This window comes from Pinus tabuliformis, chromosome 6 (genome assembly GCF_031772625.1).
Source record: "Pinus tabuliformis cultivar Carrire ecotype Pingquan chromosome 6, CPIR1, whole genome shotgun sequence".
Classification (NCBI taxonomy): Eukaryota; Viridiplantae; Streptophyta; class Pinopsida; order Pinales; family Pinaceae; genus Pinus; species Pinus tabuliformis.
Window position 1 is genome coordinate 1,463,346,695 of NC_142292.1, and position 72,089 is coordinate 1,463,418,783.

A 72,089-nucleotide genomic window follows, 5' to 3' on the forward strand; every position below is an offset into this window, starting at 1 on the left:
AAACCTACTTTTCTTATTTCACATCCCTGAAATTTGAATGTGAGATAGTACCCTTGATTAACTATTTCACCTACACTTAATGGATTATTCTTGATACCTCCAACAAGCATACTATTTGGAAAACAAATTCTTCCATCATCAAGACTAATTGTACCCTTTCTAACAATTCCTCCTATATCACTGTCTTTCTTCATCTTAAACATATAGATCTAAACTGCATTCTTCACGCTACTCTTACTTTTCTTCTCCATATTTATGTTCTTTGATTACTATTGGTGATGATGTATTGTTTTATTCCTTTATCTCCAATCATTAATATGACAATATTCATGTCTAAAATTTGTGCACTTGAAACATTCAATGTGAACCAATAAAGGAGAAAATCAATTAAGGTTCTTGATTCACTCATTGTAGGGATTTCTAGATCTAATGGGGCTACTTGATAAGGTCTAATAAGCACATTTTCTACTTTGTTATCCACAAAAGTTTTCTTTTTGGTCAAAGCTAAGACAAATAAAACAATATCCATTAAAAAAATATGAGTACCTAGATGTGAAGGGTCTTCTTGGACGAATTAACCCCTTTGAAGAAATAGGTTTGCTTTGCTTTCTTGCTTGAGAAAGTTCACAATTTTGTTGCTTTCTTACATCACCTCTAACTATGGGACTAATCTGATTTTGTTTTTGTTGATTTTCTTCTTCGTCCCTATTATTTGTGCGGATAATATGATTAATAATATTATAATGTTTTGCTATGTTTATCACTATGTTTGACTAATTTCTAATTCCTTTAAGGAAATTGGCATAACTATTAGGTTTTTTTTCCTTTGAGGTGTTTGACCTTGATTTTTCTTTAATAACATCATGATAAGTGATGCGTGTTTTAATGAATGAAGAACTTTGACAACTTGGAATCCTTTATTAAAAAAATTAATAAAAATGATGAACCAAAATTAATTAATTAATTATAATTATGAGGAGAAATGAAATATATTATCCCTTATATGACTATTAATAGCTCAAGCTAAGCATGCTCTTAGCATCTTAATTGTGGACTGCAATTCCCTGATGATGGACTCACCTTGAAGGTCTAAAATGTTGGTTGAAAAAAAAATAAGTTTTCCACATATTTATTAAATCAACGCACCTATTTGGACTCACTCTTTCTAACTAAGAATATCATATAATAAGTCAGAGTTCCCTACAAAACGTTAGCTAACCATTTTGCTATTCAATATAATTTTTCAAGGAAACAATCTTGGATTTAGTTTCTCACAATATCCTTCATTTTATTGTAGCTAGCTTGTCACCAGTTCTTTCATTCCCCTTGCTTCTTATAATTGATTTTTAAGGATGAAAACCATTTCCTCTGTTTCAGACATATCATTATCCTTATCTTCATATGGTTGAAAATGACAAGAAGAACTTCGTGATTTAATTTCATCTTGAATTAAATTAGGAGAAATTTGTAATTCCACGTCACAAGACAATGAGAATGAGTTAACTAAGTTAATTTCACTTAGTTAGCTCATTTAATTCGAGTTGATGGCCTAACTTGAGTCATGTAGAGAGGCTCCTAAATTTTGAGGAGCCCGGGTTGAATTTAATTTAAATTGTAATAGTTTGATTCAGTCAACCTGAGTTAATGTCAGTTAAACTAGTTCCAACTGTTGGAGGAACTAGTACGAGGTCTAGCGGTGGGGTGTAGCTTCATTTGTTCAATGAGTTAACTGATAAATCATCCATAATTAACTCATGCATGCATGAAATTCAAGTTATCTAGTTGAGAATTGAGTTCAAGGGCAATGAACTATCAGTTGTATAATTTTTCGAGTTGTACAGTGGTGCATGTACTCAGAGAAGGGCCTATATAGATTATGTAATTCAAGATGGTGATTTACCTAATTAATAGGAGGCTAATTCCTTGAGATATAGTGTAAGGAAATAGGAGCTTGGTAGGCAAGAGAATTGGCTAAGTATTGGCCAGAGTGAGCTTGTGAGGTAGTGAGATAGATTGTACTAGTACAGAGGTTGCTCAAGTTTGAGCAAGCTTTGTAAATCTCCTCAAATTTTTTTATCTAATGCAATATACATATAGGAAGGGGTTTTTACCAAAAACTTTTCCCCTTAGATAAATCTTTGGGCATATGTGATTGAATCTTGTCTCATGTTTTCTGATTTCTCGATTGATTAATTGTTTGCGCTCATGAGTAGAGTAGATTCAAGTCCTTTTTTTAGAAAATTGCATAAGTAGTTTGAATATACAAGGAATTTATACATGGAATTGAAGCAGGAATCCCAATAGATGAGAATATTTCGAGTTTTTTTTGTAGGTAAATTGGATTTGTAGGATCATTCTTTAGATCCAAAAGGATGTCATTCTACGAATTGAGACTCGAGTATGCCCTTGAGGGTAGATCGAATTATGTTGCTTGAAAGGAAAAGATGGAGGAAGTGTTGGAAGACAACATGTTGAAGGAATTCATAGAGAATGATATTCCTAAGCCTCAAAAAATGAATGATCAATATGTGGCAGAGTGGAAGAAATGCATGGAAAAGGCGAGGAGGATCATACTAGAAGGAGTTTGAGATCATATTGTATTGAATATCAATGGGAAGGACACTGAATATGCAATGTGGAAAGCCTTGATAGACTTGTTTCATAACAACAATGACCACATGAAGATGGCACTAAATGACAAGCTTCAGAAAATCAAGATGGAGAAATGTTGGGATGAACTTGGGAGTGTTGGAGTTACAGTTGTTGAAGATGATCTAGTGAGCCTAGATCTTCTACACCTTCCCAAGAGCTGGCACAATTAGTAGGATTTGGTCAATGGGAGGGAGAAGCTACCAAATTGGGAGCGATTGTGGTCCAACTTGGTCCAAGAGGAGATAAGGTGGAACACCAGAGATGGAACCTCATCCAAGCATGATGATGAGGAGAACTATGTCGTGGATGGAGAGGAAAAGAAAGGGAAAGGTAAGAAATCCCAATCCAAAGGTGATTCTAGTCAGGGACGAAATAAGAAGGACATGTCAAAGATTGAATGTTTTCATTTTCATGAGCTGGGACAGTATGCCACAAAGTTTCCACACAAGAAGGCCAACAAGAATCCCTCAAGAGGAGTGACATGTGAAGCTCTAACTTCATAATTCAAGTTGGGTTTCAAACTCATTGCTTGCATGGTGACATAGGTAATGGGTAGTGTGTGGTATCTAGATATTGGAGCCTCATTTCATATGACGAGGAACAAATAACTTTTCAGTGACTTAGAGGAGAAGGACCTCCAGATGCACATAGAGATGGGAAATGATGGAAGATATAGCACAACCAATATCTGTATAGTTAATTTTTAGAGGGAGTTTGTTTCTCCTCTCGAATTAAAATATTTAATGTATGTTTCGGGTCTGAAGAAGAATTTAGTTTCAGTCTCGATGTTGGAATGTCATTGCTATGATGTGATATTTAGCAGAGGAAAGTCTTTCCTTAAACATATCACCGTGGGACAAGTGAAGTGAGTCAATGTTTTGGTGAAGAACCTCTACAAACTGGAAGTAGAATACATTGCTACGTTGTGATCAAAAGTGAGCTGAGACATTGGTGAATTATGGCATAGGAGACTTGGCCATTTTCACCATGGAGCCTTGAAGATCATGTAAAAGATTCTTACAAGACTTCCCAAGGGTGCAATAGAGCAGGGAGATAAAGGGTGTACATTGAGGAAGTACACTAGAGCCACCTTTCATGATAAGGATAGTAGAGTGAAAGCAATCCTCAAAAGAGTTCACTCAGATGTGTGTGGGTTGTTCTTGAATGCCTTCGTGGCCAATCATGGGTATTATGTGATATTTCTAGACAATTTATCACCTAAGTGCCAGATTTTCATCATGCAGAAGAAAGACCATACATTCTCCAAATTTTGTGAATTTAAAGCACTTGTTGAGAAAGACACTGGCACAATAGTGAAGGATCTCAAGAAAGATAATGGTGGTTAATATGTCTCAAATGAGTTCAAGAACTTCTATGCATCAGAAGGAATTCCACAAGAGTTAATACCACCACATAAGCCACAACAAAATGGGGTGGATGAGTGGAAGAACTTAAGTATTGTGGGAGTTTCATGGGCAATGTTCCATGATTAGCACCTACCATTGCACTTGTGGGCCAACATATGAAACACAACTGTATATGTCCAGAACAGGAGTCCTCATCGGATTCTCGAGATGAGTACACAAAAAGAAGCTTTTTCAGGGAAGAAACCAGATGTGCCACACTTCAGGATCTTTGGTTCATCAGTTTATTGCCATGTTACCGAGGATGAAAGAAAAAATCTAGAGTTGACAGTTGAGTTGGGAATATTTGTGGGATACACTACTACACCTCACAACTATCTTGTGTACCTGCCATCTCACAGGATGGAATTTTTTTGTAGATATGTGAATTTTTATGAAGAGAAGGTCATGATATGTTCCCTTGAGAGGGAGCTTTAGTTACATGTAGATGAAGAGATTTTTCCTCCAAAGTAAGAACCTGAAGATGATGTGGAGCAGCCACAAGAAGAGGGGCAAAGAGTGGAAGAACCCACTCATGCAAAGACATCCAAAGATGGAATGAAGCACCCCAGGGAAGCTAATAGATTATTGCATGATTCTAGAGAGAATGTGGGAGCACCCACATCACAACGTAGGAAGAGGAGGTTGCCATATCAGTACACTAGGTACATGGCTCTCATGAGTGAGCTAGTTGAGACAGAACCATCCTCATTCGAGGAAGAAATGAAGAAGCTAGTATGCGTTGATGCCATGGTCGAGGAATATGATTCCAAAGTTAGAAAAAATGTTTGGGAAGTTTTCCCAAGACTAGAGAACAAGTCAGTGGTAGGTTCAAGGTGGATCTAAAAATTGAAGAAAGCATCAGATGGAAGCATTGAGAAAAACAAGGCTAGATTTTTGGCAAATGGTTTCTCTCAGGTGGAGGAATTGATTATGAGGAGACCTTTGCTGAAGTAGAAAGGTACTCTTCAATTAGATCAATTCTAGCACTTGCAACGAAGATGGGATGGAAGGTACATTAGATGGATTTGAAGACAAAATTCCTCAATGGAGTGATTGAGGAAGAGGTGTAGGTTGAGCACGCGAAAGGGATTGAGACGTTCAAAAGAGAGTCACATGCATGCAGAATCAAGTGAGAATTGTATGGATTGAAATAATCATTTTGTGCTTGGTAGACCAAGATCGACAACTATTTCACTAGGTTAGGCTTCACCATAATTGATGCAGATGTAAACCTTTACAATATTGTGGTTGAAGGTAAATGATTGATTATAGTATTATATGTTGGTGATTTAATTCTAACAGATGATGAGAAGTTGGTCAAACCTTGCAAAGAGGATATTGCAAGAGAATTCGAGATGAAGGACTTGGGGCTCATCATTATTTCCTTGGTATGGAAGTATGGAAAGGATATGGGGAACTATTTGTCTCTCAAGAAAAGTATGCCAATGTGATACTAAAGAGTTTCCACATGGAGAGTAGAAAACCCATGGTGACTCTTCTAGTAGGGAATTGGAGGAAGGAAGATGCTACTTCAAGTGAAGTAGTTGATGCTACTATTTACAGGCATCTTGTGGGTGCACTTATGTATTTGGTGAACACATCACCAGACATGTGTTATGCAGTTAACCAACTTAGTCAAGCAATGGTTAAGCCAACCAAAATGTATTGGAAGGAAACTAAACATGTGGTGAGATACCCTCATACGCACCACTAACTTTGGTCTTTGGTACAAGTGGGAAGAGGGAGTGAAGTTTGAAGGCTTCATAGATGTAGATTGGATGGGTAGTCCATAAAACAGGAAGACCACATCAAGAGGCATCTTCAGTATTGGGCTAGCAACAGTTTCCTGGTACAACAAGAAGTAGAGATCAATTGCACTAAGTTCAGCTGAAGCAGAGTACATGTCTCTAGTCAAGCAACTTGTGAAGTCATCTCAATGGTGAAGATTCTTGCTGGGTTATTTGGTTAGATTATGGATCCCACTGTGATTTATAGTGACAATCAAAGTTGTATCAAACTCTTTGAAAATCAATTTTTTCATGATCGATCCAAGCATATCGACATTCAGTATCACTATCTACGATATTGTGTGTAGATGAGAATCATGTTATTGGAGTACATTCGTATAGAGGAACAAGATGTAGATAATTTGACAAAGGCAATATCAATATGAAAATTTGAGTTCCATAGAGGCAGGATCAGGGTAGAAAATAATCCCTTTCTTGTTGAGAGGGAGTGCTGAAAATGGCAACAATAAAATCCTGATTTAATTTTCCCTTGAATTAAATTAGGAGAAAATTGTAACTCCACATCACAAGACAACGTGAATTAGTTAACTAAGTTAATTTCACTTATTTGGCTCAGTTAATTCGAGTTCACGGCCTAACTTGAGTCATGTAGCGCGTCTCCTAAATTTTAGGAGCCTAGGTTGAGTTTAATTTGAGTTGTAATAGTTTAATTCAGTTAAATTGAGTTAATGTTAGTTAAACTAGTTCGAACTATTGGAGGAACTAGTAGGAGGTATAATAGTGGGGTGCAACTTCATGCGTTAAACCAATTAACTAATAAACTATCCATAATTAACTCATGCATGCATGAAATTTGATTTACCTAGATGAGACTTAAGTTCAAGGGAAGTGTACTACCAGTTGTATAATTTTCCGAGTTGTGCAGTTGGTACATTTAGTCAGAGAAGGGCCTATAGAGATTGCATAATTCAGGATATGGATTTTCGTAATTAATAGGGGGCTAATTCCTTGAGAAAAAATTCATGTAAACAGTGGCTTGCTAGGAAGCATAATTGGCTACGTATTGGCAATAGTCAGCTTGTGAGGCACTGAGATAGATTGTACTAGTGGAGAGGTTGCTCAGGCTTGAGAAAGCATTGTAAATCTCCTCTATTTTTCTGATCTAATGTAATATAAAGATAGGAAGGGGTTTCGAGCAGCAATATTTCCCCTTAGATAAATCTCTAAGGATATGTGATTGAATCTTGTCTCATGTTTTGTGATTTCCTGATAGATTTACTGTTTCTACTCATGAGTAGAGTATATTCAAGTATTTTGTTTTAGAAAATTACATAAGAAGTTTGAATCTATAATGAATTTATATACATACTCCTATAATAGATCCTTCATAATTTTGTTTATTATTTTGAGTCTCTTTATCTTTTCTAGGGTAGTAGAAAGCTCACCTTGAAAATATTTCTCACCTTTATTTTCCTATTATTAATTTTTCTTCTTTTCTTGGTTATTATTATTTTTATTATCAATTGTTTGAGCATTCGAGACTATAAAATCATATTCATCATCTCTTCCCTCATATTTTTCATATGGAAATCTAGAAGTAAAATTACCTTCATTACCACAACTGAAACACAATGGAATATTAACTTTTCCTTTTCTAGTTCCTTGTGAGAGATATTGAACTCCATAAAATTTCTCTTTCAGAGTAATTTTGGCTTCCATTGGTAAGAAGAGAATGTCTTATGTGTCATCATCTAATAAATATCCATTACTCGCCTCTTGAAAATTTTGATCATCATTTTTGTAGACTTTTATGACCATGAGAAGAAAATATTTTTCCTTATCTTCATCAGATGATTATTCATCCTCTTTTGTTGATAAGTAGCTATCCTCTTGGAATAGTGTAGAATTTTGAATAATATGACACTTATTCACAGAGATTATCCTGGTTATACACCATTGCGAAATACATGCACAATACATAACCTCCTCTACGTTGATCATCAATTTAGTAGCATTAAAAACAATGAAACCCTCAATCGCATTCGCACATTAACACAGTATGTAACCTGGGGAAAGCGTACGGCTGAAAAACCCACACTATCTGTATATTATAATGATAGAGAACATGTAACAATACATAGTACAATACTCCTCACAAGTACTCAGTACTATCTCCACCTGTTACACACAAACTAGCTCAGATCTGATGCCTCAAATCTCCTCCACTGCGCAATCCTGCAAGAGAATCAATCACTCTGTGAAATCAAATTCCCTTGGTTATACTACGCAAGCCTCATGGGAAATCTCCATCCATGCATGTGCAAATCTCATGCACAACTATAGTCACAACTGATAGCAATCTCAACCTCTAACACCTGTCTCCACTGAACTGTACATGCACTGAGTTAAATGATGTATTCTTCAGTTGCTTTATGAGTTAATAATTAGTGAATTAATTAATAATTAATTCACACAACTCATCACTAGTGTATTCTTTAGTTAGACTAAAATACAACTAGTTCAACCAAGTCAAATTGAACACAACTCCATCAACTCCACAATCAACTCCACCAAACTCAACCACATGAGTTCTAACTGAAGTCCTGCATGCAATAGCTCAACTGACCCACAAGAAAAGCGTATTTCCTTCTGACAGCTGCATGTGCCACATCTGTAGCTCAAACTGAAGTGCTCCAAGAGGATAAGATAATGTTTATAGTCTAAATATTATTATGAGCTAATAATATTCGACTGTTCTATTTTTAGCCCGACAGTCTAAAAATAGAAACCGCCCATATGTCTAAAAATAGAAGTCCATCTATTTTTACCAACATGACCAATCATCCACAAATAGCATCCTGCAACTCATAGACCATGATCCATATGTCTAAAAATAGACTTTGCGCCAAAAATAGCCTGCGGGCCCACTTAGTGAAGGCGACTTCTTTCCACTAAGCTCCATCATCTTGTTGCATTCTCAACACTCCCTCTTAACAAGATATGGATTATCAGCAACCCCTATCCTACCTCGGTGGTATTCGAATTTGCTCCTGGTGAGCGCCTTCGTCAAGATATCAGCATCCTGATCCTCGGTTGGAATGTATGAAAGTAACATGATTCTCCACTGCACACAATCTCTGATATGATGGTACATGATGTCAATGTGCTTGGATCTATCATGAAATACTAGATTAGCCGAGAGTTTAATGCAACTCTGGTTATCACAATAAATCACTGTAGGCTCCAAGTATGAACGGAACAACCCGACCAGGATCTTCCTCATCCATATAGCCTTGCATGCAGCCAAACTTGCTACCATATACTCGGCCTCTGCTGAACTGAGTGCCGCAGATATCTGCTTCCTATTGTACCAAGAAACTGTTGTCGACCCGATACTGAAGACCCCTCCAAATGCGCTCTTTCTGTCTGTTGGGCTCCCTACCCAATTTGCATCGGTGAAGCCACATAGCTTCACCTCATCCTCTTGTCCGTAGCATAATCCATATCCTGATGTGCCTCTAAGATAACGCAATACATGCTTGCCTGCCTTCCAGAAGAGCTTGGTTGGCTTAACCATAGCTTGTGAAAGCTGGTTAACAACATAGCATATATCGGGCCGTGTATTGACCAGATACATAAGTGACCCCACCAACTGTCGATAAACAGTGGCATCCACTACTTCTGCTGAAGTAGCATCCTCCTTCCTCCAACCTCCAGGAAGAGGAGTATCAACAGGCTTGCAGCCATGCATGTTGAACTTCTCCAGTATCTCCCGAGCATACTTACCCTTAGAAACAAATAGTCCATCACTAGGCTACCAAATTTCCAATCCCAGGAAATAATGAAGGAGGCCCAAGTCCTTCATCTCAAACTCCTTAGCAAGATCATCCTTGCATGAAAGTATCAATAGCTCATCACCTGTTAGAATCAAATCATCTACATAAAGTACAATGATAAGCAACTTACCCTCCACCACAATCTGGTATAGGTTAGGATCCGCCTCACTCTTGGAGAATCCAAGTCCGGTGAAATAACTGTCTATCTATGTGTACCAAGCACATGGTGCTTGTTTCAACCCATACAACGCTCTCTTGAGCCTGCACACATGCGACTCGCTGCTGAAGATCTCGAAACCTTCGGGCTGCTCTATGTACACCTCCTCCTCAATGACTCCGTTGAGGAACACAGTCTTCACATCCATCTGATGAATGTGCCACCCCATCTGCGCTGAGAGAGCAAGAATCGTCCGTATGGAAGAATACTTTGCGGTAGCTGCAAAGGTCTCCTCATAATCGATCCCCTCTATCTGTGAAAAGCCTCGGGCAACAAATCTTGCCTTGTACTTCTCCACACTCCCATCAGCTGCCTGCTTAACTTTGTAGATCCATCTCGAACCCACCACTGATTTCCCTTCCAGTCTTGGGACAATCTCCCATGCACTGTTTCTGACAATTGAATCATACTCTTCCACCATGGCATCTACCCATGCGGGATCCTCCATAGCTTCGTCAAAAGAGGATTGCTCAGTCACAACACATTTGCTCACAAGAGCCATGTATCCAGTGTACTGATCAGGTGACTGTCTCTACCTGCGTTGAGCTGTAGGTGGTCCTACAACCTTCTCTGCATCTTGAGCCAGTCGCTCAGCTTCTGTCAAGTGCTTTCCCCCTCTGATGGTTGGCACTAAATGAGTGGTCTCTTCCACTCCATGAACTTCATCCTATGGATGATCTACGTCCTGAAGCTCATCCTTAGGAATTAATAGCTCCTCATCTACATGCAAGTGTGGCTCCCTCTCAAGCGAACACTTCATGGCTTTCTCCTCCTGAAATTTTATATCCCATCGCACAACAGTCTTGCCACTGTATGGAAAATACACACGATAGTTGTGGGGCGTATCAGTGTACCGCACAAATATCCCAATCTTTGCGGTTGGCTCTAGCTTCTTCCCAGCATGCTTTGTCACATGCATGTAAACATTAGTACCAAAAATCCTCAAATGAGAAATATCAGGCCTCTTACCAGAATCAGCCTCCTCGTGTGTACTCATGCCAAGTATCCTGTGAGGACAATGGTTCTGCACATATACTATAGTATTGCATGCTTCCACCCACAAGTGAAGGGGTAGGCTCTGATCATGCAACATCACCCGTGCAACACCCACGATCATTCTGTTCTTCCGCTCAGCAACCTCGTTCTGCTATGGGTTATGGGTAGCTATGAGCCCTCTTCGAATCCCTTCTACACTGAAAAAGTCCTTGAACTCGCCAAAGATGAATTCACCACCATTGTCACCCCTAAGAGCCTTCACCTTCTTCCTTGCCTCCTTCTCGATCAGTGCTTTGCACTCACAGAACTTAGAGTATGTCTCGCTCTTCTTCTGCATGAAGAGGATCCAACACTTTCGAGAGAAATCATCAACAAAGATTGCATAATACCTGTGTTTTTCTCTCGAAGCTACTGAGAAAGGTCCACACATGTCTGTGTGAATTCTCTCAAGGATCGTCGTGGCGTGACTATCCTTCTCGTGAAAGGTGGCTTTCACAAATTTTCCCGAAGTACACCCCTTACACTGATCTGATTGCGCAAGAGTGCCTTTAGGAAGCCCAGTAGTGATCTGCTGTAGTATCTTCAAGGCTCCATGGTGAAGGTGACCCAATCTCCTGTGCCATAGCTCGCCATCATCCTGACTCACCAATCCTTCTACTTTGCATGCCATTTCTGCGCAGCCATCTACATGCAACTGATAAAGGTTCCTAACTCGAACCCCTATCTTCCGGGTTTCTCCAGTTGTCTTACTGCGCAGGAAAGCCTTTCCCTCACTGAAAACAACATCATATCCCTTGTCTTCTAACATCGCCACAGAGATAAGATTCTTCTTCAATCCTAGAACATGCATCACTTCCTTCAATACCAAGGGTTTACCAAATTCCCTCTCAAAGGAAATGGTACCGTTACTGGTTGCACTGTATCTACCATCATCACCCATCTCGATGTGCACTCCAAGATCTTTCTCCTCCAAATCAGAAAACAAATCTCGATCTCCTGTCATGTGAAAAGACGCACCACTGTCCAAGAACCATATCGATCCCATCACACTTGATACCAAGCATGCGATCAATGAAAAATCAAGTTCAAACTGCGAGGCTAAGGCCTCTCCCTCTGCAGATCCAGCAGCTTGCTTATTTTTCTTCTTCTGTGGACAATTTGTGGCATAGTGTTCGTGCTGGTGACAATGAAAGCACTTCATCTTGGACATGTCCTGCTTCTTGCCTTTTTCACCGGAATGAGAAGCTTTCTTGTTCTTCCCCTTCTTTGCTTTGGCAGCCAAAGCGCAATTTTCTTCATCAGTTTCCTTAGATGAAGATCCGTCCCTGGTATTCCGCCTGATCTCCTCCTGCACAAGATCTGACCAAAGTCTCTCCCATCCTGGCAATTTCTCCCGACCATTGACAGAGTCCTCATAGGAATGCCAACTCTTCTGAAGACCAAGGAGAGCCAAGCTTACCAGGTCCTCATCATCGACAGTCACCCCCACACTTCCCAGCTCATCCCTGCACTAAGTGAACTTCGTGAGATACTTGGGCATGCTGTATCCCTTCTCGCACTTAATGTTTCTGAGTTTATCCTTGAGCGCCAACTTCCTCTGGTAGCTCTTGCTTTGGAATAGATCTGTCAATGCTTTCCACATCAAGTATGGAGAAGCCTTTCCATGTAGGCCGGACACAATGTGATCCTTCACGCCCTCCAATAGAATCCTTCGACACTTTGTTGTCTTCTTTTGCCAAGCATCAACTTGCACAGTATCAGTAGGCTTGGGACCTCAGCCTCTATGAACTCCTTCAGCCCATTGTCATCTAACACCACCTCCATCCTGTCCTTCCATGCAATATAGTTCGAGCTGCCCTCAAGAGCATACTCCAATCGCAATCCGTTGAAAGACATTGCAACGTTGATACCAAGAAAACACTGCTGCAAATTCGAATTCCACCAGCTCCAAACTCAACCGCCTCTGATCTAGAATTCGTGAGAACAAGGTATTTCTCGTACAAATATTGACTGTATGGGATTTTACTGGATATCTCACCTTCTAAAGGAGGACGAATCCAGAGGCTACCTGGCCCGATTATAGACTCTGCCTGATGAAATAAAATGTAAACACTTTCTAAATAATAGATCTGATGATCAACAGCTTTGATGCCACGTAGAAATTTTGAATAATATGACACTTATTAAAAGATATTATCTCGATTATACACTATTGCGGAATACATGCACAATAAATAACCTCCTCTACGTTGATCATCAATTTAGCAGCATTAAAAACAATGAAACATCAATCGCATGCGCACATTAACACAGTATGTAACCCGGGGAAAGCATACAGCTGAAAACCCCACACTATCTATATATTATAATGATAGAGAACATGTAACAATACATAGTACAATACTCCTCACAAGTACTCAGTACTATCTCCACCTGTTACACACAAACTAGCTCAGATCTGATGCCTCAAATCTCCTCCACTGCGCAATCCTGCAAGAGAATCAATCACTCTGTGAAATCGAATTCCCTTGGTTATACTACGCAAGCCTCATGGGCAATCTCCATCCATGCATGTGCAAATCTCATGCACAACTATAGTCACAACTGATAGCAATCTCAACCTCTAACACCTGTCTCCACTGAACTGTACATGCACTGAGTTAACTGATGTATTCTTCAGTTGCTTTATGAGTTAATAATTAGTGAATTAATTAATAATTAATTCACACAACTCATCACTAGTGTATTCTTTAGTTAGACTAAAATACAACTAGTTCAACCAAGTCAAATTGAACACAACTCCATCAACTCCACAATCAACTCCACCAAACTCAACCACATGAGTTCTAACTGAAGTCCTGCATGCAATAGCTCAACTGACCCACAAGAAAAGCGTATTTCCTTTTGACAGCTGCATGTGCCACATCTGTAGCTCAAACTGAAGTGCTCCAAGAGGATAAGATAATGTTTATAGTCCAAATATTATTATGAGCTAATAATATTCGACTGTTCTATTTTTAGCCTGGTAGTCTAAAAATAGAAACCGCCCATATGTCTAAAAATAGAAGTCCATCTATTTTTACCAACATGACCAATCATCCACAAATAGCATCCTGCAATTCATAGAACATGATCCATATGTCTAAAAATAGACTTTGCGCCAAAAATAGCCTATAGGCCCACTTAGTGAAGGTGACTTCTTTCCCCTAAGCTCCATCATCTTGTTGCATTCTCAACAAATAGAAGCATTTCTTCTTAAAAGCCTTCTCCTTCTTGATTTTACTATCATTTTTTATTTTATTTTTCATCACATTCATTATCTATCTTTCCATAGGGGGCTTAGAATCTTAATGACCTATTCTACCATAACTAAAACACTTGAAAGTTAGATTACCATTATACTTTCCAAATCCTATCTTCAAAATCCTCATGATCTATTCTTCTTCCTCATATGATTTAGATCTTGAAAAATCATGATCATCATGCATCTTCTTTTCTATTTTGAAGGTTACTTCCCTTGATTCTAACTTCTCCTTAATGGTCTTCATTCTATAGTTTCTCAAGATAGGATGAAGCTAATCCATGGATAATTACTTAATATATTTAAGTTCTTATAGGGCTGAAACATTTTCATTGAATATAGAGGGGAGAGATATCAATTTTTTTTTAAGTACCATAAGTTCATCAATTTCTTCAACAAGATGTTTAATAGTATTAACTACAACGTCCACATGAAGGAAGAAGGTGCTTTGTTTTCATCTTATTTCATCCTTAAACTTTCAAACTGCATATGATGAACATGTAGTTTAGCTCCCTTTACCTAGTCATATCCTTCATGGGTCCTCTGTAATTTGTACCATATCTCCTTTGTCGATTTGCAATCCATAACTATGACAAATTTTAACTCTGAGATGCCACGAAGGATAGAAAGGCTAACATTTATTATTTTTTCATTGTAGTTGTAATCCAATTTATTTTTGTCATTAATTAAAGGATTTTTTGACTCTTTATATCCATCTACCACTACATACCAAACATCAACACTAATAGGCATCGAATATGTCGTCATTCTCACTTTCAATAAAACATAGTTTTCTCCATTAAACAAGCGAGTTGTATTTGTGAAACTACCATCCTAACTAGCCATGTTTCTTGTTGGATCTTCCTTCTGGTGTTTAGATTGTTACTAAAGAAGCCCACTATGAAACAAATTGCTAGAATTAAGATTATACTGAGAAGGGGGGTTGAATCAACATAATGGAAAATTTACACTTTAAAAAAATTCAAATCATATAATGCATAAAACACATAAGAAACACATACAAACACTATGTGTACACAGATACCATTAAAGGGAGAAAACCAAAAAACTTATTTGAATATTTCTTGTAGGAACCAACCAATTGTTACATTAATTTACTAGCATTGGCTATAAGGATACACCAATCACTTTATTTATAAGAATGATCCTGAAGGAGACACAAATGATTTGATTTACATGCACCATCCTGAAGGAGACACCAAACCCCTAATTTACTAACAACAACTTGAAGGAGACATCAATCCCTTATTTTACAAGCACCAAATTGAAGGAGACACCTATCCCATAAATAATTATGAGTTATTTCTCCTCTCTTTTCGTATTGATTCTACACTCTTCTTTCTATTTTGTATTTTACAACTCTCTCCCTACACTTTTCTCATCATAGGACAAATTTTCTTAAATATTTCTTCTCTCACTTACTGCACCACTCATTTTTACTTTAGCACTTAGTCTCAATTAGTAACTTAAAAATAAAAATTATTCATCCTAATAATCTTAGTGCACAATAATTTGTACTTTAGACAACATTAAAAGCATAAATATTCTTTGCATATCACATACTTCAAATTGTGTGACTCTTCTTTTCTGTGATCGATATTTTCACTATCTCACAACGCCATTACACGTTATGTTCCACACACCCACCCACCTTTCAAGATTGAGTTATTTTTAAATGAGCATCTATATCTAGTGTAACACCTCATCGAAATGTAATCTAGATGGATAATGTGCCTTGGATCCCCTTATGCTGAAAAAATGATCGGACACCCAAAAACCATGGGAAAATATCATGGGACTAAGCAGTTTGGAACACTAAACAAAATTAGGCTAAACCACCAAAATCTCATGTCACCATGCCATAACCATCTTCTAAGATATTTTTTACAATAGATTCAGAATTTAGGTCCACTTCTCTATGGCTATATACCTTTCATAACTACTCCAGTGGTTAAACCACCAAGATTTTGTCATGACCAAGTGTGAGGACCATGGTCCAAACAATTGTTCCAAAAGATATAGAATCTAGGTCCTTTCTATAGTGAAGACATGCTATAAGACTTTAGATGCCCATATACTCAATTCCTGACCAAATATAGGGCTATGTCATGAAGCACCTATGTGCATGTGTCATGACCATGGTCTTAAACCAACTGCTCCAACAAATCTAGAGTCGGGATATTTTAAATGAAGTAACTCTTTTGTATGCACTAAGATTCCCAGATACGAATCACTAGTGACTTTTAGGGCTATTCCATAAAGCTCTCATGACCATGTGTTGTGACCATGTTCTTAAATCACTACTCCAACACATCTAGAATCTAGGTAAATCAAATACACATATAACTATATTATTTTTATAACCCCTTAGCCGAAAATGTTAAACCATTGAGCGCCTATCACCACGTCTTGTGACCTTATTATTTTTCTTAGAACCTCGATCGATTGGAACCTTAACCATCCATTCCAGATACTACAAACTTGTTATACTCTAGTGTCAATTATCCCAATGCTAGTATGATTACTAAACTGATAGACATACCATTAAATAACATATTCTAAAATTGATGGAATTTTTGTTATACTATACCATTGTGCATTGAATATATGCCAAGGGATCCCAACCCTTGGGTGCTTCACTTCAATATCTAATGAGATATTGTTGCGACAAAGTGCTTACATATGCGGAATGCACTATACTGAAGGCTCACATTTGTTATGGATATTGGTACCTTGGTACTATGGTACCCTAGTAGGGGACCAATATTGTGATCTCATATACCAAGTCACCTACCATGTCATCTACTATAAAAAATTAGTACCTTTCATGTGTTTGAGTTATCACATGTACCCTACATTTATCACCTCCAATTTCCCATTCGACCATCTAAATCAACCAAAATTCAGTGGCACGTGTCATATTCACAATCTACCACATCACATACACTTCCACATGGCATCACTAAAATTCCATATCACCTCTACCACATCACACTGGATACTAATCGTTTTCATTTAGACATTTATACTATGCGACTGGTGCTCTGGTATGTGGGGCCACTATTTCCACGTCATCTTCCGCATGACATCTCCATCACTCCCACCTGTCTGTTGACTAGGATCCACCCATACACCCTCTAGCTAGAATAGAAGTCTAATATCATTCCATCTAGTACCAATATAATTAACATTTTTTAAGACCCATTCGATATGCTTGAACTTGATATAAACACATTTTAAAGCATTAAACATGCACCTAGTATCCAATACCCAAGGACATGGTATGACAGGATGTTAGGTGATGGAAATCACTTTCGCATCAAATGGTTTAATTGATGCAGAGAAACCTAATATCACTCCATCCCATACCAGTATACATTAATGTGTTAAACATACCGAGTGCCCTCTAATCACAACTTAATATTGATTGAAGAATAGGATTAATAAATTGTTTTTTAAAGATTTTTTCCCTTATTCTTCGAGGGGTCAACCTCCTTTACATTACAAAAATAAACAATTCTTCGATGATACAAATGAAAATACCTCCTTTCTATATATAGGAGTCTAAGGGGTCATAATATAATAAGAGCCGACATAACAATAACAATGTAAGGGCACAATAATAACAATAGTGGGCTTCTATGGGTCACAATAATAACAATATGGGGACTACATAGGTACAACAATATAATAAGGGGGTTGTAATATTAACAATAAGGGGTTACACTAGTAGTATAGGGACCTAACAATGTTAGTCTCCACTATGAAAAAAAAGACTAAACCAACAACACCAAAACTAGTTCATTCATGTGTCCTATGTGATAAACAAGGACATTCAATCAAACACAGTCTAGATTTTAAATATCTTATGAGTTTCTTCAAATCTTCTATTCTGACCACTCGATTTACTCCCCCAAAAAATTAGGCTGCAATCACAATAATTGTTGTATTTGCACATAAGTGCACCACACACAACATTTCCAACTCTCCCTAGATTCTGAGAAGCATGGGTAGCCTTACAACATTAAAGTTGAGCCCTCGATCATTCTTCTTGCTACTACTAAAGCTAAGATCGATAAGTGGCACACACCCACTATAAGTACACAACCTCAGTATGTTAGTCCCAACTCATTGTTAGGAACTATGAGAGATGCTGCCACACAAACTATATACTAAATAACCACAAGAGCTGCATTATATTCTTTACATCCATGTGATATCTATACCATCACTTCACATGTTTCATCCACATGTCCACTTCTTAAGATATCTGGACATATTAGTATAGTGTGGCACCCCTCGCATGCAAATCAAGTAGAGCTTCCCCCCATAGAGGACAACTCTTTGGTACCTAGGATGTCAATAAATTTGTTTAAACCCTCTCCCACTCACCATCAGGTGACCATATTAGAGATACTCCCACCCCCTAGTGTTGATGACAAGAAAAATCACATACGATTCATTTCTTCCTTCATAGGAACCATGATTAATGTATTGTGCTTGTCATTCCATGATGTCAAGATTGCTTCAACCATTGCAAAGATTGTACCACCAATGACTGCATGGACTCATCTTGTCTATGCATTGTCAACATCAGTTGGTAGTAGAGTGGCAACAGTGGAATATTTTCAATGATTGTCAAGCAACACTTCCATATGCCAACCATGGCCTCATGACCTATCAAAAGTTCCATCACCATTTGAAAACAATTTTTGTTATGATGAGGATATCTTGGAGGCCATGATAGAACCCAATTTTCCATGGGATGTCATGCACCATCACTCCTTCTTCCTACCAGTGCACTAGTTAACACCACTTGCATTATAGAAACCAAGGATTTTCTACTAGCAGATGTCATATATTGGTTCAAAAACCCTATTCTAGTGCCTGATGCATTTGAAGAAGTGAATATGTCCAACATCTCACCCAAGATCAAGGTAAAAATCTCAACCAAGCTAGGCACCATTGAAGAAATATCGTTGCAGATAACTTGTTCTCCTGAAGAAGTTACCTCTTACAAAGACCTATTCCAGGAGTTTAGGGAAATATTTGCATGGTCACACTCACAAATGCCTCACAATAGCCCTATAATTGTAAAGCATCATGTTGAAACATGTCTTCATGCCTACCCTATTAGGAAAGAATAGTGTCAGCTCTACCAATCCACTGTAGAGGAAATTAGATAGGAAATCAACAAGCTTCATAAAGTTGGCTTCATATAACCTATTTCCTACACATCATGGGTTTCTAATCTTGTACCCTTTATGAAAAAATGGGAACGATATGAGTTTGTACTACATTTTGGGATTTTAATAAAATACACTTTGAGGAAAATTATCCCACACACTTCTTCAATCAAGTTATTAATGCTAACGCAAGACATCAAGTTTTGTCCTTCCTGGATTACTTCTTAGGCTATAATCGAATTCAAATCTACAATATGGATGGGTACAAAATAATTTTCACCCCCCCATGGGGTACTTTTTCCTACCATGTTATGCCCTTTAGACTTAAAAATGCTAGAACCACTTTTCAATGGGAAATTAACTGCATGTTTTAAGATTTGACTCATCTATCCTCACCTATTTAGATGACCTTAAATTCGGATCCAAGAATCTTTGAGATCATTTAGGGGACCTTCACCTTGTATTTCAGCAATGTCAGCAGTATAGCCTATGCTTGAACACTATTAAGTGTGTCTTCTATGTAAATGTAGGAATTTTGTTAGGATTCATAGTCTTCTACCATTGTATCTAAGTCAACCATCTGAAATTCCAAGCCATTCGCAAGATCCCCCCACCTAAGACTCTGAAGAAGCTACAAAGCCTATAGGGTAAGGCTAACTTCTTATGACACCTTTTTACCGATTATGCCACTTGTGTGCATGGTTTTCTTTGCCTTCTCAATCAGGACATCCCATTTCAGTGGGATGAGCAAGCCCAAAAATCATTTGAGGCTTTGAAAGACATGTTTTCATAGGAACCATTGATAACCCCACTTGACCAAAATAAGGAGTACACCCTCTACGTCTTATCATCATAAGTAGCCATTGTAGGGTAATTAGTCCAAGAAGGTATTGGTAATAGAGAGCATGTCATTTATTATAACAGTAAAACCTCTTAAGACCTACTTTAAATTATGAGCCAGCAGAAATAGCTTCCTTAGCCCTCATACACTCTATACAAAAGCTCTGACACCACATCATCTTGTGAAGTACAACCATCATCACTAGTATCAATCCTATGCAATGCTTGCTTACATGTCATATGATGAACCAAAAATATGCCCAATGGGTCATTATTTTTCTAGAATTTCATCTCCATTTTGCTTCTCCAAATCGCAATAAAGCTCTCATTCTTACATAATTCACTATAGATCTCCCCTCATAATCATAAGGGCCCCTTGTCAATGATTCTTTCCCACATTAATGTCTATTTATCATATCCACATATGATCCTTGGTATAATGACATTCTCCTCTATCTTAGAACCTAAAAGCTTAACCCTGATCTCACATTCGATGATCGACGATGCATTCCCCATCAAGCCCCTTGATACATGATGTTATTTATTTCCGCAACATGCAAACGATTATACATCAATGCCTTGTAGTTAATGAAGTTGAGAAAGTCCTAAATGATTGTCATAGTGGAGCCTACGATGGCCACCTCTCGGGGATGTCCACAACCCAGAATATCCTCTGCGTAGGTTATTTTTTCCAACTCTCGTAATTCAAATCATTGTGAAAATAATCCATATTGTGTTTTGTAATGATAAAGTGTAAGCTAATTTTTGTAAGTAATTTGTTTATAGACATATACAGTTTGTTTACTTAATTAAAACAAGTATTTACAAAATTTATGTTGAAGATAGAAACATGTTTTATTGTAGGAATTTTTTTTTTAAGTTTGAACCACATATTAAGCTTATATTGTAAATCATAAAAGTTACTACATATGGAAAAGGGCATAATTACAAATTGTGTTATGCACCACCTATTCTCCCGTGCAAACCCACAGTAAAATCCATGCACAATGAAAATTAACAACATTAACGATTATGTTCTCTCAGACATATCTTGTCCTCTGCAAAGATTCATAGTTCTAAAATCAAATCTCTACGCAATTTCTCTCCTGCACATACTTCATACTCGACATAAAAAAGCTACACATATTGAAACGTAATAACAATTTAACCTTAATTTCTCTATACACCCCCCATTCTCCCAAGAAAACCCCATCTTAATTTTGTCCCTACTGAATAAAGTTTCCAATATAAAATCTTAGGACAGTAAAATCTCCACACAATGAAATGTCTTATTCAGAGAAACAACACATTGTCAAAAAACTCTGGTAATTCGAAGCATTGTGGGAAAACTCCATATTTCCTTTTGCAATGATCTAGTGTAAACCATTTTTTTGTAAGTACTATGCTTATAGACTTATAGAATTTGTTTAGTTAAAGCAAATAATTATTTTAAAAAGTCTTACTAAAGATAGAAACCTATTTTATTGTAGGAAGATTTTTCTTGTGCAAAACCCATATGAAATATTATATTCTAAGTCATAAAATTTATGGTAGTCAATTGTAATAAAGTTTCCAATATAGAAGCTCAACATAGTAAAATATCTATATAATGAAATTTCATTTTCAGAGAAATAATACATTATCAAAGCACTCATGTAATTCGAAGCATTATGAAAAAACTCCATATCCTGTTTTGCAATGACCAAATGTAAACCATTTATTATAAGTAATTTGCTTATAGACATACAATTTGTGTACTTTAAGAAAATAAGTGTTTAAAAAATCGTACTATAGATAGAAACATGTTTTACTGCAAGAATATTTGTCTTGTGCAAAGCCCATATTATAAGTCATAAAATTTATATTAGTCAATTGGAAATGAATATTTGTAAAAGTTTACTGAGTATACAACTAGTTGTGCGCAAGTGGTTCTGCGCTACTACATATAGAAAAGAAGCAAAATTACAAAATTGCATTATGCACCAACTTTTCTCCCACAAAAACCCATAGTAAAAACCCTGCACAATGAAAATTAACAACATCAATTATTATGTTCTCTCATACATAACCCATCCTCTGCAAATATTCATAGTTCTAAAATCAAATATTTACGCAATTTATCTGCCACACACACTTTGTACATCGTAGAACTTCCTCCACACACGCTTCTTTGGTGCACGCTTTCTTCACACAAACACCTTCGAAAAACCAAATGCTTTGTCAGCACAACCACCTTCGCACACGTTTCGTAGACAATGACCTAATAACTTTTAGTTAGAAGCTTCACTCACTGTACGAACTACAAATAGATCAACAAGGGTTGTCTGACGTTGATCAAATAATGCAGATTAAGGTTGCATGGCCTAGGAAAATCAGTGGATATTAACAATATTAATCATTTTGCAAAGGTTCATAGTTGTAAAATCAAAATCTCTACGCAACGTATCTGCCGCACATACTTCATACTCTGCATAGTAAGAAGTCTGCACAATTTCCTGTTCTCTCGTACATATCCCGTTATCTGTAAACATTTATACGATATACAATCTGGAAATTTGTAAAAGTATCTCCATAAAATGAATTATGTATCCCCCCATCCCCCAACACAAAGGACCTCCAACTGCACCAGTCTTGACATCATGGGGAAGAGAATTACCATAATAGTGTTAGTGTCAGTGTTAATGTCAGAGCACTCACCGACTGAATGACTTATGAGGAAATTAGTTTTTTTCTTTTTTCTTTTTTAATTAATTATCAGGAACTAACAAATACCAAAAATAAAATGCTCTCCACCAAGGGAATTATGTCCGAAATTTGTTAGGCCAATTGGAAATTAGAAATAAGATTTTTAGAAAATTAGAAGGAAAAAAATTGAATTCATGTACAAATAGAAAAATCAGTATTTTCTTGAAACTTTGGTTAAAATTGCAAAAGAAAACAGAATAATGCATGGTCAGTAAAATTTGACCACAAGGTCAATTCTATAGATCCAGACAAGGTAGGGATTAATAATGAAAATTAATTAAATATTATAACTAATAATTGTTAAATAAAACATTAACATATAATTCGTAAATTTTAAATTTAATTAACCCATTAATGCATTCCAACATCAATAATTTTTCTATGCATAATAGAGTTTTTTCCCATAATAGATAACCCACTGTAATGCACAGTTAATACAACATATTTATAAATTTCATAGTCATTGTAGGGAATGTTACTTCTATTCCATCTTTTGATATATTCTCTTAGTCTATTCCTCAACATTGTTCCCTTTCTCTATCACTTTGTCCCTTTCCTCCTTCCCTAATTCCTAGATATATAGCTTGGTCTTGTTGGGGAGCAAGAGGTAAAAGTGATCAGAGTGGCTCAAAATGTTGGGCTAGGGCACAATTTTGAAGAAGGTTTTATTTCATGTAGAATCCGCGAAAAGTGAAAGAGGAAATTACAGAGGATGAAGAGGAGATCATTAATGACCAAGAGTTTGACTATGATTTTGAAACATTTCCAATTGTTTCTATTTGGGTAACCAACATCGAACACAAAAGAGGACATCAAATTTTTTTTTGGCATACCATGGATGTCTACTTGTAAATAAAATCCCTAACTTCCAAAGTCCTTCTTGCAAGGAATGATGGAAAAGATGAAATATTACTACAAATAGGTGAAATTCAACTTAATCATTAGGAAATGGGTAGTCATTTGGCTCATATAGAGATCTCACTTTCACAAGGGAAAGGACTAGCACCTTCAGAGAGCCCATTAGATCATGTTCCTATTTAGGTTTCCACCTCCTCCTATCATCTAAGTGTTGGTTTTAAACTATTTTTGGTTTTTTAATAACTCTTAGTACTTACTAGCTATTGTCTATGATAAGACATCGTCTTGTTTTATGGATTCTATGCAACATAGGCTATTTTTCCAATTTATTCTCTAGATATATATGCTTATAATAAACTCTATTATGATCATTTTGTATAAACGTAGTGGTCATGATGCTTATATTTTGTAATATTGACAAACACACACCTATTTTACCATTAGGTAGGTTTCCCTTGTAGCAAGCCACAACAAATAGGAGATTATTCATGATGTAAATTTGGCCATCGCTTAACGAAAGTATCCTAAGGTTTCAAAAAATAATCCATAAGAGAAATATTATATATTCATAAAATATGTAAAAGATTAAACAATTTATTTTATATTATAAAGAGTTTCAAATACTTCAAAATACAAAGTTCATATGAATAATTAACAATTATAAACTAGGTATGGGCACTAATATAGAAGCTTATTATACTCATTCCAGCTTATATATTAGTTATTAATTTTAAGAAACTAAATATTTATCTGTAAAAGATTTTATGGTCCCAATTATCTTTTAATTATTGTAAGTATATGGTCCCTTACCACTAAGAAACATTGGATCTAATTTAGAGACAAAATAACATCATTCATGAGCTCATTGGAACCCACCAAGGTTTTTCCTAGAGGAATTTAGGATGCCAATAGATATCCTTTATGTAAATATACAGATTGGGTTTGTCCCTCGTATGACTAGCATGGGGGAGCTAATCAGCCACCTTAGCAAGCACTCGAGTGTTGGTGAGATTATGCCTCTTATTGGAGATCTCTCACTCAACCACAATGGTATCTTCTTATATTGGTTGGGGGGCCAATTCCCTAAAGTGTCTTGCTGAGCTCTCAGCCCAATCTTGTGCTATAGAGAAGGATTTATCCTGATAGTAGGAAACATTATGAGTGAGAAGAGTGAGGAAGGGAGAGGTGTCAGTGAGGAGCTAGCTAGAGTAGTTGTGGCCAAAATGAGCCTTGAATTTCTAAGTGAGTCTGTTAGGAATTGAACTGGAGTGCAAGTGGAGGCATTTGTAGAGCAGTGATTGGAACCAAACCAAAGGTTATTGTTCGAACCAAAAACTCCATAAAATCAATCATACCTAAAGTTACATCAACCATTGAGCTCCATAGGGGGAAAACATAGAAGACACCACTATTTTTCCAACACAAATAAATTGTCGTGGTGAAAATTGATAGGACTCGACCTAAGAGTGTAGCCTATAAATATTAGAAGAGGAAACAATAAGGTTGTGCATGATTTTCCTTCCTAAACTCAAAGTTGAACACAGAGCTAGGAAATGGAAAAGGCCAGTAAGCTTGACATGGAGAGTGATATCAGTGATTAACTGTAGCCCATGAAGTGCAAAAATGGACGTAGTATGAGAGGTAAGGAAAATAAATGTTAAGGAACACAAAGATAATGAGATTCATCTATGTATTCGCTCAGGAAAACCTTAGGTAACATATAGAATTCCATTAAGGCATTCATTGATGACATGTCATTGAATGTGGATGAATCAAGAATATTGCAATGGGATCACACATGCATGAGAATACAACTATAACCCATTACATGCCTTGGTACATCTCCCAATGTGATGGTATGCATGTGTGGCCATATCTGGTAATGTATGTAAAGTAAGCCCATCGGCTGACATATGTATCAATGATTTTCATGTTATACATCACTTGAGTAATCTCTAAAGGGGTGGGGGAAAGTTGGGGTGGCGTGTTACCACATAAAACCAACTCATGTGTTGTTGAATAAGTGGCAACAAACTTCACCCAACCACCCGCCCCCGCCCACCCACCCTCACCCCTCCCGCCACCTTAATCACCCCATCTAGGGATACAAATTGTACATTTAATATTAAATACAATTTCATAATAATTTTATATAAAATTATAGTAAAATTCTACATTTTAATTAAAAATAAACCATTTTTATTATAAGTTCGAAAATTTTAAGATACATAAGGTTAGTGGTCATAATAAAAAATAACAATAATTTACATAATACAGCTAGTGAGTTGATAGATAAAAGTAAATTCATCATAAAAATTAATCTAAGTATATATCATAGTAACAAGGGTTGAAAATTGACGTTGTCATTACTCGTTAAGAGCTCTTTAGCCACACATTGAAGGGAATAATATTATTTCTCATGCAAATGAAAATTTAAATAAAATTTTACTTGTTAAATTTGATGTGAAAACTATTTTTTATTTTTTTCAAATGAAGCGTAAGAATTTTTTTTATAATATGCTCTATCATTAGTTTTAGTCATTTTCCTATATAAAATGACAATTAAAAAAATTAAAATGTTAACAATCTTCCCCAACATCATGATAGTTTCCAAAAATAATTATTATAATTTTAATTTTTTATACAATAAAATTCTCTTGTACTAGACCTCATAAATGCATGTATCACCTCTTTCATAAAATTACATTTTAGTAGCAAGCGCCGAATATCAAACACTTATGTTGTGGTGATATCTTTAGAATAATACTATATTTCGATAATATTTAAAAAACCCATTGCAATTGTTTAAATGACTATAACAATTACCATGTAAGAAAGAAAAACATTTTCATCGCAAAAGAAATTGTTGTATATGAGAAATGGCATTCAGGTGATCAAAAAGGAAATGGTTCTACTGGATTCTTCCCATATAATTTATATCAGACTATAAGTAAATGGTCCAATTGAATTCTATCCATATGAATCCTTTATAGATTGTAAGTAAATGGTTCTATTAAACTATCTCCATATGATTCTATATAGACTTAATACTACTGAGTTGGTGTGATGTATGCGTACTTGTTTATGTGTACCTAGAATATGATATTCTTTGCTTGGGGAATGCGCAACTTGACACATTAGGAGGTGTGATGTGTGAGGCATCCATGAAATTATAAATTATTTTTCATTTACATATGAAAAGAATAAATTATTTAAATTTTTCATATTGAAAAGCTAAACAAGTTGACATAGTAGGAGTTGTGATGTGTGAGGTATGAAATAAATTCTTAATTAATTTTCATTTTCCTATAAAAGAATAGTTCATTTTAACTTGTTAATATTGAAAATATAAATGAAGTTAACTTTTCAAATTGAAATGCAACCTTTCTCTTCAAAATTTATCTAGGATATCCACCCTAGGGGTAGCTCAATTAGAAAGCACCTTGAAAATAAAGTGTTAAGTACGATGAAATTTCAGGTTCAAACCCCCCTGATTCACCTATGTCTGTAGAAGGGCTATATGTAAGAACCTAGGGGTTATAGTCATAACAACTAGAATCGACCCAATAAAATAACAAAAAAATATATATAGAATTTCCTTGTGGACAAGGATACCCTCCTCTCAAATTTAATATCTAGTCCTAATACATATTTCCAATTAAGAAAATCCTCATTTTTAATTGATATCCCATATTTGATCAAATAATCATTTTTATACCACCAATATCTATAAAGGCACCCCACCAACATCCTCCTCTTATATATATATATATATATATATATATGGACCCTAATTTTCAAATTTTGAAAACCCTATTTATGAATGAACATGATAAGGTATTGGTCAACTAAGTGAAGAGATCATCATAGTTTCACCCAAGAGTTGGTGTACCCATTAGAACTTGGAGTTGATGTGATGGTGCGATGGTGGATACCATAAGCAATACATTAGGTAGTGTTTTCGTTTCTTTAGTTGTGATAGGTATAAAGCACCCCTTATTTCTAGAGATCTTGATTTGTACTAGGTGATCAATGAGATACTTGGGATGTTAGGGCTTGCATATATATTGTAGAATTTTATTACTACATAAGGTGTATATTTTTAGTTGTATGAGAGATACAAGCTAAGTAATCTATGAAAGATATAGTTTTTTACATTGTACTATGATTGAGTACCTTGATTAATGATCAATTAATCATCTTGATACATGTGGAATCAACACATGAATTAACATTTCTTAGCTTTTAAAATTCCATATTTGTCTTTTACAACTATTATCTCTTAGAGGAAACCCTCGCTGTAGGAGAACCTCTAAGGTAACCTCGAACCTCTTTGAGGTTGAAATTTGGCCCCTTAACCTGGAGAGGGATCTCTCCCTAAACTCAACTACTTAAGTTCATTTTAGTAGAAGGTTTGAAATTTTCAGATGGCCAGATTTATCGACAAATGACTAAAATTTGGTTGGACTATGTGAAAATACTATCGTTAGGCATGGATTCTAACCCATTCAGGTTTTATACAAACATAGTTTCGATGAGCGAAACACAAAAACAGGGTAGTAGTAATTCCTTTAACAGTTAAGTGATTTAGAGGAAGATGAAGGAAATTAATGTAAGGGTTAAGTGAACAACAATTATTAATGTCTGAAAAATAAACAAACATGAGCAAATAATATGAATGTCAATCTCATAAACTCATTTTTTCAGACATGAGGAAATATAAAACAAAGATAAAATACATGCATGGAACTACAACAGAAGAATTTATGTAAATGCTCATGAAGATTGTTTTCATTAATGATCTGCCAAAAAATGCACAAGGATATTAAATCTCAAATAAACACCAACCCTTTCTTCTTCTCAAGTCTTTGCTTATATAAACAATACAATAACTGAAACAGGTTTGTAGCTCATAAATAATTACAGTAATCCAATAATAGAAGTATAAATCTCTTATGTAGATGCATATGAAACTTTTCAAACCTATTTTCATCCAAATATCATGTTGTTGTTGGAGTCATGACTGGAGATAAGGATCAACAAGTCAAATTTGGTGAGGTGGCCTCCAAGTCAACAACTGTCCATGCGATTTTTCCTCACGAAATCAGGAAAAATAAAGTCGAGTGATCCCTTCTAAAATCCAAAATCATGATAGATGTTAGAAAACTAAGAGAGATTTTTTAAATAGGTTCGCTATGGAGAGAAATCTCTTTCAGTTTTTAAAACTTTGCTCTCATTTGTTTGGAAAGCATACCCAAAATTAATGTGTTGTACATGAAAAAACAAAGTTTTAACTTACCATTTTTACAAAAATGTGCTACTACTTCTATTGTTAGCATATTTTCCTTTTTTTTATTTTCAAACACATGATTATGATGACACTCTAATTGTCAATGATTTTAATTTATTGAGCTCAAAAAAGTGTTGATAGTCCAGTTATCAGCAAATACCCGATAGTGCTCACACTTCTGTTGTCAGCATATTCCGTGAATAATTTTCTAAACTTAGAAAGCACTGGTAGGCCCATTATCAACATTTTTTCCTGTTTATTACAAATATTTCACTGACACTATAATTGTGAGCATTAAAAAATTTGAAACTTATATAATTGTGATAACAACAACAATGAATGATTAGGTTCTTATCCATAGATTCCAAATGGAGGAGACTTATTTAGTGTATCATTGAGTTATAAAGGTTTCAATTGGGATAGATTATATATATGCTTATATATTTAGAAAGTTCCATTGCATCATTTCTTTTACCCCATTCAAATGGATAGATGCAACGGTTTTTTCAATGACATTAAACCCTCTCTTATGTTTGAGCATGTATCTAAGCCCAAGTATCCTCATATAGTATAAAGTTTTGTTAGTAAAGTACAACTTGTGCCTCAATTCTTACTAATTTGATTTTTGACATTTAATTTTGTAACAAAAAGGCTTAGGTACAAGGGGCTATTGATGCCATAATGATGTAGGCATAAGTGTGATGTACGAGTTCTACATCCTAATGAGAGGCCATCGAGGATCTCAAGATCTAACAAATAGATAGAAAGTAATACAAATACATATATATAAATTCATATTAAAAATTTTATAAACTTTGTTTTAAATAATTGTTTGATTTCATGTTTCTATGGCTTTGACATGGGTATGTTCTCACTAAGGCATGACTAGTATATATGCATGAGAACATATTCCCCCTACATAGACTCGGATCCCATAAATGGAGTTTTCCATCTCGTTAAAATTTGGAAATATTATTAGCTCATAAAATTTGTACCAAATGTTATCTAACTTGATCATAAATTTTCATTCTATTAACTAGGGCTAACCACCATTTTTATGGGTCATATGGGTTTCGATGCTCTTGCAACTAATGAGGAGCCTCTATAGGTGATGGTGATAGAGGAAATTGGCATTGGAGTGATTGGGGACCTATGTCATCTCACATTGGTAGTGGTGATAGTCATGGGTTAGTGGTGCCACATGATTTAGATTTGCAATGCTTTTTATAGCCAAATGCTCATGTTATATGTTTCTTTACATCCCAGTTCTTTTACTTTAGCTATATCTAATCATTTTATATCTGAGCATACTTATTATAACTTATATATTGATTTTTTTGGTTATTTTAAAAATTTATGATAAATATTTTTTAAACATTAGAATTTATATAATTTTTTGTTTCTTCATTTATATCCTTAGTTTTTTAATAATATAGTTTATCACCAACTAATATACACTCTTAAATAACTATGCAATTTTGAATGTTGTTTAATTTAAATATATTTTTTTTTGGAAATTTGATATTTAATTACTAAACATTATTTTTTCTAATAAAAATATAAACCATCTAATAAAATATCATGATTTTTTTCACATAATAATTAAATTACACAACAATTTAAAAAAAAAAAACAAAAACCAAACAAACAAACTTCTTTTATATTTAATAAGGATTATGAAAATTTATATCGTTAGAATCAACGTTCCTCATAGGGATTTAAGCATGGTGGCGTCATTAAATTCAAGAGCATTAAAGAATTCCTTTGTTGGGATATCATCTATTTTAACGTTGTTTAATCTAGAGCATTAAAGAATTCCTTTGTTGGGATATCATCTATTTTAAGGTTGTTTAATCTAAAGAAACTATTCTATTTGTTAATCTTTTGCGACTTGAGGCGTGGTCTCAATTTGCTTGTTAGGAATTATAAGATCTTATCAAAGGAACTAACTTAGACTAGGCTACTTATCAAGTTCCTCTTTAAACTTCTTAAATTCCTCTTTAATAAATTTCTTTTGTATTGGGAAAATCAATAAAGCATTCCTCTTCAATAAATCTGATATGTTTTTTTAATTGAGAAAATCAGTAAACCGTGTGAGGCCTTTAAGAAAAGATCGTTGTTCTAGCTCTGGCTTCTTTCCACCAAATTGTTCATCATGGTTGTAACATGAAAATGAATATATTTCCAAATTTGTTTAATAACAATTTAATTCAATAAATGATTATCTTCTAAGTTGTAAATCACTTCTAAATAGTAGTTTAATTCCAAATGCAGCTAAGAAACATTTTAGACTTTAAACTAAGTTTCTCATAAACATTTAATTCTTCTGGCCTTGCTAATTTTATTTAGCAATATAACTTCTTTCCCTCCCCGTCATACTCATTTCCCTACATTATAAGATAGGAACAATGCTGGATGAAATCATGGCGATGAATCATTTACCGACCCACTACTTTATCTAGAAGTCACTTAGGGGTTTTACACATCTCATAGGATAGTCCTTGTCTACGCTTCTAATGGCTTTGACCGGACTGTATGATCTGCTAACATAAGATAGGAACAATGAGGAAATCACAGTGATCAATCATTCATGGTCCCACTACTTTATTTGAAAGTCACTTAAGGGTGTTACGCATCTCATATGGTAGTCCTTGTCTACGCTTCTAATGGCTTCGACCGGACCGTATGATATGCTAACACCCACCCTAGAAGCAAGGAGCTATCAAACATGTATAATCCCTTACACTTGACCTACACCTAGGATTCATTAACCTAATCATAAGGGTAGAGCAGCCCGGATTCATTAAGCTCATAAGGGGTATTAGTTAGACAACAAACTCAGGGGTATCAGTTAGACAAAGTGGCATAACCTAGATTATATAGAGTTTTCAGATGGAGGGATACTAAGCCTTCAGATTAAGAGGACTGCTCAATATAAATCTACGGGGTATGGATCTCCAACAAGCTTAGATCCATTCAAATGTCAGAGTCCGGTAATATTACGAGTCACCTCATGAGGATCACTCAGACACAGGATCAACTTGCCCTGAATAGGGAGAGTATGGAGGAAGTAGAGCTATTGAATAGGGAGAGTATGGAGGAAGTAGAGCTATTGAATAGGGAGAGTATGGAGGAAGTAGAGCTTATAAATGTGGTAATGAAAATTTTCTTAAGTCATGGGAACATTTGTCAATACTAGGGAGGAAGTAGAACTCATAAATGTGGTGATGAAATCTAATGAAATCTTAAGTAATGGGAATCATTTGTCAAAGAGGTTTGTATTTGGAACACCTTCCAGTTTGATAAAAGCTTTGGGATGTTTGCATCTAGAAAGAAATTTATATGTTCAAAAGACATTCCAGTTCCATAAAGGCTTTGGGATGATTGCATCTAAAAGTCTAGCCTATATCAATAATTTATACATATTTTAATTAATTAAATTAATTTTAATTAGTTGTGAGAAATTATCATTATCATTTTTATTTAAATTCATTTTTTCTAATAACATAATTCTATAAATATTATTCCTCATTAAATTGGTATGATTCTTCTAAAATAAAAAATTATTTATTATTTATTTATATATAAAATAGGAAATATATAAAAATATTTAAATAAGATAAATTGCAATAGCAGTTATATTTATACATGAATGACTATATACAAATTTTATAAACCGGACTATATACACAATTTTCAAACTTACCGCAATCCTAACACTTTACAAATTTACAAACTTGCCACAAACATAGGCATCAAGCTGTAATGTATTATATTTCGAATCACACCGATCGCTTCATCACGAACATCCCATTATCACATTTCCATTGACGTGGATACGAATATTTATATATAGAAGGCCATGACAGCTACTTAGGAAATATTAGAGGAATGTCAATCGAATGACGATTTGTTATCCCAAGTGCACACTTACCATCTGAGCACAGTTTAAACTAGCATTTGCACCAAATGTTGCAAAGGAAACGCCGTAAGGCATAAATTGAGGAGGAATGGCAACATAGGAATAGGAAAATCTAAATAAGATGCAGAAATGTGCATAAATTGAGGAGCAATAGTGACATAGGAATATGCAAATCTAAATAAGATGCAGAAATGTGCATAAATTAAAGAGCAATGGCGACATAGGGATAGGCAAATCTAAAAAATATGCAGAAATGTAACAATCAACATCTGGGGACATTTGTCCCCACGTCGCACCTCCTTTAATAAAAGCTCTGTCACGATGGTGCACATGCAAGCCTATACAACTTATACCAAATTTCAGTTCAGGATTGCACTGACAACAAAGAGCCACCTAGAAAAATTCTTTGCTTCTGTTTGAGTTAAAACTGTTTTCATGGCGTACACCCAGTTTGGATACCAGCTGTCCAGAAGAGCATGTTTCATTGTATTTTCCTTCATTTCCAGTATAACCAGAATCACCACTGGAATTCACATGGAAAAACAATTCAATCTCTATCAACGCCATTAAATGCAATACACATATTAGATATAGGTGCAGAGTCTCTATCATCTCATGTTGGCAGAAGCAGTAAAAATGATTTCAATTATTGAGAAGTAAATCAGTCATCTAATCCAATCTAGCACAAAATTAACACTCATGGCATCCATCAACATCATGGATTGGTTAAATTTGCAGGTATGGATCCTCCCATATTTTTCTATTTCAGTCATGTAATCCAATCTAGCACAAAATTAGCACTCATGGCATCCATCAACATCATGGATTGGTTAAATTTGCAGGTATGGATCCTCCCATATTTTGCTATTTCTTGCTATTTCATGACCCTTCACAGTTTAAAAAATTGATATTTTATGGACGTTGTAATATTAGCAGCCAATCAAATTTGAAATGAATTAATACAATCAAACAGAATATGTAGCCCACATTTTGTCCAAATACGATTTGCAGGTTCTGGATTCATAAACCAAAGAAATTTGCAGGTCCAAAGGAGGCTCTTTGAAAATGCTTCGATTGACTTTGTAAGAATGTTGATATTCATTTGTTATTGTATTAAAAATGGCTGATTCGAGCATGTGAATCCTCACTTTGGGGGTCATCATGTCTCTTACATATGCAAATGGAAACTGATCCCGAGGATTTCTAATTCATTGAATAACAGGCAAGAAAATAGCTTTATTGGAAGGGTGTGCTTTCTCAATATCAGTGCAGTATCAGCCACATCTGTAATGCGAACAACAACACACAAAATCAAAAAATCAGTTACAGAGAGAACCAACCTCAAAACAAATCTCGGATGCTATCACACTAAAACTTCACCATAATTGAGCAAAGTTGAGTTCTCATACCACTGTTATAGGAATCTTTTCAGAGCTCCAAGGTTGCAAGCCATTGGCACAGTAATTGTCCATTTGATATCTCACAGCTACTTTGCTCCCCCACTTTCTCCATATGACTATAAAAATGGCTTCCTCCATGGTATGAGTATCACAGGGAAACGATAAAGAATACCAAATATAAACAATTACCTGGGAAAAGCAATAAAGGCCTTGTGTGTTGGGGGAACTGAAAGAGAATTGTCAATATGTCAGCTACAGAATATATCCATCCCATGTTATTAATTTATATTTGCACACAACTTAGAAACTAATTAGAAGCATATGTTAACAATAACATAGACAAACTTTAATGTACATTTCGCTGAATTTAACAATAGTATTGGCTTATTAGATTCTATTTGGAACAACTTAGCAAATGAAACTGAAAATTTTGGGAGTTTTATATGCCATTTATGCTTTTTGTTTACCTTTGTTCTGCTTGTGCATTGCAAGTATTAGATCAAACTCTTTAAAGTATGTAGGTGATATAGAAGTTATCTCTATTCCACGTTTCTTGGCTGCATTCTTCATCTTGGGATCTACAGGATCGCCCTTCAAATAATTTCAACATATTAATACGTGATACCTATTTATTGCAGTATAATACAAAAAAAATTAAAATACCAATTCAATTAGCCTTGACCCATGATAAGCTGGAACCTACTTCATTGTAGTCAATAGTTGCAACAGAGTCAATTTTGAATGCTGATGTCAATCCCCTTTTCTGCACAGCATCACGAAATACAGCCTCTGCAGTGAGACTCCGACAAATGTTGCCTTCCAAGAACAAGAATAAAAAGAGATTATTTTCCTGGAGAGATTAGCAAATATTTTTTCAACTACTTAAGATATCTAAACTTGCAATGCTTTTATCATCCCCAATTGCAACAATAAGAGCCGATAACAAATCATTATCCTTGACAAATCAGATAATAATTTTTCCACAGCTAATAATCATTATCCTTCTTGACATTGATATGCATCACGGCCCTGAAAAAGAAATCATGAGCATTGAGATATCAACGGTAACTGGTTACTAGAATTTCTGCTTTGTAAAGGAATGAAGTAATGCATCTAGAATTTCTGATTTTAAAGGACTGAAGTAATGCATAACTCTACATGAAATATTTAGTTACCATGAATTGGTAATTATTCTACAAAGTTTTTATGAAGAAGTTTATAGTGGATACTATCTCATGTGATTGTTCTTTTTGTTCCATTTTCTACTGGCAAGTTGAACTCATGATTAAATATCAAAAAATGTGTATGACTCCGACAAATGTTGCCTTCCAAGAACAAGAATAAAAAGAGATTATTTTCCTGGAGAGATTAGCAAATATTTTTTCAACTACTTAAGATATCTAAACTTGCAATGCTTTTATCATCCCCAATTGCAACAATAAGAGCCGATAACAAATAATTATCCTTGACAAATCAGATAATAATTTTTCCACAGCTAATAATCATTATCCTTCTTGACATTGATATGCATCATGGCCCTGAAAAAGAAATCATGAGCATTGAGATATCAACGGTAACTGGTTACTAGAATTTCTGCTTTGTAAAGGAATGAAGTAATGCATCTAGAATTTCTGCTTTTAAAGGACTGAAGTAATGCATAACTCTACATGAAATATTTAGTTACCATGAATTGGTAATTATTCTACAAAGTTTTTATGAAGAAGTTTATAGTGGATACTATCTCATGTGATTGTTCTTTTTGTTCCATTTTCTACTGGCAAGTTGAACTCATGATTAAATATTAAAAAATGTGTATCATTATAAACTCAACAACTTATGTAAACATGAAGCAGGCTCACATATTTAAATAAAACTGAAATGCATCACTCAGCACTAAAAACAGAAAGATGGAAACCGAATCCTTAGCCCTGGATTCCACTAAAATGTTTCAGCTAGATTTAATGACTAAAGACACAATCATTGAGTGCAGAGAGCATAATGAGCCACACTCCTTGGTGACCAGCTCTGTTTTGAGTCTTTGACATGAAACTGACAACCAGAAACACACAAAAATAATCTAGAAAATACATACTATGGAGAGACCTTATGGAAGCAGTAAATTGACCATTGAACTCAGAAAGTTCAGGCAATTGGAAGTAGCAAACAAAGTGATCATGTCAAGATTCGGACCCTTGTTTCAATGGCCCTCCGCACACGACAGCCTTTGATTTGATTTCTTCCTTAGAAGCAGAAGGCTTATTTGATAAAGGATAAGCCCTAGTCCATTAAGATTGATCATCAAAGCATCTACTTTCAGGGGTTGTATGATGGGGAAAATAGTTGAGACAAAGCCAAGGCCTTTCTGAGGTGAGATTTCCCTTCCCCTCTCTTCCACATCCAAGGCTGGGCCTTGATGTAATGCTCCAAGTTACGAGAAATAACTAGAAAAATACTAAACACATCAAATATAGAAAGGCAGTGTGGCTCAAAAGTATAATAATGATGAGACACATCTACATCTCTTTAGAAATAGGAAAATATCTCTTAATAACCAAAATATTGAAAAATCATACACAACTATGTGAGAATGGCTATAATAATCTCTTGTATATAGTAATTAGGCCCTCCTTATTCATGAGGACCTAGTTCCATGTTAATGTACCATTTCTTTATCTTGTGTCATCATGGCAAAGTTGTACCCTAACTAACAACCTCAGCTGGCCCGCAACTTCCACCCAATAAAGAGTTGGCATTTAGCCCTTAGACTCCATGCTAATTTCTCTAGCAATTTTACTCAGATCAGATCTGGTTTTATCGTAAAAAATGCCAGGATTTTGTCAACAGTTGGTCCTTAAACAGCAATGAAAATATTTAATAGTATTTCTCTGCTCGGTATAAATATTTAAGGCCGTTAAAAATATATTATCGTAGAGTTATTGTCGGTATGACTATTACTTACCTTGATGGGACTTTGAGAATCTGAAAACGTGTAGAGAACCGCAAACTGAAAGCTCTTGGATAAACCAAAAATATGTCATAGATGGAATGGCAATGGGCATGATAAGCAGCGTGCCTATTGTGGCAATCAAAGCTATTCTACCTATGAGTTCCAAAATAAATCTAAGCATTGTTGTTTGATAAATCTAACACCACTAATAGTCCCTGCGCAGCTCAATCGGCGGTGGATTTCCTATAAAGTCTTATGTAAAGTTTGTGGTCCAAAATCCTTAATTAACTTTGTGGACAGTGTGTGGGAGCGTGCATAAATTCACCTAAAAGTTATAGTGGTAGTAGTCACAATTGACTCCATGTCATGCGAATTCAAACCTGTACTCGGCTTAGTTGCTGATTCCTTTATATATATATATATATATATATATATATATATATATATATATATATATATATATATATATATATATATATATATATATACATACATATATAGATATATATATACATATATAGATATATATATATATATCTATATATATATATATATATATATATATATATATATATATATATATATATCTATATATATATATATATATAAAAGCAGCTGCTAAAACACTCTAATGATGTATCAAGGATCTAACAAGGATAGGACAAGGGATAGCCATGCAGGTCTCTGCGTTGCAGAAGAACTTCAATAGAATTTAGACAACGAGGCACATAAGAATAATGCACAGCCTTTAGTGTCTATGTCTTTTTGTATTTTTGACAATTGGTTGTCTGTAACTAGCTTAACGGGTTGTAAATTTGTTCAGTGATATCCACTAATTCTGTAAGCTTCACAATAGCAAGGTAAGGATGACAAAATCCCCTTGCGGGCACCTTAAGCTAGTTTGAAACTCGTCAGTTGTCCAATTATGGACAAACGATGATAAATATGTAGCCTATCGTAGTAATATCATTTTGTACAAAAGTAGCCAAATGAGCTATCTTAATTTTATTGCGGTTGCACAACGTTGGTTGTTACCCTGCATTAGACCAGTTTAGCCTAATTGGTGGATTACATATATTTTTGTAGTAACCGTGTACTAAATCTCATTGGAAGTTCAGGAAAACTGAACATCCTAAGTTTTAATAATCCTTAAATTAGAGGTATATATTGCAGTCATTTTTTTCATGTTTGAGCTGCACGGCTTTCAGCTCAAACTTAACTCTTTGATTATCAGGCACCCACCCTGCCTTGAGAGGTCACACCCATAGCATTAATAGCCTAAGGGGATATTGATTCACTAGTGAGGTTGGCGAAGTGTTAAGCTGTCCCCCAAGCTTTCTCACTGTTGGCTACCCGATCCATATGGCACCAAGGAATGAGGCTAGGTGCAGATCTCAAAGGATTTTAACAGAATAGTTATCCCTTAGACCCGGCACCTCAGTCGGAGGATGCAGCCCCTCACATCATGTTTCTTCTTGAAACGCTCAAAAGGGTAGAAGAAAATTTCTATGTCCTAACCGGACGTTCGCTGGTATTCAGGCATTACTAAAATTTGCTCTCTGCAATCATTGGGTGCATTGTATAACTGTAAAAATCTCCAGTCCCAGTTTATTATGGTTTGTTCTAATAGAAACATAGATGAGAAATTGGGTCTGGGTTTTTAATAATATAGAAGCTACAAAGAACCTAGCTCCTTTAGTTGAATTGAATAGAACTACAAAAATTTTGTTAGCTCAAGTCAGGCATGATACAGAGAATTATGCTTGGTTTCAGGCTTTGGATCTTTAGTGTACAATATATTATAAGCTTCTACAATTGGATGGCTGACAATAATGGTAGATGTTATGGAATCATCATTTCGAACAATGACCGATACCGAACTCACTCGTTGAATCATTGGATGGATGGTACTCACCATGGCAAACAAAGAGAACTCCAAAAGGCTTGAAGGTTGCAGATGAATCAGACGCCATGGACCTCAATGCTTCTCTTCGTCCTCCTCGTGCTCCTCTTCGTCCCCCTGGTCTCCTGCAAGTTCGGATTAAACCTCCAAACTTTTGGCCTGAAATGAAATGATAAGTTGTGCTAAAAATGGGTGAATGTCATACATTTGTTTTATAACTATAAATTCTACTTCATCATTACAGAACCCACCCTTCAAATATTGGCATTTGCTTGTTGGAATATAGAGACATTCATGGAGTCGCAAGAGCAGAGCCAAAAGCCTCATGTCGCAATCTTCCCTGGGTTTGGGTCGGGCCATCACATCCCACTGCTCGAGGTTGCAAAGTGGCTGACTGTGTACCATGGCTTTTCTGTCACCTTCTTCACCGCCATATGGATGGACGGCTCTCCTCACCGCATCCTACCATCTTCGTCAAGGGACATGATCCGCTTCATAGAGCTCCCTGATGTTCAGATCGAAGGGGATCATGCGCAGATGAACATTTTTGTATGCATGCCCTTACTATTGGAGAAAGCTAAAATATTAGAGCAAGATGCTCTCACATCCTTTTCGTTTACTGTCTGAGCTTTCATAATCGATTTTTTCGGTACACCCATGTTGGATTTCGCCTCAAATGAACATGGAGAAAACTGAGGTGAACAACATGCCGAATTGAGTGGTAACTGCCTAATTAACGCAAGGTGGAAGCGACTTGGCTGTAGATAATCTCTCTGTTGCAATTCAGAATGGCTATAATTGGCTACAAACTACCATTGCATTACCTCCACGCTTTTTCTCTGCTTTTGTCAAACACTAATAATTGTAACCCTTGCACTATCAGAGTTTTATAGAGTTTAACAGTTGCAATTGCAAAAGAGGTGAAAAAGGACAACAACTCTGAAATTAGACATACAGAGAAAAAAATATCTGTTTCTCGAGATACAGGTAAAGAATTCCAGGAGGAAAAATTAACTGTTTCTGGAGATACAGGTAAAGAATTCCCGGAGGATTTGTTGAGTGAAATTTTTTCACGCTTACCTTTTCTGAGCATAAACAGGTTAAGGATTGTTTGTAGACGCTGGAATTATCTGCTCTCCAACCAAAACCAGGTATTCTGTGCCCCTATTTTTTTAATAAAACGTGAATGCTACAATGGTGGGAGGGCTGCAGAGCTGTGGTGTGCAGAAAGAAATTCAGTTTTGTTCAAACTTCCGATGGAGTTTCAACCATTTCGTTTCAAGAACTTTAATCTTTTGCCTGAGATTCCTTCCAGTGATAATATCTTGGGTATGGCTGTTAAATCTGGGGTTTGCTGTGTTTGTGTCAGTGAAATCTTATGCTGTTACCATAATTGCACGGAGCATAATCTCTATATATGTAATCCTGCTATTGGGAATTTGAAAAAACTTCCAAGGCCTTCACCTTGGATCTCTCGCCTCAGATTGCTGTCCTCTCTCATCCATCCACAGACGGTTTCCTTTTTCATTGCGGTTGGAATTCAACCATCGAAAGCATCTTAACCACCTCCAAAAACATAGAAAATGAATACTTAAAGAACCTTTAAAGACAAACTCTACACAAATAATTAATAATAACAATTAAGCGTAAATGATTAATAACTCCAACCCAGGATCTTGAGGAAACGACAAATATGAATGTGCTTTTAAACTAATCAATGTTAATAGGGTCTTAAAAAATGGTATTTTATTAGCTTTAATGAGGAAACCTGTAATTTAATTTATGTGGAATTTGAAGTCAAGGCTTTACTGTGCCAGTTTAACATAAACGAAGACAGTGTGAGTAAATATATATTGTGTGTGGGCAGCTTTAATGCTTCTTGAGGCTGGGGCTGCATGTCTGTTGGATCCATATACCTTCATTAATGGGTTACCAGATATGTTATCATTTGGATCTATATACCTGCATTAATGGGCTACCAGATGTGTTATCATTTATATTATATAAATTAGTGTATTTGTGCATTTCTGGTTACTCTGCAATGCTTAACTGAACAGATTGTCTTATCAGGAAAATCTCTGAAATATTTTAACTGTCATTACTTCTCTTATCCCAAAAAATGGATTTATTGATAAAATCATTTTAAGGAAACCTCTACCAAACTAAAAATTATTCTGCAATGCTTTACTGCAAAAACTTGTAATCCCTTTCACTGATCACACAATTGTCCAATTGGATGTGGTGAATAACAAACGCATTAGCGCTTGCTTTCTCACTGTGAAAGACAAATACAGAAAGACAGTGATATAGAAAACCAGTAGTCGGTGAACATAACACTCGTAGTATCGTAGTATATAAGTGTGCTGCTAGCAGCATGGTGGTCAATCAAAAACTTTTGTAACCCTATCATAAGATTAGGGTATATTACTGCCTCGTTTGAAAACAAAGGAAACAGAAATCTACACTTACTATATATTACAAGAAGGGAAACAAAATCTTACTTTCAGTGGATATGCTTATAACAGGCACACAGGCAGAAACCAATTATTAATATAAGCTCTTAAGCACATGTTTGGTGGCTTAAGATGGATACATACATCTGTAGATGTTTGCATGGATATTTTGCTAGACCATGAAAATTCATTAGTACTGTTTGCAGTGATACAAGCTGTTGTATTGTTGTGATGGGTTAGAGGGTTTGATGGCTTTTATGGCTATGGCTCGTCTGAAGGAGAAGGGATATTAACAGTTTTGTAACTGGTGTCAAGGAGAAGAGGCTGGAGAAGGGATATTAACAGTTTTGTAACTGGTGTCAAGGAGAAGAGGCTGGGTTAGGGACGAGGACGTATTAGGCTTGATGCCATTGCTGTTGTTGATGATCAAAGTTGCACTCTGATCCATATTGTCAGGTTGGTTCTCAGGCACCATGGACGATTTGGCCTGCAATAGTCCCAATCTCTTTTCTTCACTTTTGCCCCACAGTACAAGGTAGAGACCGATGATAATCAGAATTGCTCCAAATATCCTGCCATGGATGCAAAATTCACGTCATCCAATGAAACTAAAAATGATGAAACATGGCATATATTTAAAGAAATGTATAAGGAATATACCCTCCCAGATAGAATTGTTCCCCAAGAATGATAGATGCCATAATTGCAACAGCAATATTTTGTACAGGTTGGTAGACTGCAACAAACACAGGCCCTCCTCTGTCAATGCACCATATCTGAACTGAAAAGGCAATACCAGAAGCAACGAATCCCTGCATCATCATAACAAATCTATGGTTAGAAAATGCTCTTGTGGCCTGTACCTAATAAAGTAAAATAATTCATCAGAACGAAACAAGGTACTATATAGCTGGGTCTTGGGTATATCTGGAGGTTATTGATAAAAATATAAATCTGTAAATATTAAGCACAATATAGTAATTATTGGTTTACTGTTTTGTCATCTTGTCCATTGCATATTATTTTATTCTTATTTAATGGACAAGATGTAAAGGACTGAACCAATCGTTAGCTTATTGTAGGGTGCTTAATATTTGCCACATAAACATCAATATTTATTATCAAATTTCTGATTGTTGTAACACTTATATTTCTATTTGGTTTTGTATTGGATTCAAAAAGTTAATTAATTGGAAAAATGGAAACTGTGAATCAATATCCAGTCTTACTCTCTTCAAGTATAAAATATTACTGCCTCGTTTGAAAACAAAGGAAACATAAATCTACACTTACTATATATTACAAGAAGGGAAACAAAATCTTACTTTCAGTGGATATGCTTATAACAGGCACACAGGCAGAAACCAATTATTAATATAAGCTCTTAAGCACATGTTTGGTGGCTTAAGATGGATACATCCATCTGTAGATGTTTGCATGGATATTTTGCTAGACCATGAAAATTCATTAGTAATGTTTGCAGTGATACAAGCTGTTGTATTGTTGTGATGGGTTAGAGGGTTTGATGGCTTTTATGGCTGTGGCTCGTCTGAAGGAGAAGGGATATTAACAGTTTTGTAACTGGTGTCAAGGAGAAGAGGCTGAATTAGGGACGAGGACGTATTAGGCTTGATGCCATTGCTGTTGTTGATGATCAAAGTTGCACTCTGATCCATATTGTCAGGTTGGTTCTCAGGCACCATGGACGATTTGGTCTGCAATAGTCCCAATCTCTTTTCTTCACTATTGCCCCACAGTACAAGGTAGAGACCGATGATAATCAGAATTGCTCCAAATATCCTGCCATGGATGCAAAATTCACGTCATCCAATGAAACTAAAAATGATGAAACATGGCATTTATTTAAAGAAATGTATAAGGAATATACCCTCCCGGATAGAATTGTTCCCCAAGAATGATAGATGCCATAATTGCAACAGCAATAGTTTGTACAGGTTGGTAGACTGCAACAAACACAGGCCCTCCTCTGTCAATGCACCATATCTGAACTGAAAAGGCAATACCATAAGCAACGAATTCCTGCATCATCATAACAAATCTATGGTTAGAAAATGCTCTTGTGGCCTGTAACTAATAAAGTAAAATAATTCATCAGAACGAAACAAGGTACTATATAGCTGGGTCTTGGGTATATCAGGAGGTTATTGATAAAAATATAAATCTGTAAATATTAAGCACAATATATTAATTATTGGTTTACTATTTTGTCATCTTGTTCATTGCATATTATTTTATTCTTATTTAATGGACAAGATGTAAAGGACTTAACCAATCGTTAGCTTATTGTAGGGTGCTTAATATTTGCCACATAAACATCAATATTTATTATCAAATTTCTGATTGTTGTAACACTTATATTTCTATTTGGTTTATCAAATTTCTGATTGTTGTAACACTTATATTTCTATTTGGTTTTGTATTGGATTCAAAAAGTTAATTAATTGGAAAAATGGAAACTGTGAATCAATATCCAGTCTTACTCTCTTCAAGTATAAAATCTCGCCAACAACACCATCCTAAATAATTTAGAATGAATATCGTGCACGAGGGTTTTATGCCAGTAATCTGTGTTTCCCAGCATTTAAGGGAGAAGGCTGACATTTCATACAAATGCAAACATACCAAGGTGCAAACATATTGAGTTTTCTGAGAAGCGTGGCCGCGTGGTACTGGTAAGTGCCATGGCATTGTCGGCCTTGGATTATGAGGGTGTGTTGAGGGTTTCCAAATCTTTAAAATGACATCCGTTAGACCAGCGGAATTAAAAATTTACATCCAATAAAATCTAATATACAGAATTTATATAGATTCAGATTCATTTATTCCCTTCTTTATCATTATTATCCGATCAAAGTGGAAAAATATGTCTGCGAAAGAAAATGTATACATACCTGTAACATTAGACGATCCATTTTTATTCTCTACAAGTTCTTCACCGCTCCTTTTTCTTCTGCAGGCTCGCAGATAAGCCTTGACCAACCAACACAATAACGGCCCTACGTTCCATAATTTAATAGTAGAATTCAAAAAAGAATTCAATGACATTTGCAAATTATATTAAATTGTGAGATCAGGGATAAAAACACTAAAAAAAAAATTGTGAATATAATACTACCATCATGCCCTGCCTCCACCGTTATTGTTTCTCTCCGGGTTCACAGACACAGGGTTCATGTACATAGAAATGAGACAAATGACATATTGAATACATCAATGACTGAACAATACCCACAAAAACAAACAAACATGCATACATACAAACACAGACTCGCAACACCAATATAAAACACAAAACAAAACCACCAACCACCAATGGGCGCTCTGCTCCACAACACAAAAATTCCTAACAAAAACAATCAGAGAACACAGAATAAATAACAGAAGAGCATAAACCACTGTCTCAAACAAACCTGATGGAATTTGTTCTATATACAGAAGCCAACCGGTTCCTCTTCCGTTGGATGAAATCTGAAGCCGGAAGATCCATTAAAAACTCTGCCCGCAAAACCCCCACTGGGGATAAACGCTCATCAAGCTCCAAGCGCCTGGAGTGGGATGCCCAGAGACTGGAGTGGGATGCCCAGAGACGCTGCCTGCTCAGCGAAATTCAGCGAGATTTGAAGCGACAAAAAAAACTGTCCAGAAAGAATATAAGAAACTAACCTAAATTACATCCAACGATCTGGAATGTTTCCATCGTCTAACATCAGATCTAATGGCTCAAACAATGACACGTGACAATTGGAGAGTTGATTTCAGAGGGAAACGCCTTACGGCGTAATAAAGCGATCGCCCAAATTACACTTAAAATAGCAAAAATTCGCTTCCTCTTAACCTTCAGTCTTTGGAAACATGTTTGAATCCCATAAATAAGATAATGAAAGCAATCATACGCACAATTATTCCGAGCATATCCCTCTTAAAGAGTCAAAATAGCAACAAATCTCTACCTCGCAGCAATTAGTTCTCTAAACGCATCTCAATCACACATTTAGTTACCCAAAATTTCAATAGAGCGTACCCAAAATCTGCAAAGAACACAACCAAAATTCAAACGAATAGCTTCCAAGCAATCAGTTTTGGGAAACATATATCAATCACACTCGAAAAAACAAATATTTGCTCATAACAAATAAACTAGTAGTGAATTGATAAATGAAGTCATTAAATCATCCATACTCGCACTTTATTCACACACACCACTCCAAAGTCAAACTGCATCATATTCATAGAAATTGAATTTCAACATTAAGGGTAGCAGAGCTTATTAATATCTTCCATACATAACTCTACAGTATATCCAAATTAAACCAACATAGCAGGAGATTTATTCATTACATTTGCTATGACAGAATATCTATATATCATGATTCCTATGGGATCTGTCAACTTTTATTAAAGTTTAAGATCAAGCTTGCCTGTATTTATTTCCTCTTACTCCTCTTTGGTTTCCAACAAGAGTGAGTTCGGCGACTATGGACTTTATTTCTGTATATAATCGAGTTCATGAATCCAATCTAAGTGTTTTCAGCTACCCTCGAAATCTACGATTCCTTGATCATTGCCGAAAGTAAAACTGATAGCGCACTGCATATTTCTTTCATCGGAACATGTGACTTCAAACTGAATCGCCTCCTCGGCCAATGTAGCTGGTTGCAGCGTGTAGAACTCTTCTAGTCCAAAACCTGTGCAAATCTCGGATGTAGAAGAGATAAGATTATAATCTGAAAACAACAGATCGTTCAAATCAAACATCCTGTCTGTTAAAGTAGCTGCGTCTCCTCCCAAAAGTTCGGAATCTGAGGATGTCCCGCTCTCCACTATAGTCGACATGGAGCAGGTAGAGTTTATACCTTCCTTTGCAATGGACCTAGAATCATCGTATCCGATCGGATCAGTCACAGGTAGGCCGGACAACGGCTTGGAGAAATTCTTTGTTGCTTTAATATTAGACGATTTAAAACCATGCTGTGAAATATGATTACTGCATTCATAACCGTTGAAGCCGTTGGATATTACCATTTCAGGTTCACTCTTCGCTGTTGTTTTCATGACGGGGATTTTTACTAACAGATGATTCTCTACGAGAGCAGGAGATTTTGATCTTATCTTCAGATTCTCTGTAGTCGAGGATTGGTTTATTAACGACAGCTTCTTGCTGATGTGATTCTTCCAGTAGTTCTTGATTTCGTTGTCTGTTCTCTCAGGTAGTCGTCCTGCAATCAGCGACCACCTGCATCGATTGTAACATGCGTCACACTTTGCAAAAGGTTCAAAATTTTTAGACACCCCGACATGGTAATCCAGTGAATAAATAAATGATCTTCAGTCATTCTCCGCATACCGATTGCCAAGGAGGCGATGCATCCGTATAATAAGCTCCTCCTCATCGGGGAAAATGTTTCCGCGTTTGATGCCGGGACGAAGATAGTTCAACCAGCGTAATCTACAACTCTTTCCACTCCGATTAAGACCTAGGAAACAAAATCAGTCCGCTTATTTAGCATTTCATTCAAATTTACTTCAGCATTAATAGAGATTTTCTGAGATTCACCTGCTTTTTGGGGTAGATTTGTCCATCCACCATCGCCATGAATTCTAACGTAGTCGGAAAGAATCATATCCTCCTTTGCACTCCAGGCTCCGCGGTTGAGCCCTTCTTTCCAGCAGCAAGGAGACCTACCCATTATTGAAATTCTTCCTCAATATTTCCACATTCGATAATCTCCACTGCTTGGAAGAGACACACCGTATTAGCATCGTCTCTTCTGTTTGGCAGGGCCGTCCAATATATATAGTGCAATTAGATTCTCATTGCTAAAAGAAGGTGGCTGTTGGCCAGCGATAAGGAGTTGCGAGCTGAAATATGACTAGGGATGGTCATGATTAGCAAACAGTGGAGATCAAAAACAAAAAATCACAGTATGACGAGATTAGGTACTGGAAAGCAACCGTTGGAGCCAAATAATTGAACTGCGGTAGTGATGGGGCCAGCCCACGCGATACGCCTCCAACGTATTCTGATGCGGGAGTACAGGGCAATTAATAATTAAACAGAGATTTTTATCTATACAAATCGATTAACCGGCGCTGAATTTAATGATGGGTCTTGTGATTGGTACGCTGGTCTCCAGTTGTTTGACCACTATCCCTCCTTGGGATTCCCCGAGCCCGCCTTGGTATAGGCGTTCTCAAACTCGCGCCCAGGTCGTTCACTCTCTCATTCTCCCGGTTCTTTGAGCTATGCGCTCTCGGCTGTTCTTTGCGGTTTCGATGTGGATTTTGGTGGTTGCGTTCCTCTGGTTTAGGCTTCGACCTCGAAATTTATCCCACTTGTACGGCAAGGGTTATATCAACCTCGTAAGTTTGGCTCTTTTCCTGTTTATGCCAAGTTTCGGTTGTTGTTATGTGATGGTAATTAGCTACTGTGTCTCTGCGCTCTTTTCTACTTGGTATGCAGTTCTGGTGCCTGTGCTTCCCATAGTTGTTGTAGTCGTTTGCTGGTTGTGCTGCTTCTGGTAACGGCCCTCCGGTTCCAAGCTCGATTTTCCACGGGCCTCGCAGAATTACGGTGTCAAACTTCTTCGGTTTCTCCGCCACTCTCAGGATAAGTCCCCCTGTTCCATGCTATTAGTGCTTGTTCCTTTTTTCTCAGTTGCCTAACGTTTTGGCTCCTCGTGAGCAGGGGAACCAGGTGGAGTTGTTACGGCCGCGGCTTGCCCTTGTCAAGTAAACAAACCAACTGTGATTTATTTACTTTATTAAGTTTTCGAGTCCTCTTTTCTTAGTACTGTCGGCACTTATTCCGTTTGCTGTTTGTTGTTGCAGGTATGGCCGGTCAAGGGTTTCGGCGTCAGCGAATTTGTCTACTCCAATTGGACACGGGTAGTGTCGTTCTCTGTTTGCTAGTTGTTTCTGTTCGGCTTCATGCTATGACTATTAGGGTCTGTGTATTTATGGTTTACAAGTCACTGTCTGTACACAGTTTCGCTGTAGATTGACACTACTGTTTGGTTACTGTAATGGGTCAAGGGTTACTGTATCTGGTTCCCGCTTTGACATAAGTATGGGTAATATATTTATGGAACGGATTCTTTCTCTTTTGTTTCGAACAGAATATATATATATATATATATATATATATATATATATATATATATAAAGAACCAGAATGCTATCTTCTCGTTTATATTGATTCAATTATGAAACTATATGCACTGTATATTCGCATACCTGGCAATTTTAGAATCTAATTGCTTGCCTTTGCTCGTTAATTCCGACTTTTTGGCTTTCGGTTATATATGTGGTCTCGAAGTCTATTTGTTTGGTCTTCCACTGCACGTTCTTTGAATCCCCCTGCAACCTGTGTGCTTACGTTCTACCTCTAGTTTTTGCTATCACTCCAGTCGCAATATAACCTGTAAGGATATTACCAACAGTCTACACTATACATAAAACAAATGTAATTTCACAGAACTAATGTAAACAGTCTTAGGGACGTTGAAGAGGAGAATATGCACATAGAACTACAACTCTTTTTTCTTTTTCATTTCTCTGATAGTCGAACCTTTTCATTGTGTTCTATTTCTCTTTTAAAAACATTGTTAGGAAACTGTTACTCACTGTTGTTAGTTATGTTCGATCAGTTACATCAGTTATTTCTTGTACAAAACTTTTCATTGTCGTTCAACACTTTTTAACAAAGGTAAATTAACTGTTTAGAACAGTGACACTAACTAATTCCTACTGTTCCTAATTACTGTTCACTAAATTAACTTAGACAACTTAATGAAATAAAAGTAAAAAAAAAAAACAAGCACGTTATCCATTCAGTGAGTTAACTCCTCCGTCCCCTTCAGAGACCATACCGCCTTCATTTTGTCTTTGTCCTGTTAGCTAGACGCTCGTGCGTCAGGTAGCAAGACACAATTGTGGAGGTTTGTGGAGGTTTGAGGTTCGTCGTTACACCGAAACCCGCAAATTTTGGTAAACATTACAAGCCAGTAACTAGGATCTGCAGGGTGGAAATTAAGGATTCCATAGAGGTGTGGTGATTCTTCCAACACCTCCCTCAAATGCAACTCGGGGTAATCGAACCTGGGTTAAGGCTCTGATACCATGTGGAGGTTTGCCATTACACCAAAACCCACAAGTTTTGGTAAACGTTACAACCCAGTAACTAGAATCCCCAACATGGAAATTATAGTTTCTATAGAGGTGTAGTGATTTTTCCAACAACAATACCCTAAAAAAACATATAATTGGCCGTGAAAAAAGTAGTCCACGATCACCCTGTCACGATACCCTAGAAGAAGCATATAATTGACCGTAGAAAAAGTAGTCCACAGTCACCCTATCAGACTCGAAATATCGCCAATCGCGACGGCTAAGGAACGGTCAAAGGACGCTCACATGTTATTCCACAACCAAACTCATGAAAATCGAAAACCAAACTTCGTGCTTGTGATATAATAAGGTCCCTCAAATGTGATTCCACAACCTATCTCATGTAAATCCAAAACCCTATTTTATATAAATTAAATGGTTGATTTATAATAAATATGCAAACACATTAAAAGAAATCATAAAAACATAACTAAATTATAATATAGAATATAAAAAATTATATTTAAATTTAATTATTTAATAATAATATAAAAACATGACAGCGAAATTATAATATAGAATATGAAATTTTATATTTATATTTAGTTATTTAATAATAATAAGATGTAAAATTATAATATATGTAATTGTATAGTTTAACTATATAATATATAGAATAGTTTAACATTTAATGTATGTATTTAGGAAAACAACTTTTTTGGGGTGAATTTTATTAATTTTAAAATTTTAAGATATATATTAAGGAGTACCAAAAAATAAGTTAGTTTTTATTGGGAAGTTAAACTATATCTAAAAATATATTATCTTTAACGATGATAGTGATATGTGGCAATTAAACGACACAACAATAATTAAGCTATAACTGCTATGCTAACTAAAATGACCTAATACAAAGAAAACTGGAGATAAGATAACATAAACCATGATGAAGACATCATCTAGTTGATGGCTAAGAATCCAAGCCTATCACTAGAATGGGCACATTTGGATCCTCTAGTGCTTCGCTCGTAGCTGGGGCAATGCCATGGTGCTTCTCAATCCTCTCCATTCTCCCATCTAGGTCTTGTAGGTTCTTGTATAGGTGTTCTAGGGGATGTAGAATGTCCATACATTACTCATGTCTATCCAGTATAGTCTTCCCTAGCAAAAACTTCATTTGCTAGTATAAATCTGTTGTCGCATATACTGATTGAACTTGCCTCACATATGCCTAGTATCAGGAACCTAATTTACCGACTAAGTCAGAACCTCGGTATCGGATAGGTGGTTCCTATGAGTAGAAGCTTCCCCCTCTAATTGAAAAATGTCTTCGTTGATGTGGTCACCTGTGAATTCCCAATAGCGAGAAGCAAAATCCCCTATTCGGTGTTGCATACAAGTGTGCCCTTGTTGGGCCCACTGTTAATAATAATTGAAATCCCTCCTCGCTCAAGCCTACTCACACAACAAGAGTAACCCAACCACTAAATATTCCAATTGAAACCTCGACCCAATCTAATTAATAAGGGGGCTACAGACACAAGGCCACCAAAAGCTAGTGGATAATAAATTTCCTAGTTGGCTAGTTTAGAGAACAACCAATAGGAGAAACAAGATAGCCAACCATGAAGAAATGGAGAGTTTAGGCCCTCTCTACTACCAAAGGTTCTTCTTCCACTAACCCACAACTTTGCAGGAGGGCCTCTCCACACTCCAATATTTCAATATCGATAGTCCAAAATGGAGAACAAGAACCAAAGGCACATAGAGATAGAGAGATACGTTATCCAAGACAAAGTTGAATTTCCCCCACTTATGAATTATTGTGCTCCTCCAAGTTCCAATTTGTTGGACCCGCTCTCAGCTATGAATTGAACCATGATACTAGGAGATTGACCTACCGTTCAAGACTACAAGTAGAGGATGTATGAGAACCCAAAGCCAAACACCCTATGTTCGCAATGTCACGCCCTCCACCATACAACAGGGAAACTTTTGACCCATCTCAAACACCCAACTGACTCAATATCACGTCCACACAGAGTTGCATTACTCAAACCCATAGACTAGTAAGACAAGACCCCTCCAATGATAGATAACAAGGACCAAGATTAAAATCAGATGCCACCAAACCAGGAGAAGGAACAATTCTTGCAAAACAAGTTAAGAACTAACAGAAACATCATGAGCCACCAGTCCTGCCCCAATTCCTCGTCAATATCACCACCCAAAACCCAGAGCACAAAACTACCCCTCCAAATGACCAGACCAAGAATAGGGATAATCTATACAAGAGAAACAAAGACAAAATGGAAAAAAAGTGTCTCACTCCGGTCTAAAAAAATTCCCCACTAATGTTACTACAGTATAGTTCAAGTAACTAGAAAATCCTTGAAACAGAGTTGTAAACAATATTACCGTTTCCAAAAGGAGGCCATGCAAACTTGATTCCCACCTTTGCTATACCACAGTGTGTGGTCAAATGGATATGAGATCCCATAATGTTTCTGAGACATTCCAAATTAATACCAAACTTCAAATATTACTTCCTTGGTTTCGCTTCGCCATCCTACTACACTATCGAGCATTGGCTTCCGTAAACCATTTACAACAAATTTGCAAATGCTCATTAGTGTGCCTGCATGCACTTATATATTTCACTTGCACTATGCATGTAGGAAGCTTATGTGACTTACCATTGCTTGATGTCACTTCTCCATAATAGTAGGTTAATGAAGCAGTCAGATGGTGCATGTTTGCATTAAACACCCAGGGGCATGTTTCCATGCCCCTCAATGCATTTACCTCAATAAGATGGGATGAATCTATTTCTTACTAAAACTAAGTTGCCTCAATATCTAGCCTTTGATACTTCCTTTCTTCTTTATGAGTGATTTAATAAGGTTAAAACGCCCCCAGTTACCCATGGACAGGGGGAATTAAGATGCAAGTATATATAACATATTTGAGGAACAATGATTTATCATTTAGATTGGTCAGACCATACACTTTGAAAGATGGTAGTATTCCCCTCATTTAATTAATTAGAATTGTATATTCAAAATAGATAATGTAGCAAATGTTTTGGTGACTTGAATGTCTTGACCATCCCATATAATGGTTGGACCTCCAAAGTTCCCTTGAGCATTTATTGCCACTACTTTGACATTTTTTCCTCTTGTTTCTAGCCCATTTCCTAATAATACGAGAGAGGGTCTCATCTGGTAATTTAGTTTCCAGGATCATCATGATTTAAGTATGTTATGCTTGGCATTTTTCTCATAGGATCATTTTTTTACCCTTAATATTAAGGCCCCTCATATTCCATGAGACTATTTTCATGTTTGAGGTTTGTTGGATTTGCATAATACCTCTGAGATAACTCCAAGTCGCATGGATTTGACTAATATGCCTCTAATCTTGTCCAACAAGTGTAAATTAGTTTTTCAACCCCTCTTCCTTTCCTCCCCATGTGGCTTCACTAGATCCTTTAGTGAGTGAGTCTACACTCCCAATGTTCTGCTACCAGACACAATCGACTTCGACTTTGCTCCAAGATGCCAAAATTTGAGATATGCTTTTCCCAGTAGACACACCTGATGCTGTAGAAGAGTAAATGGGTCCTTACCTTTCCATGCCTTTGCTAATTCTAGAATATTCAATGAGTCCAAATCCATTATTTTCACTTGTTCAAGGAGCTTCTCTATCCCATATGGAGCCACATGAAGAAATATAGGTGGAAATTGTGGTTGATTAGTCTCTTTAGCTATTGGTTGGGCCAAAGGTTGCAGAGTAATAGATTATGGTGTCTAGACATCAGATGTTGGTGACATCTTGGTCAATGAGGAGGGAGGACCCATAGAGTCCTTTATATGCATGTTTAGAGACTTCTTTGTCATGATGGGACTTGTGGGTTCCAAATGACCATGTGACTCATATATATTCTAAACAACAACTCTCACCTCTACCCTTTTTTGTGCTTGGGGATGTCGAGTCACATGGGGGGTTATAGGGTTGCACTAATTCCTTTCTACCATCATGAACCCACCACTATCTTCGGGCAGAGAGGCTTCAAGGTTATTATTTGCAACCACCAAAGTATAAATTTCATATAAATGGCCATATTGATGGCATCACCAACATCTAAAAGAAATGTGCTCATAGTCAAGCATGTACATCCAAAATTCACCTTCATAGTAAATATCAATTGATGCTTGCAAAGACCCTAAAATGTTAATGTAGACGGAATAAGATATATATTTTTCTTGTCTTGTTGCCTCAAATATCTTGACGAAGTTTCCCAGAACATTCCCAATTTCCACTAGAATCTCATTATCCCAAAACTCCCTTGGCATTGTGTACATACGAATCCATATGGGTGCCACTATGAAATCTTCTTTGTTGGTAACAAAGTGCTCAACCCAAAACAACAAGTAGAGTCCTGCTGAGTTAAAAAAATAGGCGTCATTCTCGAACTTCTAAACTTGTAAAAGTAATGGTTAAAAAGCCATTTGCTCCAAATTCTAATTTAATTTGGCCTTTAAGCTTACATTTGTTGTAAATCCAATGAGTTATGGTTATTTGAGACACTTAAATTTCCAAAAAATTCTGATGAGTGCATAGTCAGGCATATACTGTATATATTCACTAATCCAATTTGAACTTCAAATTTATGATAAACATCTACTTCAGGTAAGCATATCCATAGTCTCTTTATTGGATTAGCCAATTAAATTCTAGCTATTCTACAAATATCTATCCTATTTCCACTGAATATATGAGTAGCTAAAATTTAAAAATCTTACCACAATAATTAAAATTTGGCAAAAAAAAAATAGTTAGGATTCTGCATAGCTCTTAAAACAAATTATTTTTTTCTATGTAAATGATATTATTAATTTAAATTTATTTTAAATTTTCATCTGTGAAATATTAAATAGTAAGAAGATTAAATGTTTAAATATATAATTATCTTATATTATTAAAAAAACTTATATCTTAGTTTCTATGTTTCGTCAATTTAGATAAGAATTAAATTTAAATTAGTTTAATTTCTAAAAATAATGTTTTATATGTTGCTATTTATTTATTTTTAAAATTTTGTATTATTTAATTTAGAGTTTGTTTGTATCTCAAAAGTAAGAGTATATTCATTGCAGATTCGCAAGATCGTTCATTCTCTCAAGTTGAATTCAATTCTCACTTTCGATGATTCCACCAGAATTACATTGGCCAATTCGAATTAGCGTACCAACGTACACGAATACTTTGTTCCTTACATTAGGCCCATGTGACATCACGTCCATTGTTTGTCATATTTAATCGGCTGCTCTGCACCACCTGCGCTGACCAGAGGTTTACCAAAGACGTTTGCAACTTGAATTGATGCTCTTTGCTCTTACACTAGTCTCACTTTATCTCATGTACCCTTACATTTTTTTATGAGCTGCCGTGCCATTTATGAGATGTCATTTTTGGCTGATAAGTTACCACATGAAAAATAAAAGCTTTAATTTTTGCAAATTTAGGTTATAGTTGTTAAACTTTAAGATTCTGATTGTCTTAAAATTTTTTGACGATGCTGAATTTCTTTCTACTTTCAAAAACATGATTTAAATATTATTTCTATAAGAATTGTTAAATTTTTTTGCTTGAATTCCAGTCAAAAGTGGGCAATTCCTTGACTTCTATAGACTTGTCCAAAATATAAATAAAAGTATTCTTTTGGGAGTCCTTTAATTATTATAATTTTTTGTTTTTACTATCACTATAATTTTTTCTAAGAATTTGGTTTGAAATTAGATAAAGAATTATTAAAAGTGTAGGTTTGGCATAGTATAATTTTTACCATTTAAATATTATATTAATAAAATAATTAGCACAAATACAAGTTGAATTAATTAGATAGGTATTATTTTCCGAGTTGTTTAGTTTCTTGGTTTAATTTTTGTAATATTCAGCACAAATTTATTGAAATCACAAGCTTGATGGGTTACCCAACAATCGAAGTGCCCTAGGGGTTTTTCGGGGTGTTGTATCCATATATATAGTCAAAAACCAGTTTATATAACACAAATCAAGATTTCACCTCAAATTTTTCCTCTGTATTCCAGCACCGAAAAGTCTAAAAAGTCACACTAAAGAAAACCCCATTATTTTCCATTAGCTATCCATAAGTATATAGAAAATAGAAAATGACATATTTCAACCACCTTATTAATATGATTTTTTTCAAAAGAAAAAACAACACCCTTTCATATATATATATATATATATAAGGATACTACATATGTATAGTGTCTTAGACATTTTTAGCTAGCAGTGTTCATCTGGAAACAGAAGTACACATTTACTATCCTGACTAAGGGAAAAACACAACAAAAACCTACCTAGAGGCAGTTGAATAGAGTTGTAAGAGCCCCAAAACAATTAGGAACAAAGCCAAAATGACCATCCATGGGAAGTAGACTGATAGAGAGAGAGCACCTTCACACAATGGAAAAGGACCCCTCACTGATAATTGCAACTTGATCATAGTATTCATATCTAATCAAGTCATGTTGCATGATGATCCCCTTCTTGGATACAAGTCTACCTCTGCTCTCTTAAGATATGGTAGAAGGAAATCAATTGGAAAGCCTCCTTCAATACTTGAATTTACCTAATCCAAAGGGAAAGAGAGAGAACACAGAGAGGATAGACTCCCTTAATCCAATCAATAGTGACCTTCGAGTCCTTTGCTACCATGAACTTGTCCACTGCAAGCCATAGATAACATTTGAGAACACCCCATAGAGCCAAAAATTTTGTGCGGGTGTTGGTACCTAGCCCAACAAACTAGAAAAAATGGAAGGGATGCTATGGACAGATTCAAAGCACCATAGCCGCACTTCGCTCCAGCTGAGGCTCCATCAAAGAACCGAATATGGAAAACATTATCAAGGGGCTTATGAGCCCAAGGGCGCATATGGAAGAATTTTGATGTGGTCCAATCTCCATGAAGTAACTAACCATGTAGAGAACAAAGTGTCAACAGATAGACCTATATGGGAGCCTATGAGCTCCATTCAAAAAATAATTAGTGGAATTAAGATCAGGGCATATTCATCTACACCATGGTACACTCCTTTCAATTCATCAAAAAATTTCATTTTTGGGCCCATTGCGCATTTCAAAGTACCCATCAGGTGCACCTTTCTATGTTTTTGGATACATTGTTTTTCAATATTTCCAATATATATATATATATTTTTATATAAAGATATTTTCATTTGGGGTATTGGATTTACAGTTGCAGGTTATTGGAAGCTTCCATAGTGAACACATTCCCCTAGCACCAATCAATAGTCAAGATATCATTCTTCACTAGACATGATACATTTCCTTATAAAATATGCATATCCTAACATAATTCCTTTGAAATTAACTATAAGGTCCTCCATATTGGTCAATTTTTCCATCATCATCCACATGCACATGGTAAATGTTCATGTTGTTCAATATAAATTCAGTTGTATCGATTACCCCAATATTTAGTTCACTTGGAACTATTGGTATCCATGACATTTTCTTTGGCCTCAGAGCAATTCCACTTGCATAACATGAAGATCAACCTCATCTCTCTGTTCCTCACTTTCCTTCTTACCATCCATCTCCCACACCTCCATTCCTTTCATATCATTATGAATGCACTACCACATTTTGCACATGGCCTACCATCCATCCACATTGCACTAGACCTTAGGCACTAACATATTTGTTTCACCCACCTCACACTGAGACCATACAATGGGGCCCTTATCCTCTGCAAAAATCCACCTACATCATTACGTAGGCCATTTTAATATTGGGGCACCCATTTACATGTTTGTACATCCAAAAACACTTTTAAATTATTTTGGCAAGTGTACAATTTTTTTTTTTAAAAGATTATTACTGATATTTTTGTGACAGTTACCTAGAAGTAGTCCCTTGTCACCCTTGGTTGGAGCTTAGTTTCTACCCACCTCACACCCACATCATTGATCACCATTTATTCATACATCTACCATGACAGTTATAACATACATATACATCCCCTAAATGCCCTACCAACTTGAGGGGCATACACCTCAAAACTCTTGTTTTAACTACTTCCACTCATATTACAACTCCAACATTGGGCAGTCTTTTGTATCCCACCTATATTGTTGACTCTCCCTATCATGCCTTTGACCCATCATGTTATAAAATCTACCTCATCTTCATATGCATTTCTTGGAATAATTCATCAGGTGGTTGGCACTTCTTTTCTTTTGACAACAACTACCATCTTCCAAAATTGAAGCAGTACCTTAATTGCTCACCACCTTTTTGGTGCAGTCTCAGGTGACATAGTGGGAACCATTATTGCCCATTAATTTCACTAGTCTACTCGACGCTTAATGCCCGCATAAGTCTTGACATCAAGGATGTATCATACTTTATGATTTTTTTAGTTCTTTCATTTAGTCGAAGACCGATATGTTTGATCACACCCCTGACGGAGAAAGTAGTTTTCTTCTACGACTAGAAACATGTCATCAACTTCAACGCTAACTTGACAGGATCTTTACTCTTTGTTTGTAATATTTTAGTCATGGTCATCATAATGAGAATGGAACATGCCCACCTCATATAGAAAATTTTGTATCATAATTTTTCCAAGGTGTGGTTTTCTTTTAGTTCTCAATCAAATATATTTTCATTAATCATATCTGCAATAAGTCTCTCTCTCTCTCAAGAAGTATGTAGGAAGAATCGTCAAACAAAAAAAGTGATGTAATTATTCTATATTCTTGCTCCTAACCTCATACATCATTGGGAAACTGTTATTATGAGAAAATGGTACACTCATTTGTACACAGTGGAAGACAATTAGAGTTAGTGAGAAACATGTATAGAGGATAAATTTTCAATTGGAAACATTATGAAAGGAAAATATCCAAATACTTTCCTAAGGTTGACTTAAAAAATAAACCCTCGCAGGTTCTCAAAAGAAATAAATTCACTACATCATGAATTTTCCTTTGAAAGCTATGAGGGTTGCTAGAAGCCCAATCAATAGCTCAGGATGTAAACTTTCTTGAAAAACACTCAATCCCTTGACATGATGGGTTGGCCATTCAACTCTTAAGCCCAAAGAATCTACATTAGTAAGGGGATGGTAGCTCTCATCTCATTTATGAGGCAAACGATATCATTGATGATCTAAAGGAGGGAAGGAGTTTTCAAAATTTATATTAATGCAAGAGCATGGAGAGCCAAAAACAAGAACAAGTTATGCATTGTTATGCTTCCAAAATTGCTCCAAAGAAATATAGCATACCATTGTGAGGAGAATTCCTCCATTATAAGTATTTTTCTTTTCTTCTTTGATAGATCAAGAGCTTGCAAAAGAGATTAAGGGGAAATAGTTGTTGAGATCTATTGAGCACCATTTCTCAAATCAACTCTCTTCAAGTTCCTTTGATACTTATTTATAACTCTTCCACTACTAGAAATCAATAAATATATACTTTTCCTACTCTGTTGATTAGTTTTTCTTCACAAACTTGTTTCATGTTGTTTTAGTTTAGTTTTAGGTTTTTTTAATTCATTGTTTCCATTCAATTCAATGCTTTGTTAGTCCATGTTTAATCACTAAGACCACTTATTTGTTTGTATATTTCATTTTAGGAAGAAACCAACTGCAATGAATGTGTATTTGGGACTCATGCAACCAAACAAACCATATGCTTTATATCACATACTTTCCCTTTCAAAAGGTATTGAAAGTTACATTGATTTGAAGTTCACCATTCACTTCACTTTATTCATACTACTGTAGTTGGTTCATGTCTATGATTCCTCTCCTACAGTTCTCATTCTTGCACTTCCATCTCCTTGATGGAACCCTCCACCGCTTTCTTCATGTAAAGCTATACTTACATTAATATATGTGCTGTTAGGAACGTTATCCTCATAGGTAAAATTTTCATTCTTTTAATATCATTAAGGAAATACACATTTTCTAGAAACCTAATTTCATTTACTACCAGTCTTCCTAAACCTACTTTTCTTATTTCACATCCCCGAAATTTGAATGTGAGATAGTACCCTTGATTAACTATTTCACCTACACTTAATGGATTATTCTTGATACCTCCAACAAGCATACTATTTGGAAAACAAATTCTTCCATCATCAAGACTAATTGTACCCTTTCTAACAATTCCTCCTATATCACTGTCCTTCTTCATCTTAAACATATAGATCTAAACTGCATTCTTCATGCTACTCTTACTTTTCTTCTCCATATTTATGTTCTTTGATTACTATTGATGATGATGTATTGTTTTATTCCTTTATCTCCAATCATTAATATGACAATATTCGTGTCTAAAATTTGTGCACTTGAAACATTCAATGTGAACCAATAAAGGAGAAAATCAATTAAGGTTCTTGATTCACTCATTGTAGGGATTTCTAGATCTGATGCGGCTACTTGATAAGGTCTAATAAGCACATTTTCTACTGTGTGATCCACAAATGTTTCCTTTTTGGTCAAAGCTAAGACAAATAAAACAATATCCATTAAAAAAATATGAGTACCTAGATGTGAAGGGTCTTCTTGGAGGAATTAACCCCTTTGAAGAAATCGGTTTGCTTTCCTTTCTTGCTTGAGAAAGTTCACAATTTTGTTGCTTTCTTACTTCACCTCTAACTATGGGACTAATCTGATTTTTTTTTTGTTGATTTTCGCCTTCGTCCTTATTATTTGTGCGGATAATATGATTAATAATATTATAATGTTTTGCTATGTTTATCACTATGTTTGACTAATTTCTAATTCCTTTAAGGAAATTGGCATAACTATTAGGTTTTTTTTCCTTTGAGGTGTTTGACCTTGATTTTTCTTTAATAACATCATGATAAGTGATGCGTGTTTTAATGAATGAAGAACTTTGACAACTTGGAATCCTTTATTAAAAAAATTAATAAAAATGATGAACCAAAATTAATTAATTAATTATAATTATGAGGAGAAATGAAATATATTATCCCTTATATGACTATTAATAGCTCAAGCTAAGCATGCTCTTAGCATCTTAAATGTGGACTGCAATTCCCTGATGATGGACTCACCTTGAAGGTCTAAAACGTTGGTTGAAAAAAAAATAAGTTTTCCACATATTTATTAAATCAACACACCTATTTGGACTCACTCTTTCTAACTAAGAATATCATATAATAATTCAGAGTTCCCTACAAAACGTTAGCTAACCATTTTGCTATTCAATATAATTTTTCAAGGAAACAATCTTAGATTTAGTTTCTCACAATATCCTTCATTTTATTGTAGCTAGCTTGTCACCAGTTCTTTCATTCCCCTTGCTTCTTATGATTGATTTTTAAGGATGAAAACCATTTCCTCTGTTTCAGACATATCATTATCCTTATCTTCATATGGTTGAAAATGACAAGAAGAAATTCGTGATTTAATTTCATCTTGAATTAAATTAGGAGAAATTTGTAATTCCACGTCACAAGACAATGAGAATGAGTTAACTAAGTTAATTTCACTTAGTTAGCTCATTTAATTCGAGTTGATGGCCTAACTTGAGTCATGTAGAGAGGCTCCTAAATTTTGAGGAGCCCGGGTTGAATTTAATTTAAATTGTAATAGTTTGATTCAGTCAACCTCAGTTAATGTCAGTTAAACTAGTTCCAACTGTTGGAGGAACTAGTACGAGGTCTAGTGGTGGGGTGTAGCTTCATTTGTTCAATGAGTTAACTGAAAAATCATCAATAATTAACTCATGCATGCATGAAATTCAAGTTATCCAGTTGAGAATTGAGTTCAAGGGCAATGAACTATCAGTTGTATATTTTTTCGAGTTGTGCAGTGGTGCATGCACTCAGAGAAGGGCCTATATAGATTACGTAATTCAGGATGGTGATTTACCTAATTAATAGGAGGCTAATTCCTTGAGATATAGTGTAAGGAAATAGGAGCTTGGTAGGCAGGAGAATTGGCTAAGTATTGGCCAGAGTGAGCTTGTGAGGTAGTGAGATAGATTGTACTAGTACAAAGGTTGCTCAAGTTTGAGCAAGCTTTGTAAATCTCCTCAAATTTTTTTATCTAATGCAATATACATATAGGAAGGGGTTTTTACCAAAAACTTTTCCCCTTAGATAAATATTTGAGCATATGTGATTGAATCTTGTCTCATGTTTTCTGATTTCTCGATTGATTAATTGTTTGCGCTCATGAGTAGAGTAGATTCAAGTCCTTTTTTTAGAAAATTGCATAAGTAGTTTGAATATACAAGGAATTTATACATGGAATTGAAGCAGGAATCCCAATAGAAGAGAATATTTCAAGTTTTTTTTGTAGGTAAATTGGATTTGTAGGATCATTCTTTAGATCCAAAAGGATGTCATTCTATGAATTGAGACTCGAGTATGCCCTTGAGGGTAGATCAAATTATATTGCTTGGAAGGAAAATATGGAGGAAGTGTTGGAAGACAACAGGTTGAAGGAATTCATAGAGAATGATATTCCTAAGCCTCCAAAAATGAATGATCAATATGTGGCAGAGTGGAAGAAATGCGTGGAAAAGGCGAGGAGGATCATACTAGAAGGAGTTCGAGATCATATTGTATTGAATATCAATGGGAAGGACAGTAAATATGCAATGTGGAAAGCCTTGATAGACTTTTTTCATAACAACAATGACCACATGAAGATGGCACTAAAGGACAAGCTTCGGAAAATCAAGATGGAGAAATGTCGAGATGAACTTGGGAGTGTTGGAGTTACAGTTGTTGAAGATGATCTAGTGAGCCTAGATCTTCTACACCTTCCCAAGAGCTGGCACAACTAGCAGGATTTGGTCAATGGGAAGGAGAAGCTACCAAATTGGGAGCGATTGTGGTCCAAATTGGTCCAAGAGGAGATAAGGTGGAACACCATAGATGGAACCTCATCCAAGCATGATGATGAGGAGAAATATGCCGTGGATGGAGAGGAAAAGAAAGGGAAAGGTAAGAAATCCCAATCCAAAGGTGATTCTAGTCAAGGACGAAATAAGAAGGATATGTCAAAGATTGAATGTTTTCATTTTCATGAGCTGGGAAAGTATGCCACAAAGTTTCCACACAAGAAGGCCAACAAGAATCCCTCAAGAGGAGTGACATGTGAAGCTCTAACTTCATAATTCAAGTTGGGTTTCAAACTCATTACATGCATGGTGACATAGTTAATGGGTAGTGTGTGGTATCTAGATATTGGAGCCTCATTTCATATGACGAGGAACAAATAACTTTTCAGTGACTTAGAGGAGAAGGACCTCCAGATGCACATAGAGATGGGAAATGATGGAAGGTATAGCACTACCAATATCTGTACAGTTAATTTTTAGAGGGAGTTTGTTTCTCCTCTCGAATTAAAATATTTAATGTATGTTTCGGGTCTGAAGAAGAATTTAGTTTCAGTCTCGATGTTGGAATGTCATTGCTATGATGTGATATTTAGCAGAGGAAAGTCTTTCCTTAAACATATCATCGTGGGACAAGTGAAGTGAGTCAACGTTTTGGAGAAGAACCTCTACAAACTAGATGTAGAATACATTGCTACGTTGTGATCAAAAGTGAGCGGAGACATTGGTGAATTATGGCATAGGAGACTTGGCCATTTTCACCATGGAGCCTTGAAGATCATGTAGAAGATTCTTACAAGACTTCCCAAGGGTGCAATAGAGCAGGGAGATAAAGGGTGTACACTGAGGAAGTACACTAGAGCCACCTTTCATGATAAGGATAGTAGAGTGCAAGCAATCTTCAAAAGAGTTCACTCAGATGTGTGTGGGTTGTTCTTGAATGCCTCCGTGGCCAATCATGGGTATTATGTGATATTTCTAGTCAATTTATCACCTAAGTGCTAGATTTTCATCATGCAGAAGAAAGACCATACTTTCTCCAAATTTTGTGAATTTAAAGCACTTGTTGAGAAAGACATTGGCACAATAGTGAAGGATCTCAGGAGAGATAATGGTGGTTAATATGTCTCAAATGAGTTCAAGAACTTCTATGCATCAGAAGGAATACCACAGGAGTTAATACCACCACATAAGCCACAACAAAATGGGGTGGATGAGTGGAAGAACTTAAGTATTGTGGGAGTTTCGTGGGAAATGTTCCATGATTAGCACCTACCATTGCACTTGTGGGCCAACACATGAAACACAACTGTATATGTCCAGAACAAGAGTCCTCATCGAATTCTCGAGATGAGTACATGAAAAGAAGCTTTTTCGGGGAAGAATTGATTATGAGGTGACCTTTGCTGAAGTAGAAAGGTACTCTTCAATTAGATCAATTCTAGCACTTGCAACGAAGATGGGATGGAAGGTATATTAGATGGATTTGAAGACAAAATTCCTCAATGGAGTGATTGAGGAAGAGGTGTAGGTTGAGCACCCAAAAGGGATTGAGACGTTCAAAGGAGAGTCACATGCATGCAGAATCAAGTGAGAATTGTATGGATTGAGATAATCATTTTGTGCTTGGTAGACCAAGATCGACAGCTATTTCACCAGGTTAGGCTTCACCATAATTGATGCAGATGTAAACTTTACAATATTGTGGTTGAAGGTAAACGATTGATTATAGTATTATATGTTGGTGATTTAATTCTTACAGATGATGAGAAGTTGGTCAAACCTTGCAAAGAGGATATTGAAAGAGAATTCGAGATGAAGGACTTGGGGCTCATCATTATTTCCTTGGTATGGAAGTATGGAAAGGATATGGGGAACTGTTTGTCTCTCAAGAAAAGTATGCCAATGTGATACTGAAGAGTTTCCACATGGAGAGTAGAAAACCCATGGTGACTCTTCTAGTAGGGAATTGGAGGAAGGAAGATGCTACTTCAAGTGAAGTAGTTGATGCTACTCTTTACAGGCATCTTGTGGGTGCACTTATGTATTTGGTGAACACATCACCAGACATGTGTTATGCAGTTAACCAACTTAGTCAAGCAATGGTTAAGCCAACCAAAATGTATTGGAAGGAAACTAAACATGTGGTGAGATACCCTCATACGCACCACTAACTTTGGTCTTTGGTACAAGTGGGAAGAGGGAGTGAAGTTTGAAGGCTTCATAGATGCAGATTGGATGGGTAGTCCATAAAACATGAAGACCACATCAGGAAGCATCTTCAGTATTGGGCTAGCAACAGTTTCCTGGTACAACAAGAAGTAGAGATCAATTGCACTAAGTTCAGCTGAAGCAGAGTACATGTCTCTAGTCAAGCAACTTGTGAAGCCATCTCGATGATGAAGATTCTTGCTGGGTTATTTGGTTAGATTATGGATCCACTGTGATTTATTGTGACAATCAAAGTTGTATCAAACTCTTTGAAAATCAATTTTTTCATGATCGATCCAAGCATATCGACATTCGGTATCACTATCTACGATATTGTGTGTAGATGAGAATCATGTTATTGGAGTACATTCGTATAGAGGAACAAGATGTAGATAATTTGAAAAAGGCATTATCAATATGAAAATTTGAGTTCCATAGAGGCAGGATCAGGGTAGAAAATAATCCTTTTCTTGTTGAGAGGGAGTGCTGAAAATGGCAACAATAAAATCCTGATTTAATTTTCCCTTGAATTAAATTAGGAGAAAATTGTAACTCCACATCACAAGACAACTCGAATTAGTTAACTAAGTTAATTTCACTTATTTGGCTCAGTTAATTCGAGTTCACGGCCTAACTTGAGTCATGTAGTGCGTCTCCTAAATTTTAGGAGCCTAGGTTGAGTTTAATTTGAGTTGTAATAGTTTAATTCAGTTAGATTGAGTTAATGTTAGTTAAACTAATTCGAACTATTGGAGGAACTAGTAGGAGGTATAATAGTGGGGTGCAACTTCATGTGTTAAACCAATTAACTAATAAACCATCCATAATTAACTCATGCATGCATGAAATTTGATTTACCTAGATGAGACTCAAGTTCAAGGGAAGTGTACTACCAGTTGTATAATTTTCCGAGTTGTGCAGTTGGTACATTTAGTCAGAGAAGGGCCTATAGAGATTGGATAATTCAGGATATGAATTTTTGTAATTAATAGGGGGCTAATTCCTTGAGAAAAAATTCATGTAAACAGTAGCTTGCTAGGAAGCATAATTGGCTACGTATTGGCAATAGTCAGCTTGTGAGGCAGTGAGATAGATTGTACTAGTGGAGAGGTTGCTCAGGCTTGAGAAAGCATTGTAAATCTCCTCTATTTTTCTGATCTAATGTAATATAAAGATAGGAAGGGGTTTCGAGCAGCAATATTTCCCCTTAGATAAATCTCTAGGGATATGTGATTGAATCTTGTCTCATGTTTTGTGATTTCTTGATAGATTTATTGTTTCTACTCATGAGTAGAGTATATTCAAGTCTTTTGTTTTAGAAAATTACATAAGAAGTTTGAATCTATAATGAATTTATATACATACTCCTCTAATAGATCCTTCATAATTTTGTTTATTATTTTGAGTCCCTTTATCTTTTCTATGGTAGTAGAAAGCTCACCTTGAAAATATTTCTCACCTTTATTTTCCTATTATTAATTTTTCTTCTTTTCTTGGTTATTATTATTTTTATTATCAATCGTTTGAGGATTCGAGACTATAAAATCATATTCATCATCTCTTCCTTCATATTTTTCATATGGAAATCTAGAAGTAAAATTACCTTCATTACCACAACTGAAACACAATGGAATGTTAACTCTTCCTTTTCTAGTTCCTTGTGAGAGATATTGAACTCCATAAAATTTCTCTTTCTGAGTAATTTTGGCTTCCATTGGTAAGAAGAGAATGTCTTATGTGTCATCATCTAATAAATATCCATTACTCACCTCTTGAAAATTTTCATCATCATTTTTGTAGACTTTTATGACCATGAGAAGGAAATATTTTTCCTTATCTTCATCAGATGATTATTTATCCTCTTTTGTTGATAAGTAGCTATCCTCTTGGAATAGTGTATAAATTTTGAATAATATGACACTTATTCACAGAGATTATCCTGGTTATACACCATTGCGAAATACATGCACAATACATAACCTCCTCTACGTTGATCATCAATTTAGCAGCATTAAAAACAATGAAACCCTTAATCGCATTCGCACATTAACACAGTATGTAACCCGGGGAAAGCATACGGCTAAAAAACCCACACTATATGCATATTATAATGATAGAGAACATGTAACAATACATAGTACAATACTCCTCACAAGTACTCAGTACTATCTCCACCTGTTACACACAAACTAGCTCAGATCTGATGCCTCAAATCTCCTCCACTGCGCAATCCTGCAAGAGAATCAATCACTCTGTGAAATCGAATTCCCTTGGTTATACTACGCAAGCCTCATGGGAAATATCCATCCATGCATGTGCAAATCTCATGCACAACTATAGTCACAACTGATAGCAATCTCAACCTCTAACACCTATCTCCACTGAACTATACATGCACTGAGTTAAATGATATATTCTTCAGTTGCTTTATGAGTTAATAATTAGTGAATTAATTAATAATTAATTCACACAACTCATCACTAGTGTATTCTTTAGTTAGACTAAAATACAACTAGTTCAACCAAGTCAAATTTAACACAACTCCATCAACACCACAATCAACTCTACCAAACTCAACAACATGAGTTTTAACTGAAGTCCTGCATGCAATAGCTCAACTGACCCATAAGAAAAGCATATTTCCTTCTGACAGCTGCATGTGCCACATTTGTAGCTCAAACTGATGTGTTCGAAGAGGATAAAATAATGCTTATAGTCTAAATATTATTATGAGCTAATAATATTCGACTATTCTATTTTTAGCCCGACATTCTAAAAATAGAAACCACCGATATGTCTAAAAATAGAAGTCCATCTATTTTTACCAACATGACCAATCATCCACAAATAGCATCCTGCAACTCATAGACCATGATCCATATGTCTAAAAATAGACTTTGCGCCAAAAATAGCCTGCGGGCCCACTTAGTGAAGGCGACTTCTTTCCACTAAGCTCCATCATCTTGTTGCATTCTCAACACTCCCTCTTAACAAGATATGGATTATCAGCAACCCCTATCCTACCTCGGTGGTATTCAAATTTGCTCCTGGTGAGCGCATTCGTCAAGATATCAGCATCCTGATCCTCCGTTGAAATGTATGAAAATAACATGATTCTCCACTGCACACAATCTCTGATATGATGGTACATGATGTCAATGTGCTTGGATCTATCATGAAATACTAGATTAGCCGAGAGTTTAATGCAACTCTGGTTAATAAATCACTATAGGCTCCAAGTATGAACGGAACAACTCGACCAGGATCTTCCTCATCCATATAGCCTTGCATGCAGCCAAACTTGCTACCATATACTCGGCCTCTACTAAACTGAGTGCTGCAGATATCTGCTTCCTATTGTACCAAGAAACTGTTGTCAACCTGATACTGAAGAACCCTCCAGATGTGCTCTTTCTGTCCGCTGGGCTCCCTACCCAATCTGCATCCATGAAGCCACATAGCTTCACCTCATCCTCCTATCCGTAGCACAATCCATATCCTGATGTGCCTCTAAGATAACACAATACATGCTTTCCTACCTTCGAGAAGAGCTTGGTTGGCTTAACCATAGCTTGTGAAAGCTGGTTAACAACATAGCATATATCGGGCCGTGTATTGACCAGATACATAAGTGACCCCACCAACTGTCGATAAACAGTGGCATCCACTACTTCTGCTGAAGTAGCATCCTCCTTCCTCCAACCTCCAGGAAGAGGAGTATCAATAGGCTTGCAGCCATGCATGTTGAACTTCTCCAGTATCTCCCGAGCATACTTACCCTTAGAAACAAATAGTCCATCACTAGGCTGCCAGATTTCCAATCCCAGGAAATAATGAAGGAGGCCCAAGTCCTTCATCTCAAACTCCTTAGCAAGATCATCCTTGCATGAAAGTATCAATAGCTTATCACCTGTTAGAATCAAATCATCTACATAAAGCACAATGATAAGCAACTTACCCTCCACCACAATCTGGTATAGGTTAGGATCCGCCTCACTCTTGGAGAATCCAAGTCCGGTGAAATAACTGTGTATCTCTGTGTACCAAGCACATGGTGCTTGTTTCAACCCATATAGTGCTCTCTTGAGCCTGCACACATGCGACTCGCTGCTGAAGATCTCGAAACCTTCGAGCTGCTCTATATACACCTCCTCCTCAATGACTCCGTTGAGGAACACAGTCTTCACATCCATCTGATGAATGTGCCACCCCATCTGCGCTGAGAGAGCAAGAATCGTCCGTATGGAAGAATACTTTGCGGTAGCTGCAAAGGTCTCCTCATAATCGATCCCCTCTATCTATGAAAAGCCTCGGGCAACAAATCTTGCCTTGTACTTCTCCACACTCCCATCTGCTGCCTGCTTAACTTTGTAGATCCATCTCGAACCCACCACTGATTTCCCTTCCGGTCTTGGGACAATCTCCCATGCACTGTTTCTGACAATTGAATCATGCTCTTCCACCATGGCATCTACCCATGCGGGATCCTCCATAGCTTTGTCAAAAGAGGATTGCTCAGTCACAACACATTTGCTCACAAGAGCCATGTATCCAGTGTACTGATCAGGTGACTGTCTCTACCTGCGTTGAGCTGTAGGTGGTCCTACAACCTTCTCTGCATCTTGAGTCAGTCGCTCAGCTTCTGTCAAGTGCTTTCCCCCTCTGATGGTTGGCACTACATGAGTGGTCTCTTCCACTCCATGAACTTCGTCTTATGGATGATCTACGTTCTGAAGCTCATCCTTAGGAACTAATAGCTCCTCATCTACATGCAAGTGTGGCTCCCTCTCAAGCGAACACTTCATGGCTTTCTCCTCCTGAAATTTTATATCCTTTCGCACAACAGTCTTGCCACTATATGGCAAATACACACGATAGTTGTGGGGCGTATCAATGTACCGCAAAAATATCCCAACCTTTGCGGTTGGCTCTAGCTTCTTCCTGGCATCCTTTGTCACATGCATGTAAACATTAGTACCAAAAATCCTCAAATGAGAAATATCAGGCCTCTTACCAGAATCAGCCTCCTCGGGTGTACTCATGCCAAGTATCCTGTGAAGGCAACGGTTCTGCACATATACTATAATATTGCATGCTTCTGCCCACAAGTGAAGGGGTAGGCTCTGAACATGCAACATCGCCCGTGCAACACCCACGATCATTCTATTCTTCCGCTCAGCAACCCCGTTCTGCTGTGGGTTATGGGTAGCTATGAGCTCTCTTTGAATCCCTTCTACACTGAAAAAGTCCTTAAACTCGCCAAAGATGAATTCACCACCATTGTCGCCCCTAAGAGACTTCACCTTCTTCCCTGCCTCCTTCTCGACCAGTGCTTTGAACTCACAAAACTTAGAGTATGTCTCGCTCTTCTTCTGCATGAAGAAGATCTAGCACTTTCGAGAGAAATCATCAACAAAGATCGCATAATACCTGTGTTTTGCTCTCGAAGCTACTGAGAAAGGTCCACACACGTCTGTGTGAATTCTCTCAAGGATCGTCGCGGTGTGACTATCCTTCTCGTGAAAGGTGGCTTTCACAAATTTTCCCAAAGTACACCCCTTGCACTGATATGATTGTGCAAGAGTGCCTTTAGGAAGCCCAGTAGTGATCTGCTGTAGTATTTTCAAGGCTCCATGGTGAAGGTGACCCAATCTCCTCTGCCATAGCTCGCCATCATCCCAATGTGGAGCGATAAAAAGGTGTCTTTTTAACTCCTAATTACCTCACATTAATTGTCAACCCAGGGACGACTTTTTATTTCAAGAGTGTACTCAGTCTGAGGCGGCTATTTACTCAAGAGTAATGTTTTGTAGTATAGTGCTTAAAAGCTACAAAAGTAAATGAAAGCTTGAAAAAGAAATCTAACAATAACATAAACTCAAATGCTCTGAAATCCAACTATTCACTCAGCAAACATCAATTGAGGATATATTAGCAATAACTCATTCCTCTAGAGATTGATGCAATTGAAATCAAACTAGAACAAGACAATCAATCTGGGAACGAGGAAGCAATAACCAATGTTCTCTACAGTTGAGAGTCCTGCTTTAAAGCAATTAAAAGGAACTCGAAATTGAACTAAAGCTGCTATTGAAAGTAAATTCGGAAAACTCTTTAAAAGCAAACTCTTGCAATTAACCAACGGAAATGAACAACAAAGTAAATGGTCAGCAAACTGTAATTAAAGGAATCGAATAACCAACAGTCTATAATGAATCTCAAGGTCTGAAATGAACAGCGAAGCTTTACAATTGAAATGAACAGCATAACAATATACATTGAGAAGGATGATAACCTTTGTCATGATGGAAAAGAACAGCCACACGATTCAATCTCAACTTGTGCAATCAAACAAGTTCATAAAATAATATAACAGCTCGCTGCAAAAACATGAAACCGTAAGGAAATACGATTCAAAGAAATAAGAATTAAATCAAACAATCACACAGCGGAAATTGGAAAGATATAATACACAGCAGCAGCATAATCCACCAGTGGCTGGGCCCTTAGCCGGCAGCGGATGCTGCTGGGCTACTTCAGATGAGGAGAATGAACAACAACCCTTTTATTTATTCATCATCAAACTGAGAAATCATTACAGCAGTTGAAGCTTTGAGAATTACAATGGTAATGCAACAATCTTCTTTTCCTCCTATGCTATCCTATCCCATCATTATTCTTGAAATTTCAATTCTGAATCCTCAATTCTCCTTCATTTTTCCATCCCCAAAATCATCCCCCTCTCTCATCTCTGTTTTGATTTAAATAAAGAGAGATCAGAGAGAAGTTACAATAAAGATAAGTACAACATGATTTACATTACAAAATTGGATTGTTTCCAATCAATTGATAAACAAGAAGATATATTTCCATCCAGCTTTGAACAAGAGCAAGACGAATTTGGCTTTGCAGCTGAGATTTGGAGGATGGCCGCAACAACAAATCTCAGAAAATTGTGCTCAAAGAACCTTGCGTTTCTCTTAGTACAAGCCGAATTTGGGCAAACTGTTCTTTACTAAAGTTAATTGGTTCCGTTCTGGACAAAACCCATGTTCCAGATTTTCGAGATTCATCTTCATTTGCTCAGAA

General features: G+C 36.2%; 3 protein-coding genes and 1 pseudogene across 3 annotated transcripts; 1 reads left to right on the forward strand and 3 right to left on the reverse strand.

Annotated features, from left to right (window-relative positions):
* Nucleotides 1-33,377: 33,377 nt before the first annotated feature.
* LOC149264149 (uncharacterized) lies at nucleotides 33,378-39,338 on the reverse strand. Its single transcript, XM_089396158.1, has 4 exons — nucleotides 39,281-39,338; nucleotides 35,122-35,234; nucleotides 34,886-35,009; nucleotides 33,378-33,541 (listed from the first exon to the last, which is right to left on the reverse strand). The coding sequence occupies exons 1-4, from the start codon at nucleotides 39,336-39,338 to the stop codon at nucleotides 33,378-33,380; spliced, it is 459 nt and encodes a 152-aa protein (XP_089252284.1).
* On the forward strand, nucleotides 39,337-39,895 carry LOC149264150 (hydroquinone glucosyltransferase-like). Its single transcript, XM_089396167.1, has 2 exons — nucleotides 39,337-39,388; nucleotides 39,513-39,895. Exons 1-2 carry the CDS (start codon nucleotides 39,337-39,339, stop codon nucleotides 39,893-39,895), a joined length of 435 nt encoding a protein of 144 aa, XP_089252293.1.
* Nucleotides 39,896-41,423: 1,528 nt separating this feature from the next.
* On the reverse strand, nucleotides 41,424-45,130 carry LOC149264151 (auxin-induced protein 5NG4-like). The gene is made up of 6 exons (XM_089389108.1): nucleotides 44,858-45,130; nucleotides 44,634-44,738; nucleotides 43,610-43,761; nucleotides 43,047-43,521; nucleotides 42,382-42,533; nucleotides 41,424-42,293 (listed from the first exon to the last, which is right to left on the reverse strand). Exons 2-4 carry the CDS (start codon nucleotides 44,652-44,654, stop codon nucleotides 43,254-43,256), a joined length of 441 nt encoding a protein of 146 aa, XP_089245234.1. The 5' UTR covers nucleotides 44,655-44,738; nucleotides 44,858-45,130; the 3' UTR covers nucleotides 41,424-42,293; nucleotides 42,382-42,533; nucleotides 43,047-43,253.
* LOC149264152 (auxin-induced protein 5NG4 pseudogene) lies at nucleotides 42,032-42,542 on the reverse strand (annotated as a pseudogene).
* Nucleotides 45,131-72,089: the final 26,959 nt, after the last annotated feature.

Bases quoted from the DNA above. Each gene is read 5' to 3' on its own strand.
- LOC149264150 (XM_089396167.1), top strand. From the start codon at position 39,337: ATGGACCTCAATGCTTCTCTTCGTCCTCCTCGTGCTCCTCTTCGTCCC. The intron at 39,389-39,512 runs GTCTCCTGCAAG...TCATCATTACAG, and splicing joins TGCTCCTCTTCGTCCCCCTG to AACCCACCCTTCAAATATTG.
- LOC149264149 (XM_089396158.1), bottom strand. From the start codon at position 39,338: ATGGCGTCTGATTCATCTGCAACCTTCAAGCCTTTTGGAGTTCTCTTT. The intron at 35,235-39,280 runs GTGAGTACCATC...TGTTCTTGGAAG, and splicing joins AGTTCTCTTTGTTTGCCATG to GCAACATTTGTCGGAGTCTC. The intron at 33,542-34,885 runs GTAAACAAAAAG...TGTGAATTCCAG, and splicing joins AATGCACAAGCAGAACAAAG to TGGTGATTCTGGTTATACTG.
- LOC149264151 (XM_089389108.1), bottom strand. From the start codon at position 44,654: ATGGATCGTCTAATGTTACAG. The intron at 43,762-44,633 runs GTATGTATACAT...ATGATGATGCAG, and splicing joins TGGATCGTCTAATGTTACAG to GAATTCGTTGCTTATGGTAT. The intron at 43,522-43,609 runs GTATATTCCTTA...CATCCATGGCAG, and splicing joins GAACAATTCTATCCGGGAGG to GATATTTGGAGCAATTCTGA.